At 37.5% G+C, this 72,089-nt stretch overlaps 2 protein-coding genes across 2 annotated transcripts; one reads left to right on the top strand and one right to left on the bottom strand.

Annotated features, from left to right (window-relative positions):
* Positions 1 to 34,445: 34,445 nt before the first annotated feature.
* LOC127087021 (protein transport protein Sec61 subunit beta) lies at positions 34,446 to 35,135 on the bottom strand. The gene has a single exon (XM_051027858.1). It carries the CDS (start codon positions 35,102 to 35,104, stop codon positions 34,634 to 34,636), a length of 471 nt encoding a protein of 156 aa, XP_050883815.1. The 5' UTR covers positions 35,105 to 35,135; the 3' UTR covers positions 34,446 to 34,633.
* Positions 35,136 to 35,246: 111 nt separating this feature from the next.
* Positions 35,247 to 37,717, top strand: LOC127087020 (uncharacterized). Its single transcript, XM_051027857.1, has 7 exons — positions 35,247 to 35,538; positions 36,070 to 36,216; positions 36,297 to 36,562; positions 36,652 to 36,742; positions 36,834 to 36,961; positions 37,054 to 37,144; positions 37,225 to 37,717. Exons 2-7 carry the CDS (start codon positions 36,122 to 36,124, stop codon positions 37,367 to 37,369), a joined length of 816 nt encoding a protein of 271 aa, XP_050883814.1. The 5' UTR covers positions 35,247 to 35,538; positions 36,070 to 36,121; the 3' UTR covers positions 37,370 to 37,717.
* The last annotated feature ends 34,372 nt before the right edge of the window (positions 37,718 to 72,089 follow it).

The raw sequence follows: 72,089 nt of genomic DNA, 5'->3' as shown, positions 1-72,089 counted from the left end.
CATTTGTTAGATTTGGGCTCAAGCTTAGTTGAAATTTGTCGTTTCACATAAACCTCGCAACCCCAAATCTTTATGTAAGACATATGTGGTTTCTTACCACTCCATATCTCACATGGTGTCTTCTCAACCTTTTTGGATGAAACACGGTTAAGTGTGTAAGTTGTTGTCAATAATGCATGTCCCCAAAAGGAGTTTGGAATATCGGCGTGACTCATCATGGATCGGACCATGTCTAACAGGGTTCGATTTCTTCTCTCAGATACACCATTCCATTGGGGTGTTCCAGGAGGAGTAAGTTGGGATAGGATCCCACACTCTTTCAGATGGTCATCAAACTCTAGGCTTAAATACTCACCACCTCGATCTGATCGAAGAGTTTTAATATTCTCACCACCTCGATCTGATCGAAGAGTTTTAATATCCTAAGGACCTCATCCCGGATACAATCTTCAACTCCAATCTCCATTTGAACAGCAGAAAAATGCCTCAGCATTTCCTCTTCTCTGATTGAACCCCGATCTCCAGAAAATGTCGCAACACTTCCCTTTCTTCATTTGAACCCCATCTCCAGAAAATGCCTCAACATCTCCTTTTCTCCATTTGAACCCCGGAATCGCGCTGATCGCGTAACGTCTTCTGATATTATTTCCATCTCCGTCCGACGGAAAAATTTCCTCCAGTATTGCACTACTGGGGAACATTGCTGTGATTAAAACCACGATGCTAGACTCCTCGGAGTAACATCTTCACCTTGGAACAAACCACCTCTCAAACAGTAACCACGGCTTGAGATTAGCTCTATGCTTGCAACAATGATGCATGATCTTTTTCTGCGTAATGCTCCATACTTATGGAAATGCTACGCGATTTATTATTTTTTCTATGCAATATGCTATGCTTACTCTACATGATGAATGCATAAAAAGTATCCCTCTCAGGGACTCTTCTGAAGAGCTCGAGACACTCTGCTGAGGAACTCGACATTGCTCCAACTCCACCCTGCTGGGGAATAGCACTGCCGCTGGGAAAAAGGCAACCCTTGCCGGGGAAAGAACCTCCTTTGCACCCAATCCACTCGGGAAACTGCTGGGGATAAGCACCACCAACGCTCTGTGGGGATGCAACAGTTTTCGATTTGCTGGGAAATCAATCCCGACTCTGCTTCGGGAAACCCTCACAGATACTCAACGACTTCTCTGGGGAAATGCTCATAGACAGCTCTGCTGAGAAACAGCAACCTCCAGACCTGGCGACTGGGGAAAACACCAATTTGACACCTGCTGGGGATAACCATCCTGACCCTGCTAGGGAAACGAATGCTACTCCGCTGGGGACAACCCATGCTATCCATAGGTAGAATCAACTCAGCTGGGGATGCAAAAATCCGTCTGTTACAGAAACTCATCCAATCCACTAGTAGGATGAACACTGCTGGAGATATATTTCATTGAAACCCGCTCCACTCGGGGAATAGCAACCTTCCGACCTGGCTGTTGAGGAAACATCGTTTACCTGCCGGGGATAACCATCTTGACTCGGCTGGGGGATCCATAGACCTTGGATCTGCTGGGGAGCTTTCCTCTAACTCTGCTTGGGGACCTCGCTGGGGAAATGAGAAAAGTTGGTACAGAACACCCGCCGACTCGTCGAACCATGGTATCCACCTCCCAAATCTCGTATCGGCTTTCCACTTTTGAGAATTCCCAGACTCGTCTGGACCTTTTCTGCTCCATCATCTTGTATTCCAAGTCGCGCCGCGATCGACGGGACGTACTCCTGGGATTTATACAGAAATTTCAATCTTTCGACTTTGAAGAGTCTTCTTGATTAATTCCAAAGGTCGTCGGACGTCCCTCGTCGTCTCTCCCTACCGTTCTTTCTTCATGCACTCGTCCCTGGTCGGACTCTGCGGGGATATGCTACAAACTTTCAAATCTTCTGATTTTGAAGAGTCTTCTTGATTATCATCAAGGATCGTCGTACGTCTCAACGTCTTCGTCATTCTTCATATATCCGTCCCTGAGCGAACTCTCTGGGGATCTGTTACAAAGCTTCCACATCACAACCTGCAAGTGAGTGAAGAATATCTAACAGTACCTGCAAAACAGACCGTCAGATAAAACCGTGCCCCAGGCGTGTCAAGATTTCAACACTTGGGTCACTCAACCTTCCAAATAAGATTTCCAGTTTCAATCTTATAAACATGCATTGGAAGGAACCTGTATGTCTTAAAAATGCAAAATTCTTTATCAAAAATATCTGGATGTTTTTGCAATCAAAGCGGTAATGAAAAACAAAAACAAAATTATTTGATTGAATATGCATTTTATTGATTGGAAAATGGGTGGCTCAAGTTGAGCAATACAAAGGAAGCAATTCCTGAAAAGAGGTAATCGCGCATAAAAGGAAAAATCTATCCTAATGGCAATGTGAAACCCGTGATCTCATCGAGTTCCAACTCGGTTACACCCCATATGTCCTCAGACTCTCCGTGCTTTCTGCCTTCTGAACAAGACGCTTCTGATCGATCCCCACCGGGTATTATCCATGATGCTTTAACCAAAGCGCAAACGATCATGCTGGACGCAGTTGTTCGTTTCAATCCCTCTTTTGCCTGGACCGCCCTTTCGGGTTTTCAGTCCACCGGGATACCCATTTTTGCCCAAGTCGCCTTTTCAGGTTTTCGACTTGCCGGGTGTACAATTTTTCATTTTTTATCCCTAATTTTTGCCCGAACCTTTCTTCCTGTTTTTGGTTTGCCGGGATGCCCATTTTTGCCTGGACTCTCTTATTCTTTTTGTCCAGCGGGTCTCTTTATACGAAGTATTTTTTAACTGCGTCCGCATTCACAGGGGATGGAAAGTCCTCGCCATCCATGGTCGTTAACAACAAGGCTCCACCAGAGAAAACCTTCTTGACCACGAATGGACCTTCATAATTCGGTGTCCATTTGCCCCTTCGATCGTTTTGAGGAGGAAGGATCCTTTTCAGCACCATATCACCCACGTGATATACCCGGGGTCGTACCTTTTTGTCAAAAGCACGCTTCATCCTTTGCTGGTATAACTGCCCATGACAGATGGCTGCTAGCCTCTTTTCTTCTATCAGGCTCAACTCTTCGTACCGGGTCCTTACCCATTCAGCCTCTTGCAATTTTACGTCCATCAGGACTCTCAAAGAGGGAATCTGAACCTCAACAGGTAGCACAACTTCCATTCCATATACCAATGAGAAAGGAGTTGCCCCAGTAGATGTACGCACCGACGTTCGATACCCATGCAATGCAAACGGCAACATCTCATGCCAGTCTTTATAGGTTACCACCATTTTCTGCACAATCTTCTTTATGTTCTTATTGGCTGCCTCAACCGCCCCATTCATCTTTGGACGATAAGGAGAAGAATTGTGATGTTCAATCTTGAATTCCCGGCACAATTCTGCCATCATCTTATTGTTCAAATTAGAACCATTATCAGTAATGATTCTCTCGGGAACCCCATATCTGCAAATGATGTCTCTCTTGAGAAATCGGGCAACGACCTGCTTCGTCACGTTCGTATAGGAGGCTGCTTCAACCCACTTGGTGAAGTAACCGATAGCCACTAATATGAATCTGTGCCCATTCGAAGCCGTAGGCTCAATCTTTCCAATCATATCAATGCCCCACAAGCAAACGGCCATGGAGACGACATTAAGCTCAAAGGATTTGGTGGTACGTGCACCTTATCAGCATAAATCTGGCATTTATGACACTTCCGCACGAAATTAAAACATTGGGCCTCCATTGTCATCCAGTAATAACCTGCTCTCAGCAGCTTCTTCACCATTGCATTCCCACTGGCATGGGTACCAAACGATCCCTCGTGAACTTCTTTCATCAACTGGCTTGCTTCTGCATCATCAACACATCTGAGCAAGACCCAATCAAAATTCCGCTTGTACAAAACCCCATCTTTATTCAGATAAAACACCATGGCCAACCTCCGCAGAGTCTTTCGGTCCTTTTTCGATGCTCCCTCAGGATACTTTTGCATCTCAAGATAGCGCTTGATATTGAAATACCACGGCTTCTCATCATCAGGCGCCGTATCAACAGCAAACACATAAGCCGGTCTATCCAGACGTCCAACTTCCACACTGGGGAACTGATTCCACCTCTGCACCTTAATCAAGGCAGCCAGTGTAGCCAAAGCATCTGCCAAAGGATTCTCCTCTCTAGGCACATGATGCAACTTCACCTTGGTGAAAAACGTCAACAACCTCCTCGTATAATCCCGGTATGGAACCAAATGAGATTGATGCGTATACCATTTCCCGTTAACCTGATTTATCACCAGAGCTGAATCTCCATATATGACAAGGTTCTTGATCCTCAAATCAATCGCCTCTTCAATCCCCAATATGCAAGCTTCATATTCAGCCACGTTGTTGGTGCACTCAAATGTTAGCCGGGCAGCAAAAGGAATGTGGGATCCTTTCGGCGTAACCAAAACAGCACCAACACCGCTTCCATTCACGTTAACGGCCCCATCAAACATCAGAATCCATTCAGATTCAGGGTCAGGCCCCTCCTCCAGGATTGGTTCCTCGCAATCTTTCAATTTGAGAAACATGATGTCCTCATCAGGGAATTCAAACTTCATCGGTTGATAATCATCAATAGGTTGCTGGGCGAGGTAATCAGACAATACACTCCCCTTGATTGCCTTCTGAGAGGTATACTGTATATCATATTCTGTCAAAATCATTTGCCACCTCGCAACCCGTCCGGTCAATGCTGGCTTTTCGAAGATGTACTTGATTGGATCCATCTTGGAAATCAATAAAGTGGTATGAACCAGCATGTACTGCCTTAGTCGGCGAGCAGCCCAGACCAAAGCACAGCAAGTTTTCTCGAGCAGTGAATATCTTGTTTCACAGTCGGTAAACTTTTTGCTAAGGTAGTATATGGCATGCTCTTTTCGACCAGACTCGTCATGCTGCCCCAATACACACCCCATAGACCCCTCGAGGACTGTCAGGTACAGAATTAACGGTCTTCTCTCCACAGGAGGCATCAAAATCGGAGGCTCCTGCAAATACTCTTTTATTCTTTCAAATGCCGCTTGGCAATCATCATTCCACCTGACCGTTTGATCTTTTCTCAACAATTTGAATATCGGTTCGCACGTGGCTGTTAGATGAGATATGAACCGTGAAATGTAGTTCAATCTACCTAAGAAACCACGAACCTCCTTCTCCGTTCTCGGCTCAGGCATTTCTTTTATTGCCTTTACTTTCGCAGGATCAACCTCGATTCCTTTCTCACTCACAATGAACCCCAACAATTTACCGGACCGCACTCCGAATGTGCACTTGTTCGGATTCAACCTCAGTCTGAACTGTCTCAGCCGGTCGAACAACTTGGCCAGATCTACCAAATGCCCCTCTTCTGTTTGGGACTTTGCTATCATGTCATCAACATAGCATTCGATTTCATGATGAATCATATCATGAAACAAAGTCACCATGGCTCTCTGATAAGTAGCACCGGCGTTCTTGACACCAAATGGCATCACCTTGTAACAAAAAGTGCCCCATGGTGTAATGAACGTTGTTTTCTCCATATCATCTGGCGACATTTTGATTTGATTATAGCCAGAAAAGCCATCCATGAAGGAAAACACCGAGAATTGAGCTGTATTATCTACCAACACGTCAATGTGAGGTAATGGAAAATCATCTTTCGGACTAGCTCTATTCAGATCCCGGTAGTCCACACACATTCTCACCTTCCCATCCTTCTTCGGGACTGGCACAATGTTCGCAACCCATGACGGATAATTAGTGACAGCAAGGAAACCAGCATCCCACTGCTTCTGCACTTCTTCTTTAATCTTCATTGCCATGTCAGGTCGAGTTCTGCGCAACTTCTGCTTCACTGGAGGACAATCTGTTCTCAACGGTAGCTTGTGCACAACAATATCGGTATCCAGCCCTGGCATATCTTGATAAGACCAGGCAAAGATGTCGACATACTCTTTCAACAATACCACCAATCTACTCTTGACACTTCCCTCCAAAGCAGCCCCAATTTTCACTTCTTTCTTAACCTCGTCGGTACCCAGATTCACAACCTCAATCGGCTCTTCATGCGGCTGAATCACCTTCTCCTCTCGTTTCAACAACCTGGCTAATTCCCCTGGCAGTTCACAATCTTCTTCGTCTTCTTCTTCAGCAAGATAGATTGGATTGTCGAAGTCATACAAGGGTGTAACAGGATTGTTATCAATGAGATCCGGAGCGGAATCGCATCTGCATGAATGTTGATTCATGCATTGCTTTAGAACCGGTGTGACAAATCAAAAAGAAAAATGAAAAACATTGCCATTTTTATTTTGTTTTTATTTTTAAACTGCAAAAATAAATGAAAAACAGGGAACACCGCTTTTGACTGAAAAACATCCTTTTATTAATGATGCAAAATCTTGCAAATTTAAACATGAGGTGGCCCTTACAATGGACCATTACGTGTCGGGCAACACGCATGGCTTTCATGCATATAAAATGAAAACAAGAAAAATATTACTCTTCAAGGAGAGTGACCCGGATGATCTCTTCGGCCTTCCAGTTCTGGATTTCCATCCCTGGTGTGCACGGCTTTATCCATTGGTCCATGTCGCAGTCGCTATCAGTATCTTCACCCATCATGCAGACGTGATCCGGATCCAGCATTCCGGCGCTGGTGAAAGTTACTGACGTACGACGTCCTCTTCCTTGTCCAGACGAGCCTCTGCCAGGCTGATACCCAACTCCGAACCGATCTTTCTTTGCAGGGACCTCCATCATTCTCCCCCAACCAGGAGCCTCTCCACTCTTGACCACCTCAGCAGCCTGCTTGTATGAAGCGATGGACGGTTTCTCCTCTTCTTGCTTAGCAAACAGAGCATTCTCCACCTTAACGGTTTCGAAAGCCTGACTGGGTGTCTCCCATATTTCTCCATCCATCTCCACATATTTAAACGAGGACAGGTGGCTGACAAATATGTCCTCTTCTCCACAAACAGTGACAACTTGACCTTCCCAGATGTATTTCAATTTCTGGTGCAAAGTTGAGGTAACTGCTCCCGCAGCATGAATCCATGGGCGACCCAACAGGCAACTGTATGCCGGCTGAATGTCCATGACATAGAATGTCGACTTGAACACCTCAGGTCCAATCTTCACCGGCAGCTCTACCTCCCCGAATACGGCCCGCTTCGACCCATCAAAAGCCCGTACAATCAAATCAGTCGGGGTCAAAATCAGCCCATCACAATTCAGTTTAGCCAAGGCCTTCTTTGGCAACACATTTAAGGAGGAGCCGGTATCAACCAGCACATGCGAAAGCACGGCTCCTTTACATTCCATAGCTATGTGTAAAGCCCTATTGTGATTCCTTCCATCCACTGTTAGGTCCATGTCCGTAAAGCCCAGCCCATGACTGGCATGCACATTGGACACGACCGTCTCTAGTTGATTAATTGTTATCTCTTGCGGAACATAAGCTTTCTTCAGAATTTTCAACAAAGCTTCCCTATGCCCCTCAGAGCTCAACAGCAATGACAGAATCGAAATTTTGGAAGGAGTCTGCTGCAAATGGTCAACTAACTTATACTCCGACTTTTTGATGATTCGTAAAAATTCTTCAGCATCATCATCAAGTTTGTTTTCCGACCCCGCAGGCGCCGGTGTCACCACAGGAGTATTATCATTCAACACAGCCTTTCCTTTTGCCCTGGCTAAAGCCTCGGCCTTTTCTTTTTTATCTTTTTCTTCTTCTCCTCTCCTCAACGCATCAGGAGCAAATAACCTTCCACTGCGAGTGAAACCGCTGGGACCGGCATTATCCACCTTTAACACGGTGGTTTCACTTGCAGATTGTTCCTCCAACTTCTCTCCATTACAGTACACCTCCCCACCATAGTGCCACGGCACGGCATCATCTTTGTCGTATGGAATCGGCCCAGGTACCGTGATGGTAACTGGAGCCGCTTCAGCAAGGTTTGACAAATCCACCGGATCAAAGTATATAGTTATGGTGGAGACCTCCTCTTTTCCCGCATCAACCTTCTTCTCAACCACAATACTCCCCTCGTCCATCAAACCCTGGACAGTCTTCCTCAGCAACATGCATCCCTCGGGAGCAACAGTGCACTTGACACAACCAGAATCACAACCCGGGTAAACACCATTCTTCAACAACTGCCTCTTAACCTCGGCCAGAGGAGTCTTCAACTGATCAATAGACAACAACCCAACTCGACCCTCCTCGGAGATTGCATTCACCCCCCTTTGACCATGCGCGGGCATGGGATTAGCATTGACATTGGGAGATGGCGCGAAATTGATTGCTTTTGAATCCACTAAATCTTGAACTGTGTGCTTAAAAGCTTTACAGTTCTCAATGTTATGTCCGGGCGCACCGGAGTGGAACTCACATTTTGTATTTTCGTCATAGCTGGCTGGCCTTTGATCAGGTCTCAAAGGTGCCAGGGTTCTGGTTTGCACAAGCCCCAAATCCTGCAATTTCTTAAACAAGAAAGCATAGGTCACTGGAGGTCTGTCAAATTGACGGTCCATTGCTCTGCCCCTAACCTGATAACCAGCCCTTTGCTGCCTCTGCTGAAAGGGTTGTCTCTGTTGTTGTTGCTGCTGTTGTTGCGGTTGTATAGGATGAGACTCAGCAGGAATAGTTACCGCAGCAGTGTGCTGGAAGTAACGGTCCCTACTGGGTCCTCGTTGCGAATAAACTGCACTGGTGTCTCCTTCCTTCTTCCTCTGCCCACCATTATTACCGAATGGCTTTTTCGAACCTGAAGAGGACGCAGACGCAGTACCCTGGATCTTGCCCAATTTTAACCAACTCTCTATCCGTTCCCCGGCTACCACGATATCAGAGAAATTTGTGACAGGACATCCCACCATCCTTTCAGCAAACGGCCCCTGCAGGGTCCCCATAAACAGATCTGACATTTCACGATCAACAAGAGGAGGTTGAACTCTCGCAGCCAGTTCTCTCCACCGCTGAGCATACTCCTTAAATCCTTCATTATGTTTCTGAGACATACCCTGCAGCTGGGTACGACTCGGAGCCATGTCAGCGTTGAACTGGTACTGCTTGAAGAAAGCGTCCCCAAGATCCTGCCAGTTCTTAACGTCAGAAGATTTGAGCTTGGTATACCACTCCAGGGAACCTCCGGACAGGCTGTCCTGGAAAAAGTACATCCACAGCTTCTGGTCCATGGTATATGCAGATATCTTGCGGACGAAGGCTTGTAAATGGGTCTCAGGGCAAGAACTCCCATTATATCTGTCAAAAGTGGGCGCCTTGAACTTCTGCGGGATCACAATCCCCTCGACCAGCCCCATGTTAGACATATTCACCACCCCAGGCGTGGCATAACTCTCCAAGACCTTGATCTTCTCAGCCAGCAGCTGGATCTCCTTGTTCTGAGGTGGAGCACTATAAGGCACGAAAGGTTCATTCTGCATTGAGAACTGGTCAGCCTCCCTGTCTTCCTCCTGGTCTTCATCAAACCCATAAAACGGAGGCACAAAATTATCTTTCTGATTCTGCCCCGGTTGGCCACCAGCACCACCGAACCCACCAGCATTATTCACAATACCAACAGTGGTCCTCTTTCCACCATCTCGAGACCCCTGCCCCTGGTTGGAGACTCCATCCAGGTTAACTCCGCTGTTTGCTGCAGAAGCCCGCTCGAGCTTTTCAACTTTATCTGCCAACGCCTTCTGACCAACTGCAAAGCCTTGCATGATGTTGATCAGCTCAGTCATTTTGTCTTTCAGCTCGAGAATATCTGCACTGGGAAGCTCCATGAGTCTGGGAGTATTGTGTCTGGTATAATATCTGTGAGGGCGTGTTGAGTGCAAAGGTACAGTTCTTCGAGCACGAGCAATGATTCCTGTAACAATCAAGCACGTTAGCAACGGATACCTGCAAAACAAAACACAGGTTATTATGATCAATGCATGAATGCAGTGCTTATCCACATGAAGGACACTTTGTCTCTCGATCCTGGCTTCATTGAGACATATAATAATCCGGCATCAATATTCTGATATTCAGCATTTGATTTTATCGTGCAAATCAGAGATATGTGCTTGAGCATGATACCCCCCAACCATGTGTGTGCTTGTGTGAGTGCATACGGTAAAGCAAATAAAGCTTGAAGATCAATCACTGAATGAAAAATCACCATCACATAACAAAAGTGCACAAATAGTGCCATAGTCATACATCAAACTAGATAAAATTCTCCAAAATCAATAAGGATATACAAGCAAATGAATTCCGTCAACAAGCCTGACGGTAATCCGCAAAAATGAAAGAACTAGCTGGATGAGGGTCCCACAGATGGCCCTATCTCATCTTCCATCTTCGCGAACTCAACGGCGAACCTGAGCTCTGTGTTCTCCTGCTGCAATCTCCCCACTTCTTTCTGATGAATCTTCATCTGCCTGAAGTAGTGATCTCTCTCTGCCATGTAATGATCTCTCTCGGCGATGATCTTTGCTTTCTCCGCTTCCCACTCTGCAGCAAGGGCCCTGGCTCTGTTATCCCTCTGATCTTTCACCAAGATTTGCCTTCTCTTCTCATCTTCAATGACCTTCGAAGCTCTAGCCAATCTCTCTTTGGTGATGTCATGCTCCTTTGCTGAAGATGCCAAGGCCTGACTGACCTTCCCATAATAGGCAGTATCCATCTCAAAGCGCTTTGCTTCCAGGGCATGCCGCTTGTCTTGATCTTCCATCTTCACTTTGACCTCCTGGGTAACCCTCTGAACCCGAGCAAAACTCATCTCCAATTCCGTCTTCTCTGCGAGCAACTGATCTCTCTCCCGCTTCATCTCTAAGAACTCGTCCATACTAACAGTAGTAGGAGTCTCTTCAACCAACGGATACCAAGGATCAACCATAGGAAATGGTAGACAAGTAAGCTCCACTCTCTTACTGAGCCAGTCATCGAACGGAGGAAAAGATCTGTTATTAGCTCTACCCCAAGAAACCTTGCCTTTCCTTTGAATGTTGCGCCATGCCTCAGCTACTTGCTTCACCCTGGCCTGATTACCCTCAACTGGGAAGTACACAGATTCCTGAACATCACTCTTATATGGTGGAAGCTCCAAAGCAAATCCCATCTGCCTCTTAAGAAGTGTCGGGTTATAATTAATGCAACCCTGAACTCCTATAAGCGGTACATTGGGAAAACCCCTGCAGCTGCAGATAAAATCTTGCCCAACCCCGCTACTGTGAGTCCAATCTATGTCTTTGGCCCTCAAACCCATCAGCTTGGTCGCCCAATTAACATTCTGACCAAGAAGAACAAAGGCACCCTTAGACGGCAAGTAACCCATAAACCACTTGAATAGTAACTGTGCACAACATCGAATCAATCCCCCACGCCTCTTCTCATTCCGGTTGTGAACCGAATAATAGACATCTCCAATCAAGGTGGGAATAGGATTTCCTCGAACAAACAAACGAATGGCATTAATATCCACGAAGTTCTTCTGGTTAGGAAACAGAATGATCCCATAAATGCCCGCAGCAATCAAAGCACAGACAGCTTTCCAGTTGCCCAATTCAGCATGCTCCTTAGCCTTAGCCTCCAGGAAACTGAGATGAAAACCAGGCAACTTTCCCTTCTCTTTCAGATTACCCTTTACCATCTCCGGACTCAAATAAAGAGCACGGGCAATCCCTCCAATGTCGGGCTCCTCCTTGGTAGCATAGAAAGGAACCTGATCTCTGATATGAATACCCAAAATACCAGCATAATCCTCCATCAACGGCCCGAGTAAGTAATCTGGGAAGACAAAACATCTCAGCTCAGGATCATAAAACTGAAGAAAAGTATGAATGGCACTCCTGTCTCTGTCAGTGAGTCTGAAAACCATCTTCAGAATCCCCCCATACGACTCACGAAAAAACCCCACATGGTCGGGAGCAATCAAAGCTATCATATCCTTCAGCACACTGATATCTGGGTCGAAAAAACTGTAGGCAACATCATCCTTCAAACCGGGTCTTCTCATATCTGGGCAGAAAATCTCTCAACCAGGATCTCGATCAAAAGGGTCCCTGCATATGGGTAAACATGTGTTAGATGCAATTAATGCAAGATGTAATGATGCTGATGAATGAATGCAATGCGTTGCCATCCTCCAAGCCATCTGATCATCTGCACTGAAACCTGGTCTCTGAACTGATCATAACCATCTGAAGGCGAAAATGTAACCACAAATCCAACTCAAGGGTTCCGAAATAAACGGAAGACAGATACATCATCATCATCATCATCATCATCATCATCATCAAACCATCTCTGAGCAGATACCCAAAACCATCTGAATCGGCCCGGGGAATCCTGAAATAAACGGATCCCCACTGATAAATAACTCGGCCCGGGGAATCCTGAAATAAACGGATCCCCACTGATAAATCCCACGGACAGCACTCCGGCGTCTCAGAAATAAACGGCCATAAATCCGCCTCATAAATAGGACTCTGATCCACAGAACAAAAAGTCACCATCTGAGTCACCATCTGAACATGCATCTGAAAGAATCACCCTCCCCTCACAGGTAAATTCTAAACAGGTCATCCTAAGGCGGATAATAGTCTCGACAATCGGGCAGAGATACTCAATGGGTTTGCCCTTTCGGGTGTGCCATTGTAGCTCTCCTGAGATCGTCTAAACCAAAGATCCGAGAAATGATCGGTCACCAGAGTCAACGGCTCAAAAAAGATAACCCAACCAAAGTGGAAAACCCCACTGGAAGAGCACTTCTCAGATGAACCTCGTCCGGCTTGTGGTATGTCACATCGCAACATCATGCCCAACCGACATGTGAGCGACGCGAGACCACGCTAATCCTAGGTGTATACTCGGGCCTGGGTTTTAGCCCCACTCAGAACACCCACCCCAAACAGAGGGAACCACCTGCACAGAGGACGGCAACAACATGATAGTATGATGCATGCAGACATTAATGCAAATATATACACAGTCAGAATAATAAATGCAATAAATCAAACATCACAAGCAACCTAAACTATGCTAGAACGCTAGGAAGGACTCGCTCAGGGAAGATGGACCAGCACAGGTCTACATCCGTACTCCCCAGCAGAGTCGCCAGCTGTCGCATCCGCGAAAAAACAACCGGCGGGACTCAAATAAAAACACAACACAGAGCCGCCACTACGCGTTATTTATCCCAAGATAGGGAAAGGAAACGCTCAGAGAAACCTGGAAAGGAAATGGTCTCGCGACCAAAGAGAAAGGGTAAGGGAGTCGGTTACGCAAGGGGAAGGTATTAGCACCCCTCACGTCCGTCGTACTCGACGGGATCCACGTTCTAAAATAAAGAAAAGGTTGCTAAACATCACACACACACACACACAGGGAACGCAGGTGGGGTTAGAAGAAGGGAGCTCGATAGGACGTCGCATCCTATGCCTACATATCTTGTCTGGAACAAGAATCAGAGCCACTGTAGTTCGGCTTACGCACGCCAAACAACACAAAACGCACAAACAGATGGCAAACATGGAGCCCGACAACCACTCGATGGAATTACGTCAGCATCCGAACCAAAACACGCACAAAACGGCAAACGTGGAGCCCGACCGCCAATCACTGGGCTTACGTCGGCATCCGAACCAAAACACACGATCAGATAACAAGTAAACACACACAAAAAGAAAAGAAAGGTTGCCCGGAGTGGTCTCGCACGACCACCTGCCTACATACCTCGTCTGGAACAAGGATCAGGGCGATGTAGTTCCCCCTAAAGGGAAAGAAAATATAGCCAGAAACCAGGGGAAGACACACTACCAGGGAGCTAGACTCGAGCCTAGTGTTGTCATGCATCGTTACCCTACGTTCAGGTTTCTACCTACTTGCACAATTGCAAACTAATCCTATCCAGGAAAGAAGCAAGCATACAAGCATACAAATCAAAACAGAGCAAACACAAGCATTTCAAGCAAATATTCACATAGCACACACTATAACCAATCAAGTGAGGCTCACACAATGGGTTTGACTGCCGAAGCAAGTCATCTGTACATGGGTATTGATCGCTCTTAACCTTGCCATTACGAGGCTAAGGTGAAGCAGATGAAAAGGTGAAGTGAGGATGAGACCTCACATTTCTTATCCCTGACCAGGGAGAGCTTTTAGACAAAGGAGCGTGGGTCCAGAATGGAGGGACCCTTCTACGCTCAAAGACTCTGACTCGATTGTGCAACAGCACAGATCTTGGGTTTGTGCCCCAATGCATCAACACACAGCCGTGTGAGCAGAGGGACGACTCACAGAATAGTGGGGGATAGATTGCATATCCCTTTGATCCACCAATTGCCTCATAGAGGACTTCACCTGCTTAGGCACAATATTAAACAATCACAAGCATCGCCTCTTAAGGAGGACTTCAGACAGTTTGCCCGGCCAAATAACAGACCGGGTCTCCAGACTACATGAAGAATAGAAGTCCTACCTCAAGTGGTTTAAAAACCAAGCAGCAGCAAGCAAGTTCTTAAAGAACTGTAAGCAACTAAAGGTACCTGAAAACAATCAAGTATCATCAGTACTCAGACAGACAACAATAAATAGCAAATGTTAATCAGTCAGACTATACATATTAACGCACACAAAGGCAAGCTATAAGCTCAAGCTCAAGCTTCACAACCTACAAAACAAATTCATGTTAGTTCTCAACATCAAACAACATCAACTTAATTGACTTGGATCATTCTCCTTAAGCATTGTGCTTTTCATCCTGAAAAATCAAGCAAATGTAAGAAACAAGACCACTAGGCCAAGCCTAGGGTCCAAAAGTGAGAAAAAAATCTAAACAGCAAGGGATTCTCAACCAAAATCAAATTCAAACAAATCAAAAGCAAGGGCAATTGATCCCATACTCATATCATTTACCATATTCATTTCATGACCAAAACAAGTCAAACTAGGTCAAACATAACACCAAACATCCAAACAGAATGACTTCAACCAAATCCATATCAAAACAATTCCAAAAATCCTAAAATAATTTACACCTAAACAGGACATATTCAAGGTACAGCATGTCAATTTTCAGCTCAATTGGACCAAAGGAACTATGTTAATGAAAATCAAGAAAAACAGACACAAATATTCAAGCCAAACCATATCATCAACACATGCATTCACTTCAAAAATTCATAAATCAATGAAAACAGTTAATAAATGAATGGGACCAAAACAGGGATGTCCTACAATGTGTCTACAACCATCATACCAAATTTCATGTTTATCCAAAACCATATGAGCATTTCACATTAAATTTACAAACATGTGTCACATGAACTTGCATAATTGACCAACAGAGATGAAAAATATCAATCAAATTGAAAATGCCACATAAAAATCCAGAAAAATTCACATAGCATCTCAATATATCCATAATCATTCATGTAAAATTTCAATCCATTCCAACAATCATAGGCCAGGCAAATAATCTCATGAAGATGACCTAATTAGGTGTGACACAAATTGTCACACCTAAGTTCAAAAATTCATATCTCACTCCACAGGTATCAAAAATTCACAAACTTTATATGTAAATTACCAGCAACATGTCTAGAATCACCACAAAAAATTTCAGACATTTCTTTTAAGGCATGAGAATTTCACAATGGAAATGGCAAAATGTGTCAAAATTGCATACAAGTCAAACATCCCTAGGTCAAACCAATTTTTCACCAAGCACAATTTCTAAAATTATGTCCATAAAATTCTAGAGAGAAAATGGGAACTATAGAAAAAATCCTCATATTTTTCTGATCATCCAATAATTTTTTATGAATTTTTTTAGATTTATGTGATTTTTAGAATAATTATTTGAATTATTATAATTAATTAAGATGAAACAGTGGCAATATGGTAATTACTGAAGCAAGGGCGCGGTAAACACGGTTTTTAAATTGGAATTGCATAAAACGGATCAAACCACAGCTTTTTCCAGAATTTCTTTCTCTTCTTCAACGCGTTTCCAGATTCCACAAGAACACATGAACAACAAACTATCACCAAAATCTACAAACTCATACTCGTTGGAACGGTCTAAACCTCAGGAATGCAAATACATCCTTAATTTTATCCAATTCTTCCTATATTTTGTGAATCGAGTGGATTAGGTTTTGGTGTCACTTCTAAAATTCATCATAACTTTCTCTATGTTCATCCATTTTACAAACCAAAGGTAGCATTGGATTCTATGTGAAACACACTTCAAAACGCATATAAGCATTGGTAAAATCGTGAAGTTCGAAAAATCAAATACCTGGAGACGGCAGTGCTGAACCGTGTAATCTTTGCGCAATTTTCCTCCAAACAGGTGAAGAATAATGATAAGGAAGGTGCCTGGAGTGCTCAGGTTCGATTGGATTAGCTTCTAGTGCACGAATTCCTCAATTCACCATTGATGCATCACATAGGACAGTCACGATTTGGTGTGTGTTTGTTGTTGAATTACCAAAACAGTTGAAGTAGAAGATGAATAGAGATTGAAGCAACAAAAATCACACGATTTGGTGAAGAAATGAGAGAGTTTCGATCCAATTTGCTCTTGATGAGTTCTTGAGTTTTTGAGAGAATTGGAGGGAAAAGAGATTGAGATTTTGGGAAATGTGAATTCTGTTAGAAGTTAGTTATGATTAGGAATATATATCTCCAATTAATCAAGCCTTAATCACCTTAATTAGCAAAATAAAATATGATTAGCAAAATGTCACTTTCAAAGGCAAGGGCAAAATGGTATTTTCATATGGGCTCTGTGACAGCTCATTGCCAGCTCACACATGCTCTAAATATCTGTCATGAGCTGTTGCAACTTGTCCCATCTTCATTGGCCATGTAATTTTGATTTTCACCATGCCATGGCACTTTGTTCATTTTTCAAGTTCATTTCAAAAGTGAAATATCAAACCATTGCACCTTGGCCTATTATGATGATTCAAACCATTTCCAAATGATATTTGTGAGGTGTTGCAAGAATCCCCATTCAAAAATTCCCATTATTTCTCAAGTTGGACCATTTTGCCCCTGGATCCTTAACTGTCCACTTGAAATTTGACTTTTTGCATTGACCATTTTTGATGAATTCCAATTATGCACCATGAAAGTACATGTCAAATGGAGTTTGTGCATAAAAAGATCACCCAATTTGGACACTCCATGTGGAAGTTATGCCCTTCTGATTATGGGTCATTTTTGAAATTGAATGGACCATAACTTGCCAACCATACATGGGAATTTCAAGTTCTTGGACTTTTTGGAAAGGTGAGAACAAGATCTACAACTTTCATGTTGAACAAATTTTCATTTGAAGCTTCCTTGGACATGTAATTTTGAGGTCAAAAACTTTCCATTTTTGGAAACTTCCATTACAAGTCACTTTCTATTTTTGGCAGTTTTTGTTCTGACTTGATTTTCTCCATTCTTGAGCTTTGACATGTCAAATAACACTTGTTTCAACATGAATGAAGTGTATCCAACTCATTTCCACCTCCAAATCCATTAAATCATGCACAGTTGACCACAGTTGACTTTTCAACTGATAGATGAATTTGGCCATGCATAGATCAATCTGAGCCCCAATTCTCTGATGAAATGGCTCAAGGGTGAAACCCTAGCCTCAATTAGCTCCATACAATCACATGTTGATCCCCTTATACATCATAGACCCCATCTCCTGATCATGCCTTGATTGGCCCAATGCACCTGATTAGGGTTGACTAGTGGCCAAAACCCTAATCTCAAGGGATGTGCTCAATCTCTTGGATGATATCAAGACCATGATGATGATGATGTACCTTTGTAACCAAGATGAAGACCAATCTCCTTGAGAATCACAAAACCCTAATTTGGACCTCCACATCCTCAGATGATTAATGACCAGTCCACTGAAACCCTAGCTTGCACATGACTTCCTCATCTTCTGAACCAGACTTGGGAGGATGGCTTGCACAATGTAACCACATGATATGCAATATGTAATGCCTAATGACCTAAAAATGATATGTAATATGTTAATGCTAGTCCCAAGAGAGGAGGGCAAATTTTGAGGTGTTACACACACGAACAGATTCCTTCAATCACAGTGCTAGCTGGTACGAATGAAGGCTTTGAGTGAGAGAGAGAGAGAGAAAGAAAACGAAAATAATGCAACCGCAATTAATACTTCTGCACAATGGTTCTATTTATAGAACCACTTGTGTGGGCTTCAAGCTAAAAAGCCCACTTAAGTGTATTTTGGCCCATATCTTATAATATTCCCAAAATCACTTAAGCCCATGGTACCTTACCATATTTCGTATTCTACTCAAGTACACCGTACCTTACGATGTTCTATAATTCACTTAAGGGCACCGTACCTTACGGTATTCCTTAGTTACTCTATCTCTCATCAATCTGTCCTTTGTGTGTGACCCTGTAGGTTTTCGCGGCATTGGCAATTATATTAAATCATGTATTTAAGATAATAAACAGTGAGCGGTATCTAGCAACACATCACTGCTACCCAAGACACGAAAATGTCATGTGATCTGACAATTCCTTATGTGATAATACTTATGTGTATAATTACCCTTTTGCCCTTATGTCTATATTGAACACAAGGCATAGACCGTGTCATCCTTGTCCAGTTCAATATTGGGCCCATAGACATTTATCCTGTTATACAGGATGGGCAAATTCCATCTAGGTCACTCATATCCTTCAACATGCTTCGTGGAGTACCCATCAACTGTCTTTATGGTTATCCAGTTACGGACAACGTTTGATCAGCAATAAAGCACTCGACTCTACATCTAGGGTCCATAGTGGTTTCAGGTCGAAGAGTGGTATACACCATTATCACCATGAGAATAACTTATGACACTTTGCATAACTTTCTATATAGTATTCTCATAGCGGGTCAATCCGGTGTAAATATTACTCTTAATATTCATACATATGTTTAAGACTTGATAACTCCTTATCCATGATCCATGAGATGTGATCATCAGTCTATATACATAATAGTCTTAATGCTTTAATGTTATCCCACTTCACAATAAAGCTCGACTACGGATACTTTAAGAATAGTGTCCTTAGGTTTAATGTGATCTCATGATTAAGTCATACTTGATACATTAACCAGACTAGCTATTCTAGGGACTTTATTAAACAAACGTAATAAAGAAAAAGCCTTTTTATTATTAATAAATGATTCGATACAAGTACCAAAAGTATTGGCCTCTAGGGCTTACACCAACAATCTCCCACTAGCACTAGAGCCAATCAGGCATACCCTTAATACCCATAGATCTAGTATGGCCATCATGCTTCTGCTGCGCAAGAGGCTTTGTCAGTGGGTCAGCAATATTGTCAAGTGTAGGTACTTTGCATATTTTCACATCTCCTCTATCTATTATCTCTCGAATGAGATGATAACGCCTAAGTATGTGTTTGGATCGTTGGTGAGATCTAGGCTCTTTGGCTTGTGCGATAGCACCATTGTTATCACAGTAGAGACCAATGGGATCCACAATGCTAGGAACTATGCCAAGTTCACTAATGAACTTTTTGATCCAAACAGCTTCCTTTGCTGCACTTGAGGCAGCAATATACTCGGCCTCGGTTGTAGAATCAGCAACTATATCTTGCTTTGAACTTTTCCAGCTCACAGCGCCACCGTTTAAGCAAAACACATAACCAGATTGCGATCTAAAGTCATCCTTATCTGTCTGGAAGCTAGCATCGTTGTATCCAATTACAGCCAACTCTTCCTGACCTCCATATATCAAGAATGAGTCCTTAGTCCTTCTTAAATACTTAAGGATATTCTTGACAGCTACCCAGTGAGCATCACCAGGATCAGATTGGTACCTACTCGTTGCACTTAAAGCATACGAGACATCTGGTCGAGTACATAACATGGCATACATGATAGATCCTATTGTAGATGCATATGGAATCTTATTCATGCGATCCCTTTCTTCCTTAGTTAAAGGGGATTGTGTTTTTGATATACACAGGCCATGTTGCATAGGTATGAATCCTTTCTTGGAATCATGCATATTAAAGCGTCTCAACACTTTGTCTATGTATGTACTCTGACTTAGGCCAAGCAGTTTTTGTGATCTATCTCTATAGATTCTGATTCCTAATATATAGGCTGCTTCACCTAGGTCCTTCATAGAAAAGCATTTCCCCAACCAAGACTTTACTTGTTGTAGGGTAGGGATATCGTTTCCAATGAGTAATATGTCATCTACATATAATACCAGGAAAACGATCATGCTCCCACTAACCTTCTTGTAGACACAAGGCTCATCTTCGTTCTTGATGAATCCATATTGTTTTACTGTTTCATCAAAACGAAGATTTCAGCTTCTGGAAGCTTGCTTCAATCCATAGATTGATCTTTGTAACTTACATATCTTTTGGGCTTCCTCTGGTATGTCAAATCCTTCAGGCTGTGTCATGTACACATCCTCAAGAAGATTTCCATTAAGGAAAGCAGTTTTGACATCCATCTGCCATATTTCATAATCATGATATGCAGCGATAGCAAGTAAAATCCGAACAGATTTAAGCATTGCAACTGGTGAAAAGGTTTCATCATAGTCTATCCCATGAATTTGTTTATATCCTTTTGCAACCAGTCTTGCCTTATAGGTATGTACCTTACCATCCATGTCAGTCTTCTTTTTGAAGACCCACTTGCATCCTATAGGGTTAACCCCTACAGGAGGCTCTACCAAGGTCCAAACTTGGTTTGTGTACATGGAATCCATTTCAGATTTCATGGCTTCTAGCCACTTCTCAGACTCGGGACCAGTTATGGCATCTTGGTAGGTCATAGGCTCATCTTGATCCATGAGTAATACATCACTTTGATCAGTTATCAGATATCCATATCTCTCAGGTAGTTGACGTATCCTGCTTGACCTACGCTGGTCTTGTTCTACTTGAGCAGGTTGCTCTTCCACAACTTCTTGTGTTTCCTGCTCTAATTCCTCCATAGGTGTATCTATGCTTTGATATTCTTGAATTTCTTCAAGCTCTACTTTCCTCCCATTGGTTCCTTTGGAAATAAAATCCTTTTATAGGAAAACTCCAGTTCGAGCGACAAACACTTTGCCCTCAGAAGGATTGTAGAAGTAATACCCTCTTGTTTCTTTAGAATACCCCACAAATAAGCATTTGTTAGATTTGGGCTCAAGCTTAGTTGAAATTTGTCGTTTTACATAAACCTCGCAACCCCAAATCTTTATGTAAGACATATGTGGTTTCTTACCACTCCATATCTCATATGGTGTCTTCTCAACCTTTTTGGATGAAACACGGTTAAGTGTGTAAGTTGTTGTCAATAATGCATGTCCCCAAAAGGAGTTTGGAATATCGGCGTGACTCATCATGGATCGGACCATGTCTAACAGGGTTCGATTTCTTCTCTCAGATACACCATTCCATTGGGGTGTTCCAGGAGGAGTAAGTTGGGATAGGATCCCACACTCTTTCAGATGGTCATCAAACTCTAGGCTTAAATACTCACCACCTCGATCTGATCGAAGAGTTTTAATATTCTTACCTAGTTGGTTTTCTACTTCATTCTTGAATTCCTTGAACTTTTCAAAGGACTCTGATTTGTGTTTCATTAAATACACATAACCATATCTACTGAAATCATTAGTGAATGTGATGAAGTACTGAAAACCTCCTCTGGCTGGTATGTTCAGTGGTCCACATACATCAATATGTATTAGGCCCAAAAGATCATTCGCTCTTTCACCTTTTCCTGTGAATGGAGACTTTGTCATCTTTCAAATTAAACAAGATCTGCATGTCTCATATGATTCATAATCAAAAGAGTCCAAGAGTCAATCTTTATGGAGTTTGGAAATGCGTTTCTCATTTATGTGGCCTAATCGACAATGCCAAAGGTAAGTTGGATTTAACTCGTTAGGTTTCATCCATTTAGTATTAATGTTATATATAGGCATTTCGAGATTAAGGACATACAGTCCATTGCTCATTTGTGCAGTAGCATAGAATATATCATTCAAATAAATTGAGCAACAATTGTTCTTTATTATAAATGAAAAACCAAACTTGTCCAAACAAGAAATGTAAATAATATTCCTACTAACTGCAGGTACATAATAACAATTCTCTAACTGAATTATTAAACCACTAGGTAAAGTTAATACATAAGTTCCTACGGCAAAAGCAGCAACCTTTGCTCCATTGCCAACTCGTAGGTCAACTTCACCTTTTGCCAAATCTCTACTTCTTTTTAGCCCCTGCACATTTGTACAAATGTGAGAACCGCATCCAGTATCTAATACCCATGATGCAGAAGTAGATAAATTTATTTCAATAACAAAAATACCTGAAGTTGAAGTCTCCACTCCATTCTTCGTATCTTCCAGGTACTTTGGGCAGTTTCTCTTCCAATGTCTGGTCTTACCGCAATGGAAGCAGGTGCCTGCCTTTGCTATGCCTCCACTAGGCTTCAAAGCAGCAACAGTGGGTCTGGGTTTGGCAACTTCCTTGCCTTTCCCTTTATCACCCTGCTTGGTGGGCCTTTTGTTCTGTCTCTTTCCATTTCCGATCATCAGAATGGACTTCCCTTTTGTCTTCAGATTCTGCTCAGCTGTTCTTAACATGCCTAGCAGTTCAGGAAGAGATTTATCCATATCATTCATATTGAAATTTAGGACAAATTGACTGAATCTATCTGGCAACGATTGCAAGATCAAATCAGTCGCAAGTTCCTTTCCGAGGGGAAAACCCAACCTTTCAAGGTTTTCCACATACCCAATCATCTTGAGCACATGGGGACTTACAGGGGCTCCCTCAATTAACTTGCTTTGAAAAAGGGCTTTTGAAACTTCAAACCTCTCATGCCTTGCTTGCTCTTGATAGAGCATCTTCAAGTGTTCGATCATATCGAACGCTGCCATGTTCTCATGTTGCTTTTGCAATTCTGAGTTCATGGTAGCTAGCATGAGACAAGCAGTTTCATTGGCATCATTGACATGCTTCTTATAAGCATCTCTTTCTGCCTTAGGTGCAGAACTAGGAGGTTCCTCTTCAGGAACAGGTTTCTCCAAGACATACAACTTTTTATCATGTTTGAGGACAATCCTCAGGTTTCGGTGCCAATCCAGGAAATTTGTCCCAGACAATTTTTCCTTATCAAGGATTGATCGCAAGATGTTGTTAGAGGTGTTTGTTGTCATGGTAATCTACATAAGAATTAATGAAAATATAAGTATCAATAACATATTTAATTAGGCCTTTAATTAAATATGCTCCCACTATTTTACTCAAAACAAATGACGCTCATCATTTGATTCGGAAAATCCCGTTGGAAGATTTTCTAGTGGGTCGAGATCCATATTTCACTTTGTTCTAAGTCCGCGTAGGCGGATTACATAAAACTAGGTTATTTAGGTAGGAACTCCTTCCAATTGTATCTCATACAACTCTCGAAAATTTCAGTTGGGTGAATAACTCCTTATTCCAATCCATCATATGGATCATTCCCAACTCTTGCTTCTAAACATATATAATCTTATTATAATTTATTTAGTTAAGTTTGACCCATTGTTTTAGCAATTGGATATTATAATTATCCCATCGCACCTTACTAATATAGAACATGCACCTCGCGTAGGCGAAACCTACATTATCCGATACTAGTCTTGATGAGTGCTAAAACTTGGAAAGCATAAACTTAATATTTAATTTGAGGGAATTGTAATTGTTATGATCTCACCGGCTTATTTATCATATAAATCGTCTCTCACATGCATCAACATATATTCACATGCATCAACATACATACACATGCATCAACATACATAATGAAACAGTTATGGCCCCTAGCGCAATTGTTCTCCCAAGCCAATGAGAGAACCTAAGTTAACCTAATGACGATCTAAGCTTCTCCAAGCAAGACCTTCAAGGTTGTCCTCCTTTGATATTGAATTCTTCTCTTTCTTCATGACATTGTCTTCTTCTCTTTCTTCATAACATTACATTACAGAAGAAACTCGTTTTACATACGAGGGATTGAGATGAGAAAAGAAGTTACATTAAGAGATTAAAAGGAGAGGCATGACACGCAGGTCGTATTTAAAAACCCAAAACAAAATGAAGGAAGACTAAGGCCATAACTGATCACCATAAGGCAATAATGATAAACATATTATTATTATTATTAATTTTTAATACTTTTAATTTATTAAAACCAAATTAAATTTCGGCGACCGATCATACTACGCAGAGTTAGCCGGGGTTGGAGGGGCAGCGCCCCTGTCCAAAATTTTAATGAACAATTCATTTGAAATGGACATCGTTTTGCATCAACACAACTCTTGCGCAGTCACAAAACAGAAACCCCGAGAATTCTGACTCTGTGAGTGTGACGACCGTCACAAGCTTGTTACGACCGTCACAGGCCCATGACGAGCGTCACGCGGCCAAAAATAGAAACGCCTAGAATTCTGGATTTGTGATTGTGACGACTGTCACAAAGCACGTGACGACCATCACGTCCAGCTTGTTACGATCGTCACAAGCTCGTGATGAACGTCACGCGCCCAAAATAACAGAACTTTGAAATAGTCAACAGACGTGTTCCACAAAGCCCTAAATTCACAACTCCTTGACGGCATAACCCTTGCGTCGTCACTAACCCTAATGCACCAATTTCAGACCGTCAAACACACCTCGATTGTTGATTTAGTATGATCGATCAACAGGTCATTGCTTCACCATACTAATGTCGGATTCCGAAGCAAATGACCATTGATCGCTCAAAGGAAAACAACCACTTAGTGTTTGAATGAACGAAACAGAAACAATATATCATATATATTGTACTTTGCATTAGGATTACTTATATCATATATAAGTTGATCGGTCTCAATTGTGTAACATATGGACGATCAATGTATCGCTGCTTCACCATACTAATGTCGGTTCCGAAGCATAGTCAACATCAATCATCCAACTCGTACACTCATGATGCCAAATTTAATTACCCATTTAATTAATTGATTCATTCTGTCTTTTAATCATATTAATACAGAAATTAAACAGCTATCCAATTCATGGTTTCGTAAGTGGCTCTGATACCACTTAAGGAGAATTGTGATCCAAAACGCAGCGGAAATTAAAATTTTCTCCTTTAGAGATCCTTACGAATGGTCATGATCAGTGATAGAATATTTACCTCTTGTGACGATTGAAACCTTTGGTGCAGATCTCTTGTGACGATCAAAACCTTTGGTGCAGATCTCTTGTGACGATCAAAACCTTTGATGCAGATCCACGGGGCGATCACGAACGTTGAACGATGACAACGTCTCTACTCAGTCCACACGAACGGATTCCTTCAATCACAGTGCTAGCTGGTACGAATGAAGATTTTGAGTGAGAGAGAGAGAGAAAGAAAACGAAAATAATGCAACCGCAATTAATGCTTCTGCACAAGGGTTCTATTTATAGAACCACTTGTGTGGGCTTCAAGCTAAAAAGCCCACTTAAGTGTATTTTGGCCCATATCTTATAATATTCCCAAAATCACTTAAGCCCATGGTACCTTACCATATTTCGTATTCTACTCAAGTTAACCGTACCTTACGATGTTCTATAATTCACTTAAGGGCACCGTACCTTACGGTATTCCTTAGTTACTCTATCTCTCATCAATCTGTCCTTTGTGTGTGACCCTGTAGGTTTTCGCGACATTGACAATTATATTAAATCATGTATTTAACATAATAAACAGTGAGCGGTATCTAGCAACACATCACTGCTACCCAAGACACGAAAATGTCATGTGATCTGACAATTCCTTCTGTGATAATACTTATGTGTATAATTATCCTTTTGCCCTTATGTCTATATTGAACACAAGGCATAGACCGTGTCATCCTTGTCCAGTTCAATATTGGGCCCATAGACATTTATCCTGTTATACATGATGGGCAAATTCCATCTAGGTCACTCATGTCCTTCAACATGCTTCGTGGAGTACCCATCAACTGTCTTTATGGTTATCCAGTTACGGACAACGTTTGATCAGCAATAAAGCACTCGACTCTACATCTAGGGTCCATAGTGGTTTCAGGTCGAAGAGTGGTATACACCATTATCACCATGAGAATAACTTATGACACTTTGCATAACTTTCTATATAGTATTCTCATAGCGGGTCAATCCGGTGTAAATATTACTCTTAATATTCATACCTATGTTTAAGACTTGATAACTCCTTATCCATGATCCATGAGATGTGATCATCAGTCTATATACATAATAGTCTTAATGCTTTAATGTCATCTCACTTCACAATAAAGCTCGACTACGGATACTTTAAAAATAATGTCCTTAGGTTTAATGTGATCTCATGATTAAGTCATACTTGATACATTAACCAGACTAGCTATTCTAGGGACTTTATTAAACAAACGTAATGAAGAAAAAGCCTTTTTATTATTAATAAATAATTCGATACAAGTACCAAAAGTATTGGCCTCTAGGGCTTACACCAACACTGAGAACCCGTGTTGATATGCATATCTCTTATAAAAAAACAAATGTTTCTTCCTCACTAAGAAAAATTTGACCAACAAAAGGAACAATATTTGACTCCTTAAAAGTGTCGCCCTCACCACTTTCTTTTAAAAATCCATTTATCTCAATATTTTGACTAGAAATCACAATATTTTCTTTCTCAAAAAATCCAATTTCTTCAACTTCGCTATAATATTACGACTAACAATAATTTCAGAAGAATCATTTTTTAAAGAAACTTCGTCTACTGAATATTCAATATTCAAACTCAAATCCAAATTTATTCTATTGTTGCTCACACTTTCCATTTTGTATTTATCTTCCAAAAATAGAAAAGAACAAAAAAGGTTATTCACCTGACTATGGAAAATTATTTTTAAAAAAATAGAGTCATAAAATAATATAAAAAAAGATAAAAAGATAAATGACATACCTGAGTATGGAAAGTTCTTAAATTTCTATACTTGAGAAGATTTCGTTTCTTAAATTGTCATACTTGAGAGGATTTCAATTTTTTCTGTGAAAAGAAAAATAATGCAGGAATACACGAAGCGTGAAATATTTGAGAAGATAAAAAATCTAGGTGAGATATTAGATGTGAGGGTTGTTTTGTCTTTTTTTTAGTAAAGAGGCTTAACCTATAATAATGACAGGATTTAATTATTACATGTTCCAAAATAAAGTAGGTGGGGTCTTTAATCATTTATTCTTCCTTAACTTGTGCCCCAAGGGCACAAGATAACATTGGCCAATCAAAAATATTAGATCAAAAGAAAATAATTAAAAAAAATTAATTCATTTTTTATCTCTTAACTTAATTTAAGGTTTTATTTTTATTCCTTATCTAATAAATGTTAGTACTATTTTGTTTAATCCTTCGAAAACAATTTCGTTAACTAATTTAGTTCTTTTTGTTAAATTTTATGAAAAAATGTTAAGTTGTACATTTGTGACAAGCTAGTTTGCATAATGTCGTCCAAATGACTTTTCTATTTATTTTAAAGTTATTATTATTTGAAAAATAGAAAAAGAGACAAATGAGTGAACTCTAGTATCCTTCATTTGTTGCAAAGACAAACACTAAACCACAAACATAGACAAAAAGAAGACAACAAAAAGTGTGAAATCCTAGATTCCCAAAAGATTAAGATGGATGAAGAGAAGAAGAACAAAAATGGATGATTATCCATCTTCATTATTCATCTATATTCTTCAAAATATATAAAATTTTGAACTTGTTAAAATGTGAGATTTTTAGTTTTTGCATATTCGTTTCATTGATTTTTTTTACATTCTTTAGATCGAATAGGTCATGAATGAGGGTTTTAGTGTGTTTTGCATCATGGGGGTTAATTTAATAAGTTTACAAAGTTATGTTACAATTGGTTAGAGTGTGTTTGACAATGTGACCTTGATTTTTGGGGTTACTTTGAAGTGTTAAGTGGTTTAAAAGATTTAGGGTACCCAATTCTGAAGAGCTTGGGTATTATGATGCAATGGATATTAGTGAGATGGTTCTATTGAAATATGATTTAGGAACTAGTAGGTTAAAAAAACATTGCCTTGATGATAGGGAATATGCATTTATACTTTATCCATACACTGTCACAACATGAAATAATTGAAAAGTTGTCATTTTCCCTTGAATACAATGTTGTAGGATCCAATGACCAAGAAGAAGAGTATGTTGTAGAGTCCAATGTAGTGGATTTGGATGAAGGTGTCATTTGCGAGGGGATGAGTTGCATGAAGAAAAGGTTGAAAAAAAGAAGTTGAAGGAATGAGTTGCTACATTGGATGATGAAAATATTGAAAAAGAAAACTTTGATGAAAACATTAATAAGGGAGGGATCACTAATATAGTAGAAAACATTAATGATTGAGGGACCATTTATGTAGTATATGTGAGTATAGATTGGAACACTAATGTAGTAGATTTGGACTAGATTGTGACACTGAAATAAATATGGGACTTTATTACAACATTGAAATAAATGTGGGATTAGATTGTAACCAAGTAACATATGATGCTAGTGAAGACAATGCTTTGTGTGGATTTATGTTCTTACAAGTATAATGACTATAGCAATCTGTTGACCTATTTAGTTTTGAAGATGACAAAACTGTGAGGTGAAATCTTCATCTAATATGATAATCAAGTTGTCATGCTTGGAGATCAAGATGTCAGAACATATCTATTAAGGACGACACCTAATGTCGAATGACGTTTGGTGAAAATCCGAATGATCTTAGTTAAGAAATCACAAAGGCTTATCAAGCCTCGCCGGATAGAAGAAGTAAAGTCCCAAATGAAGTGTTGAATCAATGATGAATCAAAAAATGGATATTTAATATTCAGAGTTGTGAAAGAGATGAAGTTTGAAATCTTTCCTTGTCGGTGTAGAGTGATATGTGTTTGTAAAGGCATAAGATTAACTCTTGAATTACTGAGGTGAATCACACACATACACACTTTCAAATTATCGAAAAAACCTCTCTAATTTTACTAAAACTATTGAAAAACTTTTTTGTGCTTAGTCAATAGATTAGAGACTCATTTAATCAATGAAAGGGGTTTTTACATGTCATAGTCGATTAGATCATTAGGGTTAACCATTTATCACTTTTGTAACCCTAATAATTGATTAAAGGATAACATAATAGATTAGTCACTATGCCATCTAAAAACCTTCCATATTTGAATTACATGATCGATTAGTCATTGTGTCATCTAAAAACCCTTTATATTTGAACTACATAATCGATTGTGAGCATTAAAAGGTCCATGGATTCTTTCCATTTTTTAGTCACGCTTTGTCTTATAAATAGAGGGTGCATTTCTTGTTTCATTCACACCAAAAAACGTATTTTAAATACTTTTTCTCACTCTTTACTCTCTCTCTCTCTCTCTCTCTCTCTCTCTCTCTCTGTTTCTTCCTAACTTTTGTCTTAGTGTTTGAGAATTAAATTTACCTATGAGGTTTTTGGTTATGGTGTGAAGGCACTTTTGTAATATCTCTTATGATATCTTTTGTTTGGTTATGAGCTAAACTAAGTTAAAAAGCTTTTGTTTGGTTTGTGAGAGTTTCCGTTAAAATCTCATGTTTGCTTCGTGAGCTTCGACCATTGTAAAAGCTCTCGCTTGGTTAAAGAGACTGTGTGTTAAAATCTCCAGTTTAGTTTGTGAGCTCAAACTAAAAGCTCTCGTTTGGCTCAAGAAGTTGTCTGTTAAAATCTCCACTTGGTTTGTGAGCTGCTCCTACTATAAATGCTCTCACCTGGTTCGGGATTAGCCTTGTAGAAAATATAGTGTTTGGTTTGGAAGATAGCCATTGTATAACTCTAGTTTGTTTGTAAGGAGTTTGTGGGCCAAACTTGTAAAAATCTCACATCATAGTGTAAATTTTCAAGAAGAAATTCTTGGGAAGAGGAGTAGGCCAAGTTTTTAGGTAGAACCTCTATAAATCGTTGGTGTATCTTTCTATTCCCTTAACTATTTATTTCAGTCGTGTATTTACATTTGATGTATTTCTTTATTTCTACTCTGGTTTTATTTATTTCACTCCTTATTCTATGTTAGTTTTACAAACTTGTTTTAAACTTTGATTTTATCAAAAAAAATTATTTGAACATCATTTTTAAAACCTATACAATTCACCCCCCCCCCCCCCCCCCTCATTCTTGTGTTTGGAGTCATTTGTCCAACAAGTACTATCAAAGTCGTGGTTTGTCTTAGTGAGGGAGTAGAAATAGAATCCTAGTATGGATCAAGACTAGCGATGTCGGTGACTCACACTTGCGGAGGAGATTGTTGGGATTCAAGTGTTAGTGGCTAAGTCCCACTTCGACTAGAAATTGGGAAATGTTTGGTATATAAGAAAGGTGACTCATACCCTCAGTGCCTTGAGGTTTTTGGTGGATATGTGGTGCCAAGATCCCTTGGATCCTTCCCAGACTCCCATGATAAGTTGTATTAGAGTCTTACTTCTGTTATAAGACTAATCGTCTCAGGAGAAAGTATGATGAATACAAACACTTCTATTTTTAACAAAGATCTTTTAATGGATACACCTCCACCTTTTCATGGTGAAATGTTTGAAGCGTAGAAAGCAAGATTTAAAATTTTTATAAAAGCAAAATATTTTAAAATGTGGAATTTTTTAATGAATGGTCCATTTATTCCTACTTTTTCCTATAAAGATAAAGTAGTAAATAAACTTGGTTTTCATTAGATCAGAGAAGACAAGAGAAAACTTAAATTTGGTTTTAAAATAAAGCATATTTTGATAAGTGCTTCTAAGTTATAAGGAATTTTGTGACATCTTTAATTGTAATTCTTCCAAGGATGTGTAAGACACTCTTGAAATTATTCATGGAGTTTCTCCAAAGATCAAACAAGGGAGAACGAACACGCACGAAGTTAGAATGCCATATGAAAATGAGAATCATTCTCATAGACGGTACTCAACCAATGGAATCCTTAAAGGTTATTTTATATATTTTATACCTAACAACTATCTAAGGATTAAGAGTTGTAATCACATATCTGATCCAATATTCAATTCAAACGACAGTAGCGTCTTTGTTGAGATTTAGGAATAATCTAGAAAGTGGGAGATCATCAAGAATCTCGGGGAGTCGATTCATCTGCTAAAGGAGGAAGAAGAAAGATAAAACATACTCGAAAGATCTTCGTCTTCCTCATCATCACCATCTTCATTAAAATGAATACTCAAACATGAAAGAAAAATATCAACACCCTTAGAATCATTTAAACAAACTATTTTAATAGATGAACATTCATTTGAAGATTCATCTATGAAAATGATAAAGAAGCTTCATCTAGATGAACTTTTAATGAATAAACTTCATCGAGTAGAATATGTTAAGAAGCTTCAACAAACATAATTTTTTAGAAAAGCTAAATCAAGGGTAAAAAGAAAGCTAAGATAACCTTTGAGGAAAGTGTGCATGAGCATCCTCCCAACAACAAATTTAAACCCATTTAAACATGAACAATGCGTACATTGAGAAGAAGAAGAACAAAAGCATGGAGGATAACGAGATCATTACCTTAGATAAGGGGTTAAAGAGTGCAGCTCCAGACTACTAGTAGAAAGATCCTGCACAAAGAGAAAGACAAAAGCAAACAACAATAAAAGTATCCAGCAATACAAAAACAAAAATGAACATCCTGGAGAAAAAAGCAAGTCACGTACTTGACAGGGAGCATGGATATTAAAGATAGTGTCTGCATGAATAGACACTTGGGCCCTTAAGCCAACCAAATATCTAATGCATATCAACATCAGAAAAAAGGAAGTTTCACAAACATGAATGACAATAATCCTCTAAAGAATAACATGAAATTCAATGGTAAGCAGAAGGAGATGAAAACTAACTCTTACAAGGATGCTAATGGGTACTCTAGAAGCAATAGTTACAAAAATGAAAAAAAAAGTGGTAGCTTTAATCAAGATCTTTGGGGCTCTAACTCGACCACATACCCAACCAAGCAAAGCATCAGAACATGGGAAGAACAACAACATGCAAGGAAATAATCATAGGAATAACAACATGCAAATCTGAAAGAATCAAAAGGGGGTGAAAACAAACACTTATAATGGCACTGTTAGTAGATCTGGATGTTTCAGCAACAAAAATGATGGCCAGCATAGCTCTGACAATGCTCATACCCACATGTAAACTGAGAATCAAGAGTGTTGTGATAACATGCAAGAAAATAACACGAATAATCAACAACGGGAGTTGTTTATCCTTCAATAAAATAAGTTAAAGAACAAAGAGTATCTCTCTATGAATGCTATTAATGATCTCAAACATCAAGATAGTGATGATGATAACAAATAAATCGGGGAGTTTTTTATCACCACATATGCTAATCTCACTATTAATGGGCTTGGAACCTTGAAGCCATGATCAAGGACAAGGAGAAAAGGGTGATTGTTGAAATCATTTGAAAAAATATGGTATAAAATCCCTATCGTCGCTAATTCTTAAGCCATCATCAACTCGCTAACGATGGCCATAATGCTTGGTTTAAAAAGTGTTCATATCATGACGAATTGTAAAAGCTTCATGGATAAAATTAAGATGAACATGGTGTCTAAGGAGACAGAGAGTATCAAGACACAACTCATATAGGATACCAAATGCAACATAATAGTGAAACCCTAAAAATATTTTATCGGGGTATTATTGGATTCATTAAACAAGCCAAACCATAGAGGCTCGTGATCTATCTAAAAGGATATTGGGATAAAAAAAAGAATTTCTTATCCCACCCTATGTCGTGGAAAATACCCTATGAAAATCTGAAAATATCCATCAAATTCCGGAGATGCATATGTGGATACACCTTTTACATTACGGTATAACGCACCAAATGAATGTCATCCCATACTAAAATAAAATTTTAATCTAGAGATGCATCTCCGGGCATTGATTATTGAGCAGTCTAGTGGAGTTTACGAAGCTGCATCTCCAGAGTCAGAGAATAGAGTGGTACCAAAGATGCATCTCCGAAATATTTCCTAGTACAAGATAGAATTTATGAGGTCTATATTTGTCTACAACTACTATAAATATAGGGTATTGTCTCATGTTTCATAAAAGAATACCAATTAGCATGTCGCTGATGTCTACTTTAATAGTGCGACATTAGAGAAAAAATTTATGAATACACCCCTTTTACAGATCAAGTACATAATGCAGAATCTCCTATGTTACGGGACAATTGAAAATTGTGAAGCTCAAATACCCTTCACCGTTAATTAACAATGAAGGAAAGATTGAATTCAACAACTATGAGTTGAAGAGGAATGCAAATGTAAGGAATATGTGGAATATTTTTTTTCGTTTCGAATCAAAAATTCTGATCTAATGGATGCGACGATTTCAAGATTGATCGAAGATATTATGAAAATGTTGAAACATCAAATTAGATATTAAAATGTATTGTTTAATTTTATGTTAACATAATGTAATGCTAATTTTATGTTAATAATAATAATTTTATTTTATTAACATACAAATTTTTGGTATTCTATTTTATTTTTTTTTGACATATGGTTAAGAAGATGTATGTATCTTAGAATGAAAAAAAATAGTCCTAAAGCATGACTCAAAATCAGCTTTGATTATATGTGTTTGAAATAGATGTAAAAATTTTGAGAGTATTATTGTCTTTTCAAGATGTACTCTATTAAAATCATAAATCATAGGATGCATCAAGAAATTTAAAAAAATAGCATTGTGTTCTGAAAAAAACTAAAGTGTTACCATGGCTTTCTTAGTTATGCTTACAAATTAATATAGTTTTTTCTTGGTTTTAAAAAAAAAAATCTCGAACATATCCCCACAATTATCTACAATAGAATCTATATGTAATTTAATCAGTTTAAGCCTCCTACTCTTATCCGGTCTTAATGACGCAGTCACACTGGTTTCCATTTAAACATGTTTGTACCAAAAAAACAACCGTAGTAATGAAGTCTTAAATTTCCTTTATGAAAATTACAAATGACCCCCTTCTTCTCAAACAAAACATACATGTGATCCCTACTCAGATGACACCGCTAAATTACCCACCCCGCATTCCATTAATTACAAACAAATCTTCAATTCCATTCATTTAATTGAACTCGCGATCATGCATCTTTGAAATTTTCCATTTTTAACCGATACAAATTATTTATAGAAAAAACTACAAAATTATAAAGTAAATATACAACAATCTTTCAACAAACTCATAATCAGAAAATCAACAGAACTGGCTAATCAACTTGCAATAGAACTTAACCAAAAAAAAAACAGAAATCAGTGAAATTAACCTTGTGACAGTAAAAAAAAAACAGTTTCTAATTAGAGAACAGAGAAACGAAAGCAAAGCGCTACGGGAACGGATCGCTCAAGATCCGAAACCTAAACTATCAGATTCAGATCTTCCACTCATACACCACCGCCAGATTTGTACCGGTAAAGCTTCCCGAACACATGAAGCGCGGTGACGAAACCGATGAAGCAGAGACTCATAACTAGCACCACCGTCGGCGATATCTTCAGCCCGGGAGCATCGTCCGTGTAGAATCTCAGCATGTTGTTGCTTCCGCTGGATCCGCCTCCGACACTGGCGGTGCTGTTTCCGGAGGTGACACGGCGACGGCGCATGCCAGCGGTTGCGGCAGCGGAGCCGCGGGGAGCGACGACTCCTCCGCCTCCGGGGCGGGAGGCTGTTGAAGTTGATGATTGGGATTGAGATGCTCCTTTAGCCATGTTGCGGTAGTGGAAGGAGGAATCAAGGAATTGGAAAATGAAAGGAAAGTGGGTGAAGAAAGATTCGAGTGATGTTGTAGAGTAGAGGACGGTTAGACTAGAGCTTACAAATAGTACACAAATTGAAATTAAAAAATGAGGTGGCATTTAGTCCTAACGATTGTTAAAATTTCAACGACACATGTACATTTTTTTTTACGGTCACATGATATCAACTACCTACTTTTATTATTTGCTACCAATCTTTCTAAATTACTACATAATGGAAGGAGTTTTCTGAAATTAATATATTACTCTATCTTAGAGTTGTCGAGAACTTTTTTTTCTTTTATGTGTCACTTTTCAAATCGTCTGATTTTTTTCATTATCTTAGATTGATTTTCTCTCTCTTTTCACCATCATTTCTAATATCTACTTCTGATGTAGTTGAAATCTCTCTCTTATCAAACACTTCTATAGACATCGTGCTTCCTCGTCTCTCTCTTATACATGAAGAACAACTACATCAAACCGTGCGATTCCGTTCAATATTATCGCTACCTTGTCTCACATCTGCACAAGCGAATTACTGAAGAAACAAGGTTCACTCTTATTCGCAAAATATATTACCATGATTCTTAAGCTATGTTTTTTCATTGTTTGTCCCAACATTTCTGTTAAACCTCTTATCAAATTTTGCTCCATGTGAAAGATTTATACTTTATGCATTATCAGTAAAGTCTGTCATCAAGACTTTGCTCCAGCATTATGATGTGAAAATTCATATTTTGATATGTGAAAGTTCATGTTTTTTTTTGTGAAAGTTTGAAATCTTTTTGTTTTGTGCTCATGTTTTTTTTTCTGTGAAAGTTTGAAAGTTCATGTTTCATCTAAATCGTTTTATTCATGTCGTTTTCCATGTGAAAGTAATTTTTTCTACCCATCATTTTGTTTCATGACAAAGCTACAAGTTTTCTGCACAACTTGAATTACAATATAGAATAAACATATGTTGTCCTTTTTATCCATCTTGCTTTAGATTTTTGGTGTGAAACATATCGCCCTCTTGATTTTTTTTTCTTGTGTATGTTTCTGTTTCTTACACGTTTTATTTGTCCTTTGTCATTTTTCAGATCACCATGTCATGAGCATCCCTTATGACTGCTTATTTGAAGTTAGGTAACAATGTACAAAAGCTTGTCATTCATGTCGTTGATCTGTGGATTGTCAAGGAGCGTAATGGACAACAACACTTTAAATGTGTTATCTAAGATATCAAGGTATTCATTCGTGTTGTCACTCTATTATGTAATTTCAATGCACTTAAAATATCTACTAACTCTCATTTTTTTATGCATAGTGTGATAAAATACATGTCGTTACCAGGAACAGAGATTTCGAACTGTGGAAACAAAGGTTACGAGCATCGAACTTATATGGTTTATAATGGTGACCATTTAACCAATGAACTTCCTTTGAAGATCCGTGATAACCCCTTGAAGCTATTTTTTAATGGTGGGACCACTATAACCATGGTAGACAGGTCGGAAATACTAGAACACAAATTTGATTTCAAACCCATTGTTGATTTCTTACACGAAGATTTCCAAGTGAACCACTTATACGGTACTTGAAATTATTTTGAATATTACCTACATATTAACATATTTGAAATAAACCAATGGAGTAACCATGTTTTTTTTACTCTCATGCAGATGTGATTGGTGTACTACATCAAGTAGTAAAGACTCAAGTTGCGGGTAGGGGGCGAAAGGCTTGTGTAAACATACTCTTATCCGATGAGATGTGAATATCATATCTTTACCTATTTCGTTTTGTTTTATTTTGCATATTACTTAACTGTCTATAACAACTTCTTTTGTCTCTTTATTATTAGTGATTATGAAATTGAGCTTACATTTTGGGAAGCATATATCAACCAATTTATGCCCTACAAAACTAAGCATACCACACATGGACACACAATTATCATAATCACTCATGCTATGTGCCAACAAAGTTCAAGTAATGCTTGGAATGTTAAGCCATTTTTATTCCTTTTATTTATGTGTGCTTACTTACTTTTCTCTTAATGTTGTGACCATTTTTTTTTGCAGCGATCGAAAAGTTGTACATCTCGAATGCTTGGAATGGATCAAAATTACTTCTTGATTTTGATCATCCACTGGTCAAAACCTTAAAATCAAAGTAAGGAAATATTGGTACATACCCTTGTGTTAATTTCTTGTTATGTACCACAATCTATATCATCTTTCATTGTTCTTCAGGTTGGGAGACACAATGAGTTCTCAGGTTCATCCACAACAACTATCCCAACCTTCTGCATCTCAGGGGTCATTTGTAGACATATCTTTCTCCTACATCAATGACATCAAAACTATTTGCGACTTCATTTCTCTTCAACATTGTTAGCTGGCAAATTTCGTCCCAAGGACTGCAAAGCTTGGTCGACCACAAGGACGGTCGGAGGATTGGATCGACGAGGCAGAAAACCAGAGCACGTGGTCGACGTAGAGGGAAGCTTGTCGAATTCGAAGTCCAGCACACCATGATGAAAATTAATCATGGGTATTTGAATGTGGGAAGTTACCTGCAAACGTAGGAGAGGTACTCTGACACATGTCATCCCGTGAATGGGCCGTAACCTCCCAACGCTTATTTTCTACTAGTATTTAAGAAAATTGTAATGATCATTTCAAAGGGTGACATTTTTTAGAATTTCAGTAGGAGTATACTTGAAGTATCAAAGCGTTTACGAGAAAATAGTCATCTCCCTACAAAATATACTTTTGATTCCATTTATATTTACAAGTCATTTAACTTACCAAATTATCTTTGTTTATTTTTGTTCATTTGCATCAGATTTGTATCCTTTACTGCATTACTTTTACTGCATTTCGAACTTACAAAACTTTACATTCACTATCCTTAAATATTTCAAACACTTTACCAACGAAATAGTCATATACTCAACACACAAGTCTAGGACTTTATAGCCGGTCCTGCAAGTAAACCTCAAATAGGAAGGCTAGAGATTGTTGGCGAGAAAAAAATTGGCACACCCGGTGGGACACGAAGTGTTCAGTATATGCAACTACGCAGTGGCAAGATGGTGTCACCACGACCACACAAAGATACGTCTTCGGCGGGAGACATTGTTGCATCACAAACAACTGATGTTGGTTTCAGTGGTATACCTGTGGTTTCGACTGCGTATATGGGGCCAATTCTAACACCGTGTCAGCCCCAAACGCCGACGCCAACAACAAGGGGAACTTCTGGGCAATATATGCCCAGTTTTACAGTCCTCATGCACATGACGTTGGAAATGTCGACTGAGTTTATGGTAAGTATGCATAATCTCGGTTCAAATTTTGGAGAAGCATCATTATCGCCATTCCCATGTTACTAGGGGTTAAGACCTTTGGAAACCCAATTCGGTCGACCCCCAGGTTTTGGATTGTCATCTCAGTCAGTCCCAACTTTCACATCGAGTTCTGTCGTAGTCATAACAGCAGATGGACGAAAGTAATCATGAAATGGTCCATATGCTAACTCAGCAAATGGGCACCATACTGAGGCCTTTGATCCAAAATTCGACACAGAGTTACCAGCAACTAGCGACTCAAATGACCAGAATAAGAGACTTCTTAGGGGCTCTTAGGGTTCTAGTTAGTTAGAATCCCATGCCTCCTCCTCGACCAGAAACCTCAGTCCAATAAGAGGAAATGACGAACGATACGGTCGAACAAGAATATCAGGAGTTCGAACAGATCCCTAGGGTGGATCGAAGGTCACCCGTTGTTTTTAGTCAACAGAAACCAGGATCCCGACCATATGGTCAGGAAGATTCGACAAAGGTTATCGTTGGGGAACAAAACCTATATGCTATTGTCGAACAGATCATAGTACGAAATAGAATGAGTGCAGGCCTTCAGAGGCCAACATACTCTTCACCTTTACAAGAATTTTTCTTATAGACAGAACTGCCTAGAGGGTGGAAAGTTCCGAAATTCACAAAGTTCGTCAGGGATACTGAGGAGTCCACCGTCGAACATGTTGCAGGTATCAAACGAAGTTGGAGACATAGTGAACAATGAGGATTTTAAGTTGAATAGTTTCCAAGTTCTCTTACAAAGAACACGTTCCCATGGTTCACAAGGCTACCTCCCCAATCAATCTAAACGTGGATACAATTGAAGAGATTGTTCAATGAACAATTTTACATGGGGCAGTTGAAGATTAGCCTGAAAGAACTATCCAGCGTCAAACAAAAGACTGCTGAGTCAGTTGATCAGTATTTAAACAGGTTTAGATTGTTGAAAGCGTGATGCTTTACTCAAGTCCCTGAGCATGAGTTAGTTGAAATAACAGTCAGGGGTTTAGATTATTCTATAAGGAAAAAATTGGATACTCAGTATCTCAAAGATATGGCGCAATTGGATGACAGAGTTCGACGCATCGAACGCCTGAAAGCTGAGAAGACCAAAAATGGTCGATATCATAAGAAAGAAAAAGTATCTTATATTGTAGTCGAAGGATGCTCTTCCGACGATGAAGAGTTGATCGACAGAAGCGAGATCAACGTGGTAGAGCTTAAGTCTGGACCTCCATACTCTTGTAAAGTTTTAAAGCCTTCGAATGGGAAAACCCCCACCGAAGCTAAAAAAACAGATAAATACGTAGCAAAGACTTACACGTTCGACATGTCTAAATGCGACGAAATCTTTGATGTATTGGTTAAAGATGGTCAAATCACCATACCTCAAGGTTTAAAGGATCCCCTTCTAGAACAAAATAAGAAAAGAGGATTATGTAAATATCATAATTTTCTTGGTCATAAAACTCATCAGTGTGTTCTTTTCATGGATTTGGTGCAAAAGGCATTGAAAGAAGGAAGGCTTCAATTTGGAGAAAGGCCAAAGATGCAGGTGGAGTCTGACCATCTGAAGGTGGAAAAAGCTTTATATTTTGAGCCTCTCGAGTGTATGATGGGCGACACTACTGATGGTCTCGTGGAATCTTCAGATATGGTGTCCTTAGCTGAGTCTTTTGAAGTACTGATTGTTGAAACTACTGATGGTTTCGACGAAAGGCTAAAAATGGATTGGAGTCATCCTATCCCCAACCAGGTGAAATCTTATCAGACTTCCAAGAGAAGTGTTGTGTCAATGAGTCAAAAACGATGCTATGTCCTAAGTGCAACGCGATGTTCGATGATAAAACCACTGAAAGATTGGAGTCTGGAAACAAGGCATTGAAGAAGGAGAAACCTGTCATCCCAAGATTCGTGTTCGACAAACGTGGAGCACCACGAAGGAACGAAGAATACATGAGGCAATTCCAACATTATCGACCAAAGACTTTCATTTCACCAACGGATGTTCCACAGGAGAAGTGGGTAGAATCAATGAACCATAAAGGGGGAAAGAGACCAAAGTGGAGAGTATTCGATTTAGAGAAAGAAACAACGTCTCCGAAGAAGAAGGTCGAGACAAAGGGTTATATGGGTTCTACCAATTAAAAAGGGAAGAACCCAATGACCAAAACACAATGGAGGCGTTACCAACGGAACAAAAAAGCTGGGAAGAAGGTCACAATCCCATATTTAAAGCTTGTTGAAACCTCGGGACAAAAGAGGCAGATCCCAAAGGCAGTGGAGGTAGGACAAGGAAAATGGTGGCTAATCAAACAATGACCGTGACTGTTGAACCGACAGAGAAGAAAGCAGTAGTAACTTCCCAAATTATGAAGTGTTCGTCTGAGGTCGAAAAAGAGTCTGGGGACATGGGTAAATCGAAGGAGAAGGAACCTGAGTATTCCCCTCAGTCAGAGGAAGGAGAGCCTAAATACTCCCCCAGTCCGACGAGGAGTTCGACGAAGACATGTACGACGAAACCAATGATGACATCTATGTTGATGAGTTTTTTGTAAACTGCGACATTGTATCAGTATTGTCGGCTGAATACGACATGGTATCAGAAGTCAACTTAAGAAAATGAGGAAGTGCGACGATGATCTTAGACAACACAACATGGTTCTATCAAACTACGAAGGGAAAACCAGTAATATACTGGGTGTTGTCCAGGTCGATCTACTTGTGGGAACAACAACATGATCAACACTTTTTATGGTAATAGATTCCAAAGCTAACTCCAACTTACTCCTAGGTTGAGAATGGATCCATGGGATATGAGCGGTGTCTTCAACTGTACATCAAAGGCTCATAATCTAGCGTAAAGACTGCATCGTGAAAAACATTGAAGCTGACCAAAGTTATTACCGGATCAATGATGCCAAGGGCTCTAAGAGATCCTTCGACCAACATTTGGCGAACATCACGCCATGTGATGACGAATCAGGTTCCTATACTTCAGTCAACACCAGTCGCGTGTTGAACCTAGATCCCGATCATGGATTCATATGGGATGCTAAGGAAGAAACGGAGCCAGAGATGGTGATTCCACCTACGGGGTGGCCTGCAGTCGATGAAGATGACTGCTGAGTCAGAAAGTTTAGCTTGAATTTCGGCCTATCTGGATGAAAACAAGAGAAAGTCGAATCTAGAAAAGGAAAGGCTTCAAGACTTGTCCTTCAAGGCCAAAAAAGTGGAAGGCGATCAACAAGACCAAATAACAGGTTCAGAAAGTCAGAGGCTTGATTGCATCTATGACAATGAGCCTTTGGCGTTTGAGAAGAACCCATCAAATGAGTTGCAGAAGATGCAAGCACAAGACCCACTCGAAGAAATCAATTTAGGAGATGCAGTCACAAAAAGACCAACATACATAAGTATCAAAGTTGGGTCAAAGATGAAGGCTAAGCTGATTGAAGTATTGACAGAATACAAAGACTATTTTGCCTGGGATTATAACGAAATGACCGGTTTAAATCGAAGTGTTGTAGAGCATCGACTGCCTATCCAACCTGGGAAAAGGCCAGTGAAATAACTTGTTGAACTACATATGACCAATAAAATTTAGGAATGTTTGATTGAAACATCAAAGCTTTGTTGATGTCCAGGATATGTTGATATCTTCTTTCAACTCTTACATTTTGATGTGGAGTGGTAACATAGCTCCTTCGATGAAATATGCCATTTTCTTCATAGAATGCTTTAAAAAAAATTCAGGTGCACTGTCACTCTTGATAAATTTTATATTTTTATCAAATTGGGTTTTGACCATGTTGACAAACCCCTTTAACATAGTTAGAAACTTCAGCCTTATTCTTGATCATAATCACCAAGATGCCTACTATGATCATCAAGTATAGAAAGTAATGCTTAAAACCATGAATGGATGTTGTAGAAAAGGGCCCCCCAAATATATCAACATGAATTAAATCAAAAACAAATTTGGCATTGGAATTATTTAAAGCAAAATGTAATTTCTTCTGTTTTTCCATGTGACAGACATCACAAGACACTTGAGTAAAAACGGGTATGTAATTATACTTCTTATTCATACACTGTGTTCTATCATGTGATTAGTGATCTAACCTCAAATGCCATAGCCGACTCAGGTCTTCAATCACAACATGAATACTAGCACTCAGTTTTACCTGACCAATCTTCAAGTAATATAAACCATTCATCAACCTAGCCAAACAAATCCTTTTCATAGTTCCATTTTCCTGTATAAGGCATGAATCATCTTTAAACACTATGGTACAATTGTTTTTCTTGGATAATCTTGACACAATTATCAAATTCACATTAAAACCAAGTAGGTATAACACTTTTTCTAGGATCAACTTATCATGCATTTTGACTTTTCCAATTATGTGAGCTTGAATGATAGTTCCATTTGGAAAACCAACTGATATATGAGGAACTAATTCACTATAAGGATGAACCAGGATATAAAATTGAAAATATGGTTTTTTCCCTCCTGTATCTAAGATCCATTTGCAATCATCATATTTAATTTTAAAACTATGGTTAAAATGTTTACCTGCTACTCATTCATAATAACAACGGTTACTTTCTCCTTTAGCCATGCTTGCTGCATGATTGGTTCCATCAACATTGTTTCGTTCAAGTAAAGCAATCAATCCATTGAATTGATCTGTGCTGAATTACATATTTCTTTCATCTACTTTCATCTTCATCTCTGCACCGGCTTCTTGGACATCAGATCCAACATTATTGGCATATGCATTACCTCTACTAGTTCTCTAACTTGGTGGATAACCATGTTTTCTGTAGCACGCGTCAATAGTGTGACCATTCTAGCCAGAGTGTGTGCATATATTTTCTTTGAAAGAGCCTCCTCGACCTCTTCCTCCCTGATAGTTATTGTATCCTCTACCTTTGCCAAATTTACGATTAGCTCCATTATTTTCAACTGAATTTTCCAATCCATCTATTTCTTCAGCTTTAACATCAAGATGTCCATTAGCTCCATAATTTTGTTGTCTTTCTTCTTGCAGAAAAATTGACAAGACTTTGTTATTGATTGGTATAGGCTCAATTAGTAGATTTTAGATTTGACACTTTGATATTGCTCATTCAATCCCATAAAGAATTGAATGATTTGATATTCCTTCTTGAAAGTTCTTGCATTACACATGGCAGCATAAACACAAGCAAATGGACAAGTGCATTGAGGTATGGGTCTGAATTGGTCTAGTTCTCTCCATATTGCTTGCATTTCAGTGAAATACTAAAAAAAAACAGTTCTCCTTTGAAATTTGAGATATCCTAATACAAAGTAGCAACTCGAACTCTATCTCATTGCGAGTACCTTTCCTCGATATCATTCCAAATTTCTATCACGTTTTCTATGTACACAACACTTTTAGCAATATCCAGTTTCATAGAATTAATCAACCATGAATGTACAAGATTGTTGCATCACTCGCACAAAATAAAGTTGATATCATCTTCTCTTAGTACCAGAATCAAACCATTAACAAATCTAAATTTGTTTTTGGTGGCAAGAACTTGTTGCATCCTCTTCGCCTATCCATGATAGTTGGAATCTCCTTCTAATTATGGCGTGACGTATACGATTGTTGGATTCTCTAATGGATGTATGTACTAAGGATCAAGCGTAACATCTATTTTCTTCTAATTTTAATTCTTTTTTATATGATAATAATAAAAATAGTTTTATAAAATTACACATAATTTTTTATACAAAATTAATTATACTCTTTAAATTGTGTAAAATGAACAAAGTTGTATTCATAAAACAAAGTAATGACTATCTAATATGGTTTTATGTGAGAGTCAAGTATTTTTCAATAAAAACAACCGACCATTGAAATAATTTCAAAAAAAAACACAAAATAAACTAGATCTAGATGAAAATCATTTATTTAGATTTAAAGAAGAAAAAAACAGGCTTGAGAGTTGAATCTAACTAAACAAAATAGCCCAAAACTTCAATATGCAGTGTGAATAGAAAGAGGAAACTTAAATAGAATATGTAATTTATCTCTCTAGAAAAACTGTGTACATGGCTGATCTTGAATACATGGTTTGGCAACTAAAAGTGAGAGTCGGTGTTATAGTGGGAGCGAAGACGAAGAGATGGACCATGAAAAGCACGAAGACGTCGTATTGTACGGTCATGATAGCTACTATTGGAGTTCTGAATATCATCAAAGCCAACGCGATGAGCTATTGCAACCAACACCATAACCACTACCAAGCAGATCACCATCGCATACCAATGGTGACTTAATCTTCTAAACAATTCCTGCAAAACTACCATTTCTTTATCGCTATTAGTAACAGTTTCTTTGGGTGAGTAAAAGTGAGGAGCAAAGTGCTATACGCAAATGATAACAATAATGATATTTAAAGAGAGTGGCAGCAGATCGGATAATGATCAAATCGAAAAGAGGGGCGCCCTTTAGATTGGGTGGTCCCTCAGTTTTAAACACTTGTTATTATTTTAAAGTTTTTATCACCAACTATATGATTTGAAAATAAATTTTTCAACACTAAGTATTAAAAACCATATAATACTCCGTCCGTCTTATTTATATATTTTTTATTTTAAAATAAATATTTTTTATAATATTAATATTGAAATAAAAGAGTTATGAGAGAAGAAAAAGAAGAGAGAAAGGAGAAATAATAAATTCTTAAAGAGAAATATTATTGAGTGAATTTTTTTTGATTTACATCATATAATATTTTTATATAATCAATTAAAGTCTAGACTCAAAACTATACAAATCAATCTAAGTCCAAAATATATAAGATATATTTTGCCTTCAACACAACAGCTAAGTGTTGTATTTGACTCAGTCAAAAACTGACTCCTACGCCTTCGACTAGTTACTTCGACATAGTTGAATACTAACTTTCGATAAAACATCGAAATACAACTTCTAATATACCCATAATTTATATTTTTGAGACTTCTCATTCCGATGCTTCTCTTTAACTCGTCGAATCTGACTTTCTTTAGGGGTTTGGTGAGTGTGTCGACTACTTGTCATTCTGTTTTGCATTGCTTAAGTTCAAGCTTTTCTTTGTTAACTTGATCTTTAAGAAAGTGATACCTCATCTCTATGTGTTTACTTCGACCATGACACACTATATGATTCGTCGGGTTGATAGCTGACTTGTTGTCGACAAACAACTTGATTTTCCTAGGTTTCATTACCTTGAGCTCTTCGAGAAACATCTCTATTTATGCTTCTTGATATGCTGCATATGATGCATCCACATATTCCGCTTCACAAAATGACAAAACCACAATGCTTTACTTTCTTGAGCTCCATGAGATTGGAGTGTCTTCGATCATGAATATGTAAACTGCAATATTCTTCTTCTCGTCTTGATCTCTACTGAAATCCGAATTAGTGTAGCCATATACCTCGACATCTGTGTTGAGTCTTCTTTCGTCGTGGCGTTAGCACACCATGATCAATCGTGCCTTTGATGTATCTCAGTACTCTCTTGATTGCATTGAGATGACATTCTTAAGGTTTCTCCATGAATTTATTCAACAGTCTGACACTTAAGCAAATATTTGACATGGTATTGCAAAGATACGTCAAGGATCCAATGATTTGTTTGTATAATGTTGCACTTACAAACTCATCATTTGTCTCCTTTCTCAACTTTGCTCCAGTTTCTAATGGCGTAGGAGTTGTATTACAGTTGCTCATCTTGAACATCTTCAAGATATCTTGGGCATACTTCTTTTGGTGCAAGAACACTTCTTCTTTTATGTCTTTGAACTTCATCCCTAATAAATTTGACAAATTCCCTAGATCGTACATTTCAAGCTTTTGCATCAACTTCGACTTGACTCTTCTTATCTATACTTCATTTGCACCCGTAATTAACAAGTCATCTACATACATACATAAGATGATTCGACTAACCCTGTCTGCATCATTGACATATACTCCATGTTCAGAGACACACTTAGTGAATCATGCTTCGATCAGGAAGCTATTTATTCTCTTATTCCAAGCTCTTGTGGCTTTCTTCAAACCATAGAGACTCTTCCTTAATCAGTATACCTTTGACTCCTGCCATTTGATTTCGAATCTTGGTGGTTGGCTGACATATACTTCTTCTTGCAAAGGTCCATTCAAAAATGTTGAATTTATATCCAACTAATGTATCTTCCACCCTTTGTATGTTGCTGTTGACACAACAATTGTTATTGCTTCTAGCCTTACAACAGGTACATACACTTCATCGAAATCAATGCCAAGTTTTTGCAGAGAACCTATTGCAACTAGTCTTGCCTTATGCTTGGCAAGTTCACCATTTGGCCTTTGTTTCAGCTTGAAAATCCACTTCACATCAATTGGTTTCTTGATTGACTCTTCAACAAGATCCCATGTCTTGCTCTTCTCCATTGCCCCCGAGTTCTTCTTTCATGGTTACTAACCAATTTGAATCGTTCATTGCTTGATCCAAATTGATTGGTTCTGCTTCAACCATCAATATCACTTCTTCTATTAAGTCACCATATACATAGACTGCTTGATCTGGAAGTCTCTCATATCCAACTAGCCTTGTCGACTTTGTTCTTGCTCTAGTCGATATCCTAACATTCTACTCAGGTGTTTCTTCATTTTGATTGAACGAGACTTTAGTTTGTGGTCTTTTTCAAACACAATTATGACTATATATGATTCCTGTCGAACAAACCCATTACTTCAATCCCACCCTTTACTTTCATCCAATAGAACATCTTGATTAATCATAAGTTTATCATCATTTGCTGAATAAAGTTTGTATGCATCAGTTGAATGATAACCTGTGAGCACCATAACTTGACTTCAATGATTTAGTTTCTTCCTTAATTATTCAGGCACATGCATCAAGCACATTGATTCAATCACTCTAAGATGACTAACATTCGGCTTCACACCTGTCCAAGCCTCATAAGGAGTCCTCTCGACTATCTTCTTGGTTGGATATCTGTTTAGAATATATAATATTGTCGAAGTTGTTTCACCCCAAAATCTCTTTGGCATATCTTTAGCTTTCAACATGCTCATAGTCATGTTCAGTATACTTCGATTCTTCCTTCAGTTATACCATTATGATGAGGTGTATAGGGTGCAATGACCTCATACTATATACCTTCCTCATTGTAAAATCTAGCACATTCTCGAGAGGTGTATTCACCACCACCATCAGTTTTTAATTTCTTCAACTTAAATCCACTTTTCTTCTCGACATGCAAATTAAACTTCTTGAATTGTGTGAATACCTCACTCTTCCTTTCTAAAAGGTAAATCCATATATATCTGGTGAATTCATCTATGAAGGTTAGGAAATAGTAGTTACCTCCATTCGACCTTACTTCAAATGGTCCAAACACATCAGAATGAATTAGCTCCAGCTTTTCCTTCAACCTTATTGACAAGTCATGCTTGAATGCGTTTATATCCTGCTTTTCTTTGCAACATTCCTCACATACCTGACTTGGTTCTTTTATGAGTGAAATATGCTCTTAATGTATTTCGAATGATGTCAAAACTAGGTAGCTTAGATCTTTGTATATTTGGATCTTACAGTCTTAAATGTGCATCATCATCATCATCATCATCATCATCATTATAGAACATGTAAGACTAGATTACATAAGCCATCACATGCAAAAATATGAGTTTTTCATAAAAAGACATGCATGGCTCGATACATGTTAAGTATGGGTTGATACATTCTTTGTGGATTTTAAATGAATTTGGGTTTGCCTCTAATGAGTCGATACAAATGATAAATGGGTCGATACATCGTACGAATGGGTCGACTTATTCTTATTTAGGTCGACTCAATCTGAAAGACATTTTTCAAATATCTGCCATTGCCTCTAATGGGTCGATACATTGAGCGAATGGGTCGAATCTCCCGTGTTTGGAGTCACTCATTCTAAATTTACTTAACTAATTAGTTGTTGCCTTTAATATATCGACTATATTTGGTCTCGTATTGACTCATTCAGCTTATGTATTGACTCATTCAAGTTTAAAGTCAATACATTTTGAACTAACTTTCAAAAACTGCATTTTGGCTAAAATTATGTTTTTACACATTCATGCATCATTTCATAGCATTGAAACCTGAAAGATACAAAGAGTTCTCATCATCTTCAACCTCTCTTGACACATTCATCAACTACACATAATCATTTTTGATTGTTTATTGGCAAGAATAGATTGATAAGGTCCAATTTAGGTTTATGTAATCAAATTGGGTTGAGGTTTTCTTTGAGGGCTTCAAGGATAAAACTGTTAGGGTTTTTACTCGAAGATCAAGGGTTGATTTGGAGGTTTTTGCACAAGTCTTGTCAACTTGGATTCAGCCAAGCGAAGGCTTTGAAGAATGAGGGTTCTTGGAAAGGAATGACGATAACCGGAGAATTAATTGAAAGGCTTGGGGCAAGATTTTGTAATTTAGATTCAGTAGAGTGAAATCTTTGAAGGACGGAAGGTTAGGTCAAAGAAGTAGAGGTAACCGGAGGATCATATTGGAGATCTTGTGTGACTTGATCTTGCTAAGATCAAGGGTACAAAAGGAGCTAGGATCAATATCAAACATAGAGTTTGGGGTTTGAATATATACTACTTCTCTTGTAAACTGATATTGCAAAGGTTAATAACAATATCTCAATTCGATTTCGAATTGAGGGAAGACGTACCCATACTGAGGATAATTGGGGAATTTCCTAAACAAATCTTGATGCTCTCTCTCTCTCTCTCACACACACACACACACACACACACACACACACACACACACATACACACATACACACACACACACACACAATCTCTCAAATTTATTTTTAGATTTTGATCATTCTTAGTGTGTAATTTGAATTGTCGAAAATTCTGGTTGTGTTGAAGAGTTTAAATCTGTATGCGTAAAACCATTGAAATTGATTTTTTGTAACTTCAACACAAAAATAATCAAGCTTGGTGTATTGCACACCAAGTGTTCGATAAAATTACCGCATACTAAGTGTTCGACAAAATTCCTTTGTCAAGTTTATTTTTACTTCTCACTGGAAATCGTTTATCTTAAGTGTGGTTTATATTCAAAAAAAAATATATTTTGAACTTGTTGGTTGGATTTTCTCATCTTTAGAATACTTTATATTACTGTTTATACGCATATCTGATCCTACCAATAACGGTTAGGATAGACGAGAACCGAACCAAATTCGTTTTTGCTTGCCATAGAAAACTATTTTTGAAAACATAATTTTAATAAGAAATTTTTTAGTAAGAGATCTATTCAACCCCCCTTCTAGATCGTTTGCCTCATATAACATCTTTCACCTGAAGTAGGCCATACATTGTCTTCTTATGGTTGAGAATACCTAAACTTATGAAGTTTAGATGCTCATACATGTGATGCCATAACCAATTCTTGTCTTCTTCTACGGTCAAAGCAAGACACTTTTGATCAACCGTGTTAATCTCTACTTTGAAGGTCATGTTTTCTACCAATCATACCTTCATAATCAGCCTTCAATCACCATGATACTCCTTCATCTGATTCTTTTCTAGCTTCATGTTGTACCCTTTTTTGATTAATTGACCTATGTTCACCAAGTTACTTGTCATTGAAGGTACATACAACACATTAGTGATGTTGGCTTTTTGACCATCCCTTATGACAACGAAGATATCTAATTTTCCACCTGATGTGATGCACCCGCCTTCTTCAAAATATATCACTTTCTCAAATAATTCATCTAGCTTGGGGAACTAGGTTTTATTATCAATCATGTGGTTGCTGCATCCTGAATCCAGGTACCACATGTTAATTTGCTCAGTGTTTGACAAAGTGTTGGCCATGAGTAGCACATCCCCAGAATCACTATCTTTAGCATGTGTATATTGCACTTCATCGTTATCTTTTGCTCGTGCTTCCATCTTTCTTTGATAGTCTCGAGCATAATGACCAAATCCTTGACAGTTGTAACACTGCACCTCCTTCATGTCAGCTTTCTCCCCATAATACTTGTTGCCCATGATTTTCTTGGTCGAATAAGAGTAATTCTTTGAATTCTTTTTTCACTTCTCATCGTTCATATTCTCTTCCAATGCATGTACTCCATCGTTCACGATTTCAACCACATCTTGAAATCTGAAGATGATCTTCATTTAGGGAACCCTTTGTTCGTAGTTCTATCATTTGAAAACCGGTAGATTCGCTAGAAATTATGTTAATATTGTGTTTTCTTTTGCCATTACTGATTCTCTCTGAATCGCAATTCGACATCCTTGATACCAATTTGTTGGAACAAAATGGTTTTAAAAAAAATGAGAGAAGAAGAAGAAGAGAGAAAAGAGATAGAGAAACTGAATTGTTAAATAGAAATATTATTGAGTGAAGTTTTTTTATTTACATCATACAATGCCTTTATATAGGCAACTAAAGTCCAAGCCCATAACTATACAAATTGACCAAAGCCCAAAATATACAAGATATATTTTGACTTCAACATAACAATTAAGTGTTGTATTCGACTCAGTCGAATACAAGTGACTCTTACACCTTCCACTAGCTACTTCAACATAGTTGAATGCTAGCTTTCGACAGAACATCGAATTACAACTTCTAACAATTAATACAATCTTTTTTTTACTATTATACCTTTATTTTTTAACTTTTATTATTTTCAATTACTCTACTAATTATAATTAATAAGGAAATTTTAATAAATAATACTAATTTTATTATTAAAATTAATTTATCTAATCATTTTTTTTTAAGAATTGGGCTTTGCTCAAAATAGACATAGAGGTGATATTTTTTTTTTTTAAAATAACCACCCTTTTCAATTTAAATTCTAAAATAACCTAATTTTTAAAATAATTACGAAAATAACCACCTTTCATTATGTACACGTCAGTTTAACCGGCGCATCTAATTTCCAATGAACACAGGCGCCACTTGGTAGGGCGCATACATGCATTACAAATGAGTATAGGCGTAATTTGGTTGGGCGCATGCATGCCTTGAAGCCACATGTATTGGCATATTCATACACTACATCAGTGTATGCGGCAATGCATGTGGCGCTTGCACTATGCATGTTTTTTTTTAATTTTATATTTTGTATTTATAAATAATTAAATTAAATACTTAAATGAAAAATAATATTATAATATAAATTTAAAATACATAACAATTGACAAGAAAATCAATGACCCGCACGATTGAAACGCCTCTCTGTTCCACATCCAGGTGCGTTAGCCTGTCTTCGAGGTCTCCCACGATTTCCCTGAGGTGTTTAGGGTCTTTTAGTGCTGACATGATGCAATGATGACTGGTGTGAAGATCCGGTGGAAGGTCCAGCGGTATTTGATATATTTGTCATCATTTCTCCCCAATAGCTTGGGGTTTGTCGCCAACGACGCTTCCGTAATTGAGTTTGGTGCCCATGTTGTCGTTGTTGAGTCGTTGTAGTTGGGTGGATTGTGGATGATATGGTTACCCGAATTGGGACACTGAATCATTTTGGAAACGAAGCAATGGTTCATGTGGTGTACTAAAGTTAAACAATGGTTGGGTGTTCATTTTTGGGGGACTACGATGGCACAATGTTAAATCGTATGAATAATCTGAGCTATAGACTGTTGTGGTGGCTGTGTATGGTTGTTGGTGGTTAGGGTTTGATTCCTGGTTTTGAGTTTGAGTGTGTGGCATGAATTGGTTGCGAGGTTGGATGTTTGATGGTTGGGTGTATATGGTAGGGTGATGGTGTGAGGTTGGTCGTTGAGTTTGGGTGGATTGACATTCTTCTTGGGCGGGGATTTATTGTTAGCCGTATGATGACGAAGCTCGTTGGCGTGGATCAATCAAATACCTTGTCTTAGACATAAACTGTTGCTTTGTAACCGACCTAAACCATGCCATATAATGTTGAGTTGGTTTAGAACCATGTGTGACTGGTTCGTTTAAGATGTTTTGTTGTCGATTCCTCAAATGACGACACGTCTTTTTTGCGAAGTCTCTCTAATCAGAATAATCCCATTGACCATCGACTCTTTTTTGATGCCAATCTCCCAATCACGTCGGAGGTTCTGGAATTTGTTGTTGCACTGTAGTTTTACACGATCACTCTGGTGCATCTTCGCAGTAGTGAATAAGATAATTGGTGTTTTTGCTATCCAAACTGCAATAACATCATGGTTAACCTGATGCTAAAGACCCAGATACGACCTCTAGATGAATTTTATAAGAATATGACATGATTAGAGGATATGTAATTGGATAAAAAATTTTAATCAAATGTAGAGTTGTTTAGTAGTAATACATCGTCTGGTCCAATGTGGTCTAAAAGATTATGATAGACTACTATAGCGTGTTTGAGACACCTGTTGTAGTTCATCCCTTTAACTAACCATCTAGATCAAAAAGATTGAAAATATATTAGTTACAGTTAGTTATAGTATAGAGTCTAATAAATTAGAAGATTACATATAAACTTACTTTGTTGCATAGGGGGATGTGAATGGCTTCTCGTTGACTGGGGCGAGTGACGACAGTCTTGACCAAACTCATGCTTGTAGCAAATAGGCGCAAGAATAAAATGTACAAGTATTTTGTTTGGAATTTTTATACAACAAACTATATAGAGGGGATAAAACAGCTAAACCCCAACTATATGTGCCTACCTTATTTATGTATCGTAATAACGACAAATACATAATATTTACTGTATTACTAGTACTTTCAAGAAATAAAAATTTACCAAACAAAATTATAATATAACACTAAGCTTTAATTATCTTTTCATACTCGGTAGATTCTTCATTTAATGGTATACCTGAATAATATTGTTTAAGATATTTTAAATTAATACCTTGACCCCTAGGTTGATCAGAAGTCTCTCCCGTAGTTGTGTCTTCATACAAAGGGGCACCCAACAATTCATCGCATATAGAGTTATCTTGGTTAACTCTACCACTTACGGCCTTATCATTGATCCATAGACCTAACAACATGCAGATGTCCTCAAGTGTGACGGTACACTCACCGAAAGGAAGGTGAAATGTGTGGGTCTCGGGTTTCCATCTTTTTAACAAAGCAAGAATAAATTTGTAGTCAATTGAGTATGAGACTATGTTGAGTAGATTACCAAAACTGCATCCTCGAATATATGGTTCTATCAAAGGATCGTGTGGTAATATTCATGCACACGACATCGGAATCTCTTTGGGTCCTAATAAAACATAAGTAAGAAATAAGTAAGAAGAAATGATAAACAATAGAGACATTTTGTTAGGAAATAAGAATAAGAATAAGAATAAGTAATAAACAACATAGATTAAGTAATAACATACAAATGTCGCAATATTATCGATTGTTCCTCGATGTTCATCACCTATAGTCAATAGAGACATATTGTTGCAGAGAGGTTGAGTGTTGCAGATAGGTTGAGTGTTGCAGATAAGATGAGTGTTACAAATAGGTTGAGTGTTGTAGAGAGGTTGGGTGTTGTAGAGATGTTGAATGTTGCAGAGATAGGTTGAGTGTTGCAGTATTTATAGATGAGAAAGTAAGTTTGATGGTAAGTTTCATTCACGGGAAAATGTACTTTGCATGTGATGTATATGTGAAGGCGTCATTGGTAAGGGTGCATGCCTTTTATTTTGCATGCATGTGAGTATGCGCCAGTGGAAAGGGTGCATGCCTTGTGTTTATGCATGCATGTGAGTAGGCGTCATTGAAGAGGGTGTGTGAGTTGCTTAATGCATGTGAACACGCACCATTGATGAAATGGTGAATGATGAAGAAGAAGAAGATCCATTACCAGCTAGTCATGTATATTATCCACCTCAACACATGACAAGCTTGGATTTGGGTTCAGATGAAACTTCGTTAGATATATTTTACAATCCTTATGTGCAAATTCAAGGATCATTGAAAGAAGGAGACAGATTTCTCACAAAAGAAGATTGTCTCAGGGCCATTAAAAATTATTACATAGAATTATCAGTTAATTATAGGGTTGATCAAACTAATGCAACGAGGTATAAGATTTATTGTCGAAATAAGCTCTTCCTGTTCTGGTTGTCAGCATCTTACCAGAAGAGGAGTGATTCTTGGGAGATAGGTTTTATGGGTTCAGTTCACACATGCTTAATCACGAACCCTATGCAAGACCATCGCAAACTCAACTCTTAATTAATATGCGATGAAATTTTGTATGTCATTAGCGACAATCCGTTGTTAAAGGTGAGTACAATAATCTCGCATATTGTAACACAATTCAACTATACTCCATCATATAGGAAGGCATGAATAGCTAGGACTAAGGCAGTTGAAAAAGTGTTTGGCAATTGGGAGGAGTCATACAAACAACTTCCAAAATATTTGGTGGCTCTTAAACATTACGCTCTAGGGACTATTATCAATTTGGAAACGTTATCGGCGTACACCCTAGATGAGACTTGTGCTATTGGTAATGGAGTATTCCACCGACTCTTCTGGGCGTATCAACCATGCATCAAAGGTTTTGGTTTCTGTAAATCTGTTATACAAATTGATGGTACATGGTTGTACGAGAAATATAAAGGAACGTTACCGATGACATTGATACAAGATGTCAACAACAACATTTTTCCAATCTCCTTTGCCCCAGTTGAAGGGGGAGACTATTGGGTAATGGAGTTTTTTCCTAAAAAATCTCCAATTGCACGTTGCTCCTCAGCCTAACTTATGTTTGATCTCAGACTGACACCCTTCAATAGTGAGTGCCTACAAAAACATTGATCATGGTTGGCAGGATTCTCCATCGACGCATGTCGACTACATTAGACATATCGCTCAAAATTTCATGCGGGAGATTAAAGACAAAACATTGCGGAAGAAGGTTGTTAACGCAGGGTATGCATTAATAGAACCTTGTTTCAAACACTATCACGAAGACATCAAATTGTCAAACGCAAATGCAGTAAGGTGGACCGACAATATTCCATTGGAGAAGTGGACTAGGGCATACGACAACGGTCAACATTGGGGCCACATGACAACAAATCTTGTGAAATCAATGAACTTTGTCTTCAAAGGAATCCAAAACCTACCTATAACCGCTTTAGTGCAAACAACCTATTTCAGGCTAGGGGCGTTGTTTGAGACCAGACGTTCTAAATGGAGTTCAGTGTTACAATCTGGGCAGTTGTTTAGTGATGCTTCAATGAAATTCATTAAAGAGGAAGCTGTTAAAGCTAACACGCATGTGGTCACGGTATTTGACCGTACTAAAGATTGGTACAATGTTGTTGAGTCCATGGATCACAATGAAGGCATGACGAGAGGACACTATCGAGTGGAACTAGATAGAGGTTGGTGTGACTACGGAAAGTTCCAAACCTTTCGTATGCCCTGCTCCCATGTGATAGCGGCATGTTCAAAGGTTCGACGAGATTCATCCAACTTACTATCCGATGTTTACAAAGTCATAAGCCTTTGTAATGTTTACAAAATTAGCCTTTCAGTGGTAGCAAAAGATAATTATTGGCCTGCATATCAAGGGGACATTCTCTGGCACAATGAAATAATGCAAAGAAAGAAAAATGGTCGTCCAAACAGCACCCGTATTCGAACCGAAATGGATACAGCGAACAAAGTAGTTAGATTATGTAGTTCATGTCGTCATCCCGGTCATAATCGTACTAACTATCCCAATGTTGGAACAAGCACAACAAGATAATTTTAATTGTAACTCTTTTGCTTTATATAAAAAACAACATTCATTTCATATGATAAATTTGTGAGAAAATACCATCACAAACAAATACAACACATACAACACATAAGCAACACATAAACAACAACACAAGAAACTACAACAAATAAAATACCATCACTAACAAATACAACACATAAACAACATAATTATGCGATTACAACCATCAAAACAATTTTATAAAGAGTATACATCATCCTGTGAACGTCTCGGTTAGTCTTAATATCCACCCAGATAAGAACTTCTCTATTTTGGTTGAATGTTGTATCAAGTCATTGAATTCTTCTGATCCTTTAACCATCTGCAATATCTTCATCTAACCAGCAACTCAAGGTCCTATTAAGAAGTTCGAGCGTATCTACATTCCAAAGTCGGATGTTCATCGAAGGTTACACTGCTGAAAAGATTAAATTGATATTTCTCTTGTGAATATATGAATTTACAGACATTTTAAGAAAAAATGAAGGAGATTGAAGGAAAATCGAAGGAAGGTAAGAAGTAGTGTGAAAATTTATGGGAGAAATGTTGTGTATTTATAGATGAGTGCACATATGCACGCGTCATTGCTTTGGACGTGCACACACATACATGCATGCATACGCCAATGCTTTTGATGCACACACACATGGCTACATGCATGCAACAATGCATGTGGCGCCTTCACATGCTTGCGCCATTGCATGTGACGCCTTCACATGCATGACCCAATGCATGCGCCAATGGCTTGGACACCTCCTGTACATTGGAAAATAGATGCGTCAGTTCAACTGGCGCATAAGTCATGAAAGGTGATTATTTCCGTAATTGTTTTGAAAAATAAGTTATTTTAGAATTTAAATTGAAAAATATGATTATTTTAAAAAAAAAAAATCCACAGTAGTAGTATACTTTTAAGTCCTTGGTTATAAGCACTTTTTAATATAAGATTTATTTCTAAATATAAGATTATGCAAGTTATTACTATTACATATAGTTATTTTTTTTTATTTCATTTTAATTTTTTTTACTACTTATTTTGTTAAATAATATTTTATTTTTCAAGTATTGGATAAGAGAAATGAAAATATTTTTTAAAATTAAAATTAGTATTTAAAAGAAGTTTAGTGTTTAGACTTTTTTCAAGAAAAAAATGTTAATAAAAAGATTTAAGTTAATTTTTATTGTGTTATAGTTTATATTTTAAATTGAAAATATAGGATATTATTGTTTGTATAAAATATTTTTACACCGTAAATCAATAATCATTGTGTATTTCGTCAAATCATATTAATATTTTAACTTATTTATATGATATATTTGAATGATAATATAAAATTGTTTTATACGGTCAATATACTATCTTTAATCACTTTTAAAATTAAGAATAAAAAATAGAGAAATGATATCTTTACACTTGATGTTACACCTACACCATATGCAAATATACTTTTAATTTTTTATCATTAAATTCTCTCTTTGATTTCCAAATCAAGATAAACTTATTTAAATAAAGATGTATATATCTGCTTTATATTTTAATGGACATATATTAATATCTACATGCTACAGTTACATAAATTTATTTAAAATATTATAGTAATGAATATTTTAAAAAAATATAAAAATTATTATTATTTGTATTATTTTTTATTTTTTTTAACTTAAGGAGTAGATATTAAAATGTGTGATTAATCAATTTTATATCTTTATTAATCAATATTTTATATTTTATTAACCTATTTTATTTTATTATAAAAAATTACTTTTAATATTTGAACGTTTATTAACCGGCTTCATCACTCCATTAACCAATTTTTTACATTTCATTAACCAACTTTATTTTACAACTAACAATTATTTTTAATATCTGTGTGTTTATTAACCAACTTCATCACTTTATTAACCAACTTTTTTTATTTTATTAACCAATTTTGTTTCACCCCTTAAAATCACTGTTCATGAATACTATTCATAGGATACTGTTCACGTACTGTTCATGATACTATTCATAATATTGTTCAAAGATATTTTTTTCATTTTAAAAAACAATGTTCACCGTATAAATACGGTGAATAGTGTATACGGTGTAAGTATTTGGTGTATAATTGGGTGTAAAAATAGCAATGCTCAAAGAATAAAGACATACAATCCACATTAATATCAAATATAACTATCAAAAGAATATATTGTAACTAAGAACATAAATACTTCATATGGTCAGTAAAACATCATATTTTTAGTGGGGGAGACCCACAATTCTCTACGGAATGGTGTATTCCAAATTCATTCGCATGTGATCGACCTGAGATGGGCATCACAATGATTGATTTGGGATGCACTTAATGTTCATATAGAGTATTTTTAAGTTATATGTGCATTGTGATTATTGTGTTGCTATGAACTTGATAAAATGCTAACTGTTATCGTGGTTGTGTACTATGTATTTTTAAACCCATTTGACATATATTACCTTCTTACCAAAATAATTGATCAGTTCTTAGATTTTTATTTTCTTTTCAATATTCTTTATTTCTTCATTCATTACAGCTTGCCAATTCTCGTCTTGCATGGCTTGTACACGATCAATTGGTTGTGACTCAACCATCACAGTTCGCCATCTTCTCTTATGTCTTAATAAGGAAATATCACATAATCATTTAATCTAACTGACTGAATTCTGGTTCAGGTTGATCTCCCAACTTCTTAAGATTGTGTAGGCTCAATTATTATTTCTTGGTCATCACATGAAGGATAGTTATGATGTGGCTTGAATCTTCACCTTATTGCATTGGATTATTTGAAATTTTTAGCTAATTACATCCTTTGCTTTCATCAAATTTCATATCTCTACTAATCATCACATTGTTCTCATTTGGTGAGAACAACTTTCAAGCACCTGGAATGATAACCAACTAAGATCATAACTTGACTTCTATCATCCAACTTCCTTTTATGTTGTTCAGGTACATGTCTATTACACGATGAGCCAAAGATCTTAAAATGACCAACACTTGGTTTCAAACCTGACCAAGCTTCATGAGGTGTCATATTCTTTGTTGGACATCTATTGATGATGTACATAGTAGTTGATGCGATCTTACCCCAAAAATGATTTGGCATTTGCTTTGCCTTGAGCATGCTTCTTGTCATGTTCAAGATAATTATGTTCTTTATTTCAACAATGTCATTATACTTATGTGTGTATGATGTTATAACTTCATGCTCAATCCTTTCATTTTCATAAAACTGAGAAAATTAAGTTGATTTATACTCACCACCACCATCTATTCTCAACCTTTTGATTGCACATTCAACATGCTTCTCAACTAGCAACTTGAATCTCGTAAAATTGGTGAACACATCACTTTTCTTATCTAACATATAAATCCACATATATCTAGTGAATTCATCTATTAAGATTAAGAAGTAGCAGATCCCTCCTAGTGACTTCACTTTAAAGGGAACACACACATATGAGTGCATTATCTCCAATTTCTGTTATGACTTCATTGGCAAGTCATGTTTGAATGACCTCTTGGCCTGCTTGGCAATGCAACAATCCTCATATAGCTGCTTTGGCATTGTGATCTTGGGAAGACCATACATTATCTTCTTCATATATGTCAGATTGAGACTTCTAAAATCTATATGGCCAAACTTCTAAAGCCAAATCGAAATTTTAATCTCCAACTATGGTTGATGCAAGACATTTATGGCCTAACATGTTATTTATAATCTTGAATTCCTGTTGGTTGACAAAGGAGCCTTCAATATTAGCTTGGAACTTCCATTAAACACCTTGAGCTCTTTATCTTTTAGCCTCATTGTGTAGTCTTTATCAAATAATTGACCCAAACTGATCAAGTTGCATACCATATAAGGAATATGCAAGACATCACAAATGATTACTTCTTCTCCATTATTTTTCTTCACAAGAATGTTACACATTCCTTAGGATGTAACATGTTATTATCGGCGAATCTAATGGATCTCCTCACTAATTCATCAAGCTTGATAAACCAATTTTTGTTTCATGTCATGTGATTGCTTTAACACGTATCAATGTACACCATATTTGCTTTCTCTTGAGTCAGATGTGTTGTGACCATCAAAATGACCTCTCATTATTTCCAGCATGAGCAAAATGTGCTACACTTTTGTCATTCTCCTTCGATTCTTTGTTGAAGTAATCGTTCTTAGCACAGTGTCCAACATTTTGGAAATAAAGGTATTAAACTTCCTTCATCTCCATCTTATTTTTGAGTTTTTTATTTTGAGGAGCATCATTCTTGCTTGTCTCACCCTGACTTCTTGATTTATTGCCTGCACCATCACCTTCATTCCACTTCTTCCATTTTTCTTTACCTTTGTTGTTCTTTGAAGAACCTTATTTCATTTTCTTGAATAATTTGGTCTGCAAATCTTGTTTAGACACCTTCTCTAAATTTCTTTGTTCCAACCTCAACTCATGAGCTTCAAGAGATGCTTGCAATTCTTCAAGCTTCACCTCTGAAAAATATTTAGAGTCCTCAATAGCCATAACAATGTGATAAAATTTGGCAGGAAGAGCTCTTAGAACCTTCTAAACTTTTTGCAGTTCATAGATATTTTCTCCATAGGAATTATTCTGGTTAGTCAAATAAACTAACTTTGAGAATAACTCATCAACAACTTTACCATCATTCACCTGCAGATTCTAATATTCTTTCCTCAAAGATTGCAACTTTATTTTCTTCCCTATCATAAAACTTCTTGAGAGTATCCCATGCATCTTTGGCCATTTTCTTTCTAAATGATCTTCTCAAAGACACTTGAATCCACACACTAATGAATCAAGAACAATCATTTCTCATATTTTTTGCTCATTTCACAATGAACTGCTCTTTGCATCTTAGTAGAATTTTCCTTTAATGCCAAGAAACCATCACTCACAATTTCAAGCACATCTTGCAACCTAAATATCACTTTCATCTGCGCATACCATCTATCATAGTTTTCTCCCTTGAAAACTGGTAGATTGGATGGGAACTAATTGGAGGTCGTACTCCTATTTTCCATGGATGGGCAAAATCGAACTTGTTCTCTAGATACCAATTTGTTGGATAACTTGAATTGCAAGTTATTTGCAAATTGAGAAAATTTAAAAAGAACTAAGAGCAATTGAGAGAAAGAAGTATTTTTGATTTGAAATTGAGTTTATTTACAAACATGTGTTACATCATTTATAATTTTTTATTAAAAAATATTAATAATTGTTTTTTTATAAAATTACACGTAATTTTTTTATTCAAAATTAGTTAATGTTTTGAAACCGTGTAAAACAAAAAAAACATCATATTTATAAAACAAACTAACAATTGTCTCTTTTTATAAACTCTTATTCAAAATTAAATATTTTTGCGAGAGTTAAATATTTTTTTCATGCATCTTAAATCAATTAGAGCTTATGTTTAAGTTTAAATAAACCTTAAAAAATTAGGATTAGGTCAAATAAGTTGTTTTGGTTTTGGTTAATGGTGGGAGAGAAACTAGGCATGGGAGCGTTATGTCTTCAACACATATACTAATGCAACCACTTATATTATCAATTCAACATGAGTCATTATATTAACATGTCAAACATATATTTAAATAATCATCTCATGTGAGACTCATAATTAACATGAATATCAAATATAAATTTCAAGAATACGTTGCAAATAAGAACACATAAATACTTCATAATAGTCGGTAAAACATCCTCTTTTTAGTGGGGGAGACCCCACGACTCTCTGCATAGTGGTAAATTCTAAATTCATTTTCATGTGATTGGCCTAAGATGGGCATCACAATGATTGGCTTGGGATGAGCATAATGTTCATATAGAGTTTTGTAGGTTACACGTGCATTGTGATTATTGTGTTACTATGAACTTGATAAATGTTAAGTGAGACCGTGTCATGTGTACTATGTAATTTTTGGATTGTGACCCTCTACCTTATTTGTTAACTTTTATTTATGCTCTAAGGCTTTAAGAGATCATGTGTTTCCACTAATTCACCTCTAGACGATGATGACGTGAGACTTCCTTGATCAAACACTCACTAATGTTTAGAGTTACAAGCCAAATAAAGCACAACTTACTACCATGGAAGTACGGTGAGAGTATGTCTAAGACTAGGAAAGTTAGTGCACAAGTCACCATATGGGACAATATACCCCACCTGATAATCTTGCCTTCAGTGTTAGATGTTGTGAGGGATCATCCATGTAGTGATCCAGACGCCTCTTTTGAAGGGATGATAATATTTATGTCTGAAGTGGATAGTTGTCCATATAGTTAGTGAGAGCATGGTGGATTGTTTGTGCTTGCTGACGACTTGTAACTCATTGATCTAGTTGTATATGGTGCGGTTATAGATAGAACTGAGGTACCATGGTTTGCTTCGGCATCTAGGGAACCCATCACACCTGTTGTTGAGGAGGATTTTTAGCCAACTATCATATAAAAAGTTATGGAACATGCTATGGAGGATGAATATTACTAGTGGTTTTAGGGATGCCTAAGACACTTCTTACTTGGTTCATGTTGTCGTCACACGAGGAGATTGTTCCACCTATGGAGGAGGAGGTTAGGGACAACAAGATGGCCTATCCTATGAGTATGTTATTAGAGTATTCATGTGTTTTTTGTGAAGACATTTCATATTACTTCACTTCTTAGTATAATCGTACTTATGATTGATCTTTTTTTCTTGTTCATATCTAATTTTTGGTCTTATAGTACATGCTTTAACTTGTAAATTTAACTAATTCACACAATAATGATTCAACCAAAAAATATTTTGTGATGGATGGTGAGTTTATAAGATTATGATGTTTTTAAGTGACTACTCATAATCTCGGCGCCTTTTTGTTTAGTTTGGTTTACATGCATGGCAATGAGGCGGAGCAAGAATAGTTTTTATCTTCCACTTACCCAAATCCTAATCCCTCATATATCTCGGTTACTCTCCTCAATCTCCGTCGATGATGAAAATTGAACTCCAAATTCGTCCCAATAGGGTCGGGTATCATTGTCTCGCTCCCATCTCTATAGTGCAATCAATTTTTTTAAATAGAAAAAGTTTTTTTCCCAACATCAAATTACACGACAAATAAAAAAGTAAAACAATCCTGATAAATTTTCAAATACACATTTTAAATATTTTAAATAATAAGGAAAAATCAAAGTACTAAATCATTAACAATACAATTAATATTTCAAATGATCAAAACTAAATAATAAAGTACTAACTTATATAAACGAGATGGGTTTGGGGTGATACCAGTTTCCGATTATCCGACTCATTCCCATATTTTATAATTAAGGGAAACCCAATCCCAATCAAAATGATTTTTCTCCGACAAACTCGAGGTGGATTCGTGTAGGTATCTGCAGGTAAAAGTTTTGTTACCATGCCTACTTAGTCATGGTTAATTCCTAACAAACTCAAATTTAGATAACTTAAATCTGATTATTAGAGACAATCTAGGATATAAAATCGTCCTAGAGACGTCCTAGAATGAGGCTGCTCAACCATCATGGACTATTAAATAATAAGGCCACGTGATCTGTTAACAATTGTCCTCTATGTTGGTCCAAAGGTAGAATAAAAGATGAATATTCTATTAAGAATGACGGCTACAAAACATGATTAAAAGTTACAATGATTGACACCCTATTTATAAGCCTCTAACAAACTTAAATATGAATCAAATCTAATATTTAAATCTAATATCTAACAAACTTAATATGAATCAAATCTAATATTTAAATCTAATATCTAACAAACTTAAATATGAATTAAATCTAATAATTAAATCTAATACCATCCCTTAATTCATATTCCATCAAAACTTGTAACACCAATTCCATCCCTTAATCTGAGAAATTGATCAGTCTTGATAGCTTTCGTCAGAACATCTGCCAACTGCTTCTGAGTGCTGCAGTGTACAACTTCTAACACTCCCCTCTGAACTTGATGTCTCAGAAAATGATACTTGGTCTCAATGTGCTTGCTTCTCCCATGCAACACTGGGTTTCTGGCAAGATTGTTTGCAGACTTGTTGTCAATCATCAGCTTCAGAGGTTTGTTTACTTTAATCTTCAGATCCTGCAATAGATTCAGAATCCACACAGCTTGGCATGCAGTAACAGCAATCTTACAATTCTTCAGATCAAATCTCTTCAGAAGTTCTAATTCATACTTGAACTGATGCAAAATAATACCTTTCTCAGAGTATCTGAACTCCATCCCTAGAAAGTATGTCATTTTGCCTAGATCAGTCATTTCGAATTCATTCATCAGAACTTTCTTGAACTTGGCTATCTCTTGTTCAGAACTTCCAGTCTTGTTTCTCTCTATAGCATCAAGTTCTTCTTTCATGGCCTTCAGCCAGAGCTTCTGCTTAAGAGCCTCTTCTGTACTTATGGGTTCAGAGTCTACTAACATGGCACACTGAATAACTTCTCCTTCAGAGTCTACTTCAGTGTCTTTCAGCATGTCAAATTCTGCATATCTTCTGGGGATGTTTCTGATTCTTTGTGGTCTCTGAACTTGTTCAGAGTCTTGAGCTTCAGATGGTTGACTTCCTCCAGAGCTTTGACCATCTTCAGGGTCTGGCATATTTCCAGAGTCTGAATTGCCACCAGAATCTGGATTACCATCAGAGTCTGGGTCATCAGAGTCTGGATCATCAGAGTCACCTTCATCTTCTGAGTCTTCTCCAGAGTCAGAATCACTATCAGAATCAGAATCAATATCAGAGTTTACTCCAGCCTCAGAAATTCTGAACTCTGACCTTTCTTCAGAGGTTCTAACATCAGAGTCAGATTGAGACTTATCCCAATTCCAAACTTCTGATTCCTTCACAATCACATCTCTGCTGAATTCAATTTTATTGGTTTCTGGACAATAGAGCTTGTATGCACCTGTACTGTGGTACCCTATCAGAATCATCACTTTGCTTCTATCATCCAGCTTCTGTCTTCTGGCTTCTGGAACATGTTTATAGCAAACAGAACCAAACACCTTCAGATGACTAACACTTTGCTTATCTCCAGTCCACTTCTGTATTGGAACTATTTCCTTCAACTTCTTCGTAGGACATCGGTTGAGTACATACGTTGCGGTGGCAACAGCTTCTCCCCAGAGCTTCTGAGGAAGCTTCTTCTCCTTTAGCATGCTTCTCACCATATCAAGCAAAGTTCGGTTTCTTCTTTCAGCAAGACCATTGTGTTGATGGGTATAAGGAGCAGTAACCTCATGCTCAATTCCATTCTCCTCACAGAACTTCTGGAACTCTTTGGAGTTATACTCACCTCCACCGTCAGTTCTAAGAATCTTCAGCTTTTGACCACTCTGATTCTCAGCCTTCATTCTGAACTTCTTGAATTCATCAAACACCTCGTGTTTGAACTTAATAAGGGATACCCATGTCATTCTTGTGAATTCATCAACAAATAACACAAAGTATTTATTCCCTCCCATCGATGCTACTGGAAATGGACCACACACATCAGAATGTACAACTCCCAAGGCATGTTTTGCTCTTGGAGCAGTTTCTGACGCAAATGGCAATCGTGGTTGTTTTCCTTCCATACAAACTTTGCATGACTTTTCAGGCTTCTTAATTGCAGGAATTCCATGTACCAACTTCTTTGAATTCAGATGTTTTAAGCTTCTGAAATTCAAATGACCAAATCTTCTGTGCCACAACTCACTCTCCTTCTCAGCACTTGTTGCACTAAGACATTCTGAGTCTGCAGTTCTGACATTCACCTTGAATGTTCTATTCCTTCCCTGTTCTGACTCCATAATCAACTTCTGATTACAGTCGTACAGCTTCAGAAGATTGTCCTTCATGGTAACTGAGAAACCTTTCTCAATTAATTGTCCCACACTCATCAGATTGCTTCTGATGCCAGGTACATACCACACGTTCTGAATCAATGCTGTTTTCCCATTGTTCAGAGTCACTCTGACATTTCCCATACCTTCTGCATTAAGATATTTGTCATCAGCACATCTGATCTTTGTCCTCTTTTCAGAGTCAAAGTCAACCAGCCATTTCTTGTTTCCAGTAAGATGATTTGAACAACCAGTGTCCATATACCACCAGTCTATCAGATCCATATCATCAGATTCAGAGGCCATCAATAGCACAGATTCGTCATCAGAACTTCTGGCTATATTTGCTTCTTCTGATTTTCTCTCCTTGTTTGACCAACAGTCTCTAGCAAAGTGACCAAACTTCTTACAGCAGTAACATTGGATTTTCTTCTTGTCATACTTCTCTTTTCCCTTCTGAGCATTTTTTTGTCTATCAGAGGTTGAGCTTTCTGACTTCTGACCACCATCAGATCTTCTCCTGGCTTCTGACTGCTTCTGATACCTCCTATCAGAAGTTGCTTTCAGAGCCTGCTGCTCTACTTCCCTTTCAGAAGTTCTCTCAGTCAAACGCAACTCTTGCGCTTCTAGACTGCTCTGCAGCTCTTCAATTCTCATGGTGCTCAGATCTTTGGAATGTTCTATTGCTACCACAATGTAATCAAATTGAGAGGTAAGGGATCTCAATACCTTCTCCATGATTGTTTCTTCAAAAAGAGTTTCTCCACACGCTTTCATCTCATTAGTGATCAGAATCACTCTGGAGATGTATTCAGAAACTTTCTCATTATTCTTCATGTTGAGATTCTCATATTGCTTTCTCAAGGACTGAAGCTTCACCTTCTTCACTGATGCGTCACCACCATAACATCTAACCAGTGTGTCCCACGCAGCCTTTGCTGTCGTTGAATCTGCAATCTTCTCAAACACATTTACATAAACACATTGATGAATGAAGAACAATGCTTTCTGATCCTTCTTCCTTACTTCCTTCTGCGCGTTTTTCTGTTCATCCGTCGCATCTGCTGCTACCGGAACATAACCATCAGTGACAAGATCTAGAACATCTTGAGCACCGAACAGTACACGCATTTGGATCATCCAACGATTCCAGTTTTTACCGTCAAATACTGGAAGTTTGGTGTTCATGTTGCCGTTTCCGTTCATCTTTCTACCTTGCACAGTACACTCAGATTTCTCACACAGTGTTTCCCAACCCACAGAATTAAAATTCTGATCAGATTTTGTTCAAGATTCAACACGAATCTAAGAATCAAAACCAAACACACAAGACCTCACGTTCACTCGTGTTTCCCGTGTTTCCCAATGAATCCGAACCGGAGCTCTAGATACCAATTGTTGGTCCAAAGGTAGAATAAAAGATGAATATTCTATTAAGAATGACGGCTACAAAACATGATTAAAAGTTACAATGATTGACACCCTATTTATAAGCCTCTAACAAACTTAAATATGAATCAAATCTAATATTTAAATCTAATATCTAACAAACTTAAATATGAATCAAATCTAATATTTAAATCTAATATCTAACAAACTTAAATATGAATTAAATCTAATAATTAAATCTAATACTCTAAGACAAGTGTCACTTGAAGAAAATCATAAAACTTCAAACCCTAAGGGCTTACTATAAAAATTAAAAGGAAAATCATTCTCAATTACACACAACTTTAAAATAACAATTAAGATCGTCACTGACTTGGTATTTTCAAGTACATTCTCCTCTACTGTAAAGAAGGTGATCCATTCCCAAATAAAAAATAAATCCAACAATATGTGGTCAAATTATCAACAACTCAAGCAAATTATATTTCCCGGTTAAAGGGGTCAAAGAAGGTGCATGGTTAAGAGATAAATTTGAGTAAGCTTTGATTGTAAATTAAAAAAATATTTATGTGATTTAGAATGAGATGATGAGAGATTAACTCATAAATTAGGTAGAAAATTTAAAAAACTATTTTTTTATAACTAATTTCTAATATTTTATTGAAAACTCTTGATTGACACTAAATTAAATGATTTATCTCTTCTAAAATATACCATTTTGAACCGGTAAGAGTAAATATTTTGTGTTCTTATTATTTATCTTATTCTTCTATTATAATTTTACTTGCATTTAAATTGGTTGATTTTTGTTACTTGTTTGTTCTATTTATCCCTTGTATCATAGTACTTTCTTTTTAGTATTTTTGATCTTCATGCAGAATTTTTTTAAAAAAAATAATTATGTTTTTTTAAATAAACTCTAAAATAATCATTTTTTTAAAAAAGTAGTAAATTAATCATATTTCAAATAAAAAATATATTTATAAGAAATATAGTCAAATTCATTTACGCGTGTATACAACTTTTATGCACAGTAGTCACTGCTTATGACTCATGCATACACTTTTTGTACACAGCCGTCACTACCTGTAACGTGAGACGTATGCATGCAACTTTTATATATAGTAGCATTCCGGCTTATGTATATAATTTTTTTTTGTACATAGTAGCCATTATACATTCAACTTTTATGCATAATAGCTATTGCTTGTGGCTATTGTGTTATTTTGTTACACCAATTTTTATTGTCTATAGCACATACCGGTGTCTGTTACGCCCTATTAAATATGGTTACACTATTTTATTTAATATATTTTAGAAAAAAATCTCAACTTCACGACATAAAATAGAAAGTAATATCTGAAAGATCTCCATCCTATAAAAAGAAGATGAAAATAAATCAAGACATTATGGTAGCTGCACATGGTTTTCTTCTGTGCGGTGCCTATCCTGTATGTATGTGTCAGTCGTTTGAAATAGCTGCTTCACAACGTGTTGAGCAGGGCATCAAACGTGTCAAGTCTTCCACTAAATTTTGAAGTATAACTTTTTTCCAATAAACAATCCACACATCCGGTCAAAAATTCGATACTGGTATCATCAATATTAAACGGTTCGATATATTTTGAAGCATCACATAAATAATAATGTTAAGAAGTAGAGTTGGAGTAGAGGGTGGGATAGAAAAAGTATATTCATTTTTATATATATGATTTTTATTCTTCCTAACTTTATTGTTTGTTTCTATTTTTTAATTATAATTTTTTATGTATATACTTTGAAGCACAATAAACTGATGTTGAATAATTCGAATTATAGGAGAGACTTAATTAAAAATATATGGTTTTTATTTGTTTTCTTTCTAATTTTACCGTTGTTTATAAATTTTTAGTTTTTTTTTAGGGATAGACTTTAAAGTATCACAAAATATATATTTTGGATTAAAAAATAATTTGGATCGTATAAGGGAGTGGCTTAAAATAAATTTTTAGTTGTATTTTTAAGGGTGTAATACCCCAAAATTTACCCTTCATTTTTCTTGGAAGCATGGGATTGTGTTTCACATTGCATTAGCATCATACTAGATCATACTCATTGCATACTGCATCGGTGACTTGGGAAATCAGGGTTTTATTGATCACTCCTTAATAGAAGGATCCTACACAGAGCAAGACTGAGAATTGAATTTCATTATCCAAATATACAAGTCTCAAGGGTCTCAAGGGGTTCCATATGTCTTATTATGGTCCTCCGTTCATCAGTGGAAGATTCAGAGCTCTCAGAGTGTGCATATGGATTTAATCAAAAAAATCAGGGTTTCATGGCTACCTGCAACAGGCAAGGTTTGGTTGAAAGTAAAGGGGGTCATTCATGTCATGATTATAGATGCACCTTGGCCTAAGAAGATCCACAATTATCACAGAAAGATCCATTAACAATCAATGCAATCAGTTCCCAGTCGTTTTTGCCATAAAACTAGGGTTTGGTATAAGATCGGTTTATTTATGATTCCTTGAGTGAAACTCATTTCCATGGCCCTCCACATGTCCACAAGAATCTACATGCAAAAAAATCAGCTCTTTATTTGAGCCAGAGGTGCTTCAATTGATCAATGGAATCGAGAATCAGACAGTTTGGAAAAAGTCAACTGTGGGGCCAGAAAAGTCAACTCCCGACATTTTGAAAGTGGAATCTCAAAATTAATGCCTAAGGAAGCCTACATGTGAAATTTTATCAAGGTTGGATCATGGGTTCATCATTTAATCAGGAGTTGGAAAAGTTACCAAATTGGGAAATAGTTGACTTTCCATTTAAGGCAAGTTTTTATGGTTTTTGCACCCACCTTAAGCCTATATTCCATCAAGATGCGAGCCCCATTTGAAAATTTCTTCAACATGAAAGTTGTTTCTCTTGTTTCAAGATTTCTGGAGATATAAAGTTTGTTTCATTTGGATTAAAATTGAGAAAGTTAGGCTTGGTCAAAGTAAGACATAATTTTAGAACACTTAGAAATTTTTCTAAGTCCAAAATTTGTAAGATTTATCAAGACTTATGGGCCATATTTCTTGCACTTCAAGGCATCTTTTGAAAACACTTTCTTCATGAAAGTTGTACCTTGATATGTCCTCTTTCACACCTCTTTGGAACCACCCCATTTGGATTATTGGTTTGGAAGATACACTCATCTAAAGTTGTTATCATAGGCTGAATTTTTTGACAGCATTTAGGCCAAACTGGCCCAACCATTTTGCAGCCATGAGACCTGAACTTTATGGCCATTTTTCACCTCTTTCCACTCACCATTTCAAGATGTGTTAAACATGAAAGATGTTAAGCTCCCTACCCTCTTTCTACTGTTTGCATTGCCTTGCCCTTTGGACATGTATTCATCAAGTTACAATGCCTTAAAGTCACCTAGTTGGGTTGTTTTCATGCTACACAAGAAAAACCAAGTTTAACCACAAAAACGACCAACACATCTTTTACCTCATTTGGCCATTTGCTTTTGGTTCATTCACTTAAGTTTTGCCACTTTTAACCATTTCTTTTCACACCTCATGTTTGCACAATTGGTCCATGACTCAAAACCAACCCTTAAGCCCATTCAAACATTTAAAACCCTACATATTTAAGACTTGGAAACCCTAATCAGAATGGAGGCTGCTGCATTTTCGACCTAAGCAAGAGCAAGGCAAAGGCAAGGTGGTTTCTCATTTCCATTCTCCATTCTTCAAGTTTGCAACACCATTGAAGTATCTTCATTCTCCATTCCTCTCATCCCAACAAGAAGCAGTGGACTTTCTCCACTAGGTAATCTTCTTATTCCAACTTCTCATGGCCATGAATGCTTTGCTTGTTCATCATACTTCCCATGTTCATTTCATGACATCTATGCATACTTTATGTATTTCTCCATTATGCCATGCTTTCTTTTTCTTCATGCTTTTTTTATGCTAATGATATGCACTACTTGTCCATAAAACCCTCACCATGATGCCTTGTTTTAAACTTTAAGTTTTTTTGACATTTATTTTTCTGAAAAAATCTTTGCATGAGCCTCCCTTGTTGTCCATATTTCTCCATGAAAAAGGCATTATTTTGCATGAAATAAAATACCATGATGTTCCTCTCATTTTGTACTTGAGTTTTGATTTTTACATCATTGCATTTGGAGCACTATAGAGTGAGATAAGTTGGGTAGAAGATGGAGGTTTTTGGGTTGCATTTTCTCAAAATCCCCATGCATGTTGCTGCTGTTTTCACGTTTGCATGGAATATGGGGACGTGTCACCGCCTGGGCCATCCGATCTTGCGCATACGAAATGATCCTGGCCGCTGACTTGCTATTTTGTCTTATCCAACTTAAAATGGGGTTGACCGATTGTGGGCATGTCCACATGATTTTTATGAATAATATCTTTTATTTTTGTGTCACATTCCTTCTTACTCTGCATACTGTTGGCACCCCCATATTCTGGCCCAATTACATTTCATTTTATTTTCTTTCTTAATTCATTTATTTTTTCTGTTTTGCTTTTAATTAATAAAAATATTTTTATTTGTTTATAAAAATACCAAAAAATATTTTTTACTTTCTTTAATGTTTTATTTAATTTATTTAATTTTTATTTTCACATTTTATTTAATGTTAATATTTTATTTCAATTATTTACTTCAAATGGTTCATTT

The sequence above is a fragment of the Lathyrus oleraceus genome, chromosome 5, assembly GCF_024323335.1.
Source record: "Lathyrus oleraceus cultivar Zhongwan6 chromosome 5, CAAS_Psat_ZW6_1.0, whole genome shotgun sequence".
NCBI classification, from domain to species: domain Eukaryota; kingdom Viridiplantae; phylum Streptophyta; class Magnoliopsida; order Fabales; family Fabaceae; genus Lathyrus; species Lathyrus oleraceus.
The sequence above is the reverse complement of the archived record's forward strand: the minus strand, read 5'-3'. Positions and strand labels throughout refer to the sequence as shown.

Bases quoted from the DNA above. Each gene is read 5' to 3' on its own strand.
- LOC127087021 (XM_051027858.1), bottom strand. From the start codon at position 35,104: ATGCCACCTCATTTTTTAATTTCAATTTGTGTACTATTTGTAAGCTCT.
- LOC127087020 (XM_051027857.1), top strand. From the start codon at position 36,122: ATGTACAAAAGCTTGTCATTCATGTCGTTGATCTGTGGATTGTCAAGG. The intron at 36,743-36,833 runs GTGAATATCATA...CTTTATTATTAG, and splicing joins ATACTCTTATCCGATGAGAT to TGATTATGAAATTGAGCTTA. The intron at 36,962-37,053 runs GTAATGCTTGGA...TTTTTTTTGCAG, and splicing joins TATGTGCCAACAAAGTTCAA to CGATCGAAAAGTTGTACATC.